Source organism: Phoenix dactylifera, chromosome 8, assembly GCF_051530095.1.
Source record: "Phoenix dactylifera cultivar Ajwa chromosome 8, Ajwa_hap1_PhDact_Kaust_v1.1, whole genome shotgun sequence".
Classification (NCBI taxonomy): domain Eukaryota; kingdom Viridiplantae; phylum Streptophyta; class Magnoliopsida; order Arecales; family Arecaceae; genus Phoenix; species Phoenix dactylifera.
In genome coordinates, this window is record NC_143197.1 from 19,264,834 (window position 1) to 19,325,781 (window position 60,948).

Sequence of the window (60,948 nt, forward strand, 5' to 3'; positions counted from 1 at the left end):
CTTGTATAAACTCAACAACATACGTATATATGTACACAAAGAAGTGCCAAGTTCACAAAATCTATTTTATCCTGATCCTGTACACCAGCAATTTGCAGACCAATCTAAACCAGAGTTGTTAATCTTGTCAACAAAAGTTGGATGCCTTCGAGCTTTTGACTGAGTTGTTTCATGTCTGCAACATATCCAGAAGGCTCGGAACTGCTCAGTTCTGAAATGAGGGCAGGGAACTTCATCTGTGAGTCAGCAATCTCCACTTCTAGTGAAGCAATTGTTGATTCCAAGCTTTGATTTGGACTCTCAATGACGGCATGTGAGTTAGGTGTTACAAGGGTGAAGCTGATGCTGCCAACACTACCGCATCTGCTGAGCTTTTCTGGCGTTAAGATGTTGTCTATGCTCCCACTTCCTGCAAACAAATATTTTGAAGCAAATGATTACCAGCTCCCACTGAAACCAACTGAAACATAGCCCGAAATGTTGGTCCTTTTCTATTCGATAGGTGTATGTATGGGTTTAAATCCTGTTGAGGTGCTTCCAGAATATCAAATTATTTCAATTGAGATATGTTGAAGGGATTTGTGACTGAGCAGTGAGCTCAGTGTGGAAGATTATGGAACCACTCGGGTTGAGCCTACTACCCAGTAACAACAAGGCCTTTTCCCCACCCCGGATTAAGGTGGTCCTGCTTCCAACCTTTCTTCAGTTACAACTAAAAAATCCCGGTGACAGGTACAGGTGTCGAGCCTTGGAGGTACAATTACAGTCACCATTAAGAAAATAATCAAAAAGATCAAGTCAGATTTAGTCCATGATTTAATGAAGGTGCGAAGCACCAGCTAGGCAACAACGCTTGCAAGTTGGACAATTTCGTGTGCAAATTCTGAAGTTCAAATCCTTCTCCCACCCAAATCTGCCACGTATGCCAACTGTAAAAGATCCGTACAATTTCTGTGCTCCTCACCCCACGTACTCATGCGGCATACAAGAGAGTCCGCATAAAAAGAGGAGTATCTAGATTTTAAGCGCTTTCACCTGTGTTATGCGTCTAATCCGAAACCTTTTCGCTTTCAGATTTGGAGCTCTCCGATTCATCATAGAAATAGGAAGGAAAACCCCTATAAAGGACCGGGGCTTACACCCTCTCCCCAATCTCTCTTGCTTCCTTTCCAGATCGTGGCTATATCAAGAAGCAGCATCAACTCCATCTAATCTTTGTTCCGTGGCGACATGGGTTTCATAGAAGATCTTGAAGCGAAGAACACCCCCCAAGATCGCTACCTACCTCCGAAGAAGAGGAAAATATTTCAAGAACCAGGCAGCCAGCCCAACCTGGTGGAGGAGGAGACGGGAAAGAACACAACAGCAACGAGCGGTGGCAACCATAGCCATGGCAATCGCCTGGCAGAAGATCTTGAAGCCAAGAACGGCCTCGAAGATCCCGAGCCACCCGCCAAGAAGAGGAAAACAATTCAAGAACCAGGAAGCCAGCCCAACCTGGTGGAGGAGGAGACGGGAAAGACCACAGCAGCAACGAGCGGTGGCAGCCGTAGCCATGGCAATCGCCCGGCAGAAGATCTTGAAGCCAAGAACGGCCTCGAAGATCCCGAGCCACCCGCCAAGAAGAGGAAAACAATTCAAGAACCAGGAAGCCAGCCCAACCAGGCGGAGGAGGAGACGGGAAAGACCACAGCAGCAACGAGCGGTGGCAACCGTAGCCATGGCAATCGCCCGACAGAAGATCATGAAGCCAAGAACGGCCTCGAAGATCCCGCCCAACCCGCCGAGAAGAGGAGATCATTTCAAGAACCAAGAAGCAACAAGCCCAACCAGGTGGGGGAGGAGACGAGAAATACGACAACGGGAACGAGCGGCGACAACCGTGGCCACCGCAGTCGCGCCCCCTGCGAGAAGCTATGCACCGAAGTGCAGCCATGCGAATGGCTGATGCAAACATTGTTGGGACTGGGCATCATCAACCGCCCGGTGCGCGTGCTAGGAAAGAAGCTTTCCCAAACCGACGTCAACCCGGACCAGAACCGTCTGCAGCACTCGGAGAAGGAGGTGAAACAGGTGCTCCTCGAGATGATGACAGAGGGGGAGAAGCAGCTCGCGACGCGGCAAGGTGTGGGAGATGGGTTGAGGGTGAGCGTTCTTGACCGGCTGGGACGGGTGTACCATATGAAGTTGAAGAAACTACACAGCGGCAAGAAATGCTTCCGCTTTAGGGGCCCCGACTACCACAAGTTCCTGAAGGACAATCACTTGACGGCCGGCGACATCCTCGAGACGTGGGCGATCAGGGTGCAGCGGCGAGCAGGCTGCCAGATTAGGGAGGAGGGTGATGGAGGGATCATGGAAGGGGAGCTTCTCTTGGTGATGCTAAATTACGAGGACGACTCTTACAAAGAGAGTTCTAGCGAGGAAACAGGAATGTTAGCGCCTGCCGAAAACGAAGCCCTCCATGCATTGTTGCTCTTGCACAAGAAACCTGTGATTTTTAATTAGTTCTTACAATCCTAGATGGTTTTTTGGATAGGTTCTTGATATCGCTGTTGTTGTTATTATGGTGCTATTTTATTATCTTTGAGAGACAGCTAGATAAATCCTAGCTATTCATGTACGAGGGGTGTAAGAGGAAACAATTGTTACTGTTATTGTTATGATAATCATTATTATTTTCAATATCGTTGCTCGTGTCTTTATCATATTGCGGACATGTTTTGCATTACTTCTGACCGCTTTATTTTTAGATTGATTCAAGAAATTTTTGTTACAATTAAAGTGCCTCCTTCAGTTAAGCTTGAATTGAAAAACTCAAGATATTGGTTGAGCAGTTGGTGCACATAGAAGCATATAGTCAAAATAGATCTATTCAACCAGATAGGGCCGGTCCAACCCTTTAAGCAACTTAGGCGGTTCTCTAAGGCCCCAGCCCAAGAAAGGCCCACCGCAGGAAAGGCCTCAAAAACAAAATAAAAACAAAAAAGGCCTCTTAGGCCGGCCCACTGCAGGGAAGACTTCAAAAACAAAACGGCCTTAGACCCCCAAATATATTGAGCTACTCCTGCAAGTAGATCCATAAGTATTTGGATGGATCATATCGGAGCATGGATCCCCACTGAGATCTCAGTTCTTGTGGATTGACTATGGGTAAACCATTGCAAGAGACTAATATTGAAAGTGCTAACTCTTCTTCATGTAAGAAATTGAATGACCCAGCTGAAGTCCAACAAGAACACTTACTAATTAATTAGTGCATGGTTGGACTAATAGACTGCCTCTTGCACAAATTACAATCTTATTGTTAAAAAAGATTTTGCATTGAACGTACTGTGTTTTTATGTCTATTAGAATTCCAGTGTTCGTGTTATAATGGAAATGAAATTAAATTTTCGAGTACTTCATGCTTTCTTCAATGTATTGGCACTGCAATACCTACTCTTAACTATTTAATGTACTTTGACCTTATTATCTATGGTTGAAGAGAATCTGAACAGGAATTGCTTAAAAATACAAAGGATATTCGAAGTATGACATTCAGATGCTTTTTTGTTTCAAGTTGTTACTTTGGCCCATTTGGCGATTTGAAACGGGGCCTTATCTTGGTAATTTCAAGCAAAACCTTAAATTCATGATGGCCCAAAAATGCCCATTATAATTAGGATGCTGTGACAGACTTATGCTATGTTGCTTAATATTAAAGGACCTTATGGCTTGGATAGTCAAGATATTTTTGCTACATTCACCCATAATATGATATGACTTTTGTTTTCTTCTCCTGCCAATGCCCGCAGGGATATTTTTTAAAAAAAGATTTTTCGGACGGACTAATTTTCAGTCATCTGCCCAATCTAATAACATGTTGGACGGTTTTATTTGGGTTTGTCCAGGTTGATGATATAGTGGTCAATTGATTTCTGATTTCAGATTAGCCCTTTTTAGGACTATAAGATCAGTAGCAGATTTTTCTTGCTGCCATTTCTTCCTTACCTTTATATTGGCTTGCATTTTTCCTACACTGTTTTAGATGGCCGTCCTCATGATATTTCTCCATACAAGGTTGGGTAGCAAAGTTGACGATCAATCAGGTTTTTTAGGACCATTGAACCAGCTCGCAGTGGCTCTGTATTTGATGATCTACTGTTGAATCTTCTAAATATTTGATGATCCAGATGTATTCTTCAATTTATGCAATTTGTATAACTATCATAAATCAAAGGACTGCATTTTAAGGATCCACAATTGGATCAGCATTCAAATCTTCATGAAGTATTCTTTTAGATCTTTCTTTCTTTTTTTAGAAAATAGATCAAATTTAGGATGATCCATGATCAACCTCTACTATTAGATTTATAGCTAAAAATTTAAGCTGTCATGACTTCGTCATTGAATATTGGATCGTTATTAAATCATAAAACCATCTGCTCCCTTGGAAGTTCTTTATTTGGAATTCAAAATCTTTGAGATCATGGATACTATACCAATTAGATGCTCTATGATACACAATCTTCTATTTTCTGAGCAACACTTGTAGAGGCTCCAGCTTCTGCTCATGAGTTCCATATTTTTTTATTTTGAATGAGAAAAAGGAAGAAGAGGAGAACGGCAGGGCAGAATTTGAGAATTTTAAGAAATTGTTCCTCCTCTTTCAAGTATTCCGAATATTCATAACTAACATACGCACCTGATATTACAGAGCATCTGCAAATATTATCAGATTTCGTTTGAGCATGTAAACCATAACTGAAAATAACAAAATAATTTTTCCCTTTCATTTTTTTCTTAAATCCTATCAAAATGATACAAGATGATACGTCTGGGAGATACAAAATTTCCCAAGGTAAGTCACCCGTTGTTTATTACAGCCTTGTATAAACTCAACAACATACATAAATATGTACAGAAAGAATTGCCAAGGCCACAAAATCTATTCCATCCTGATCCTATACACCATCAATTTGCAGACCAATCTATACCAAAGTTCTCAATCTTGTCAACAAAAGTTGCATGCCTTCGAGCTTTTTACTGAGTTGTTTCATGTCTGCAACATATCCAGAAGGCTCGGAACTGCTCAGTTCTGAAATGAGGGCAGCGAACTTCATCTGTGAGTCAGCAATCTCTGCTTCCAGTGAAGCAATTATTGATTCCAAGCTTTGATTTGGACTCTCAATGATGGCATGTGAGTTGGGTGTTTCAGGGGTGAAGCTGATGCTGCCAACACTACCGCGTCTGCTGAGCTTTTCTGGCGTTAAGATATTGTCTATGCTCCCACTTCCTGCAAACAAATATTTTGAAGCAAATGATTACAAGCTCCCAATGAAACCAACTGAAACATAGCCCGAAATGTTGGTCCTTTTCTATTTGATAGCTGTATGGATTTAAATCCTCTTGAGGTTCTTCCAAAATATCAAATTATTTCAATTGAGATATGTTGAAGGCATTTGTGACAGAGCAGTGAGCTCATTGTGGAAGCTTATGGAACCACTCGGTTGAGCCTACTACCCAGAAACTACAAGGCCTTTTCCCCACCACGGATTAAGGTGGTCCTGCTTCCAACCTTTCTTCCGTTACAACTAAAAAATCCAGGTGACAGGTACAGGTGTTGGAGCCTTGGAGGTACAACTACAGTCACCATTAAGAAAATAATCAAAATGATCAAGTCAGATTTAGCCCCTGGCATTTTTGCTGACACTGTCCCCACTTCAAGAAATGCTGGCATCAAGATTGGATGAGTAAGCCCATGATTTAGTGCAGGTGTGATTCCTCACCTCTGCTGGGCTTTGAGCAGCTGGAAGGTGGTGCTGGAGCACCTCAGCAGACGTGGGCAGAAGTGGCTCAGGCTGGTCTTCACCGAGTTGGGAGACACAAGCTCTTACCTCACCTGACGGTTACAGACTACATGTGAAATTTAACAAGACCATGAGCTTTGATGATGCGGAGTTGGCTCACGTACAACAGCCTCACAATTTTGTCTCAGGGGCAAGTTATTTGGTTTCCATCCACCGCCAGAGGTGATTATGCACGAGCTTTTTGCTAAATAGGATCTCCTAATGGTTTTCAATTGCTTTTCATGCCGGCAAAGACATGAAGGTCAAAGCGACTGGGCCAGGGTTGATCACTGGCTGGGTGCTCGAGGCATGGCAACCCAACTACATCCCCGCTGCTAATGTTGTTAATACAGCCATGGTGTCGATGAGAATGCCGACACTCCCGAATGAGTACTAGGACAAAATGGCATCTCTTAATATCCCCCTGGCTGCTAATGCACCTCTATGTGCCAACCCATCTACTAAAGTGGTTTCCACCGAACCTGAGACTCCAGCCAACTTCATGAGGCTGGCATTGCAGTTGGACCACTCCAACCCTCTGATCCCTAGCATCCAAGTGCACTCACTAGAAAATGGGGTATAGCATCAGTTCACCTATGATGAGTGTTGATACAGTATGTTTTGGTCAGACAACTCGGTCATGACCATCAAGGGTGCACCTTCTCAGAGGGCCAGCCTGTGGGCATCGCATTGTGGTTGGCCCTCTTCAACTTTTTGGTTCCTAGCATCCAAGTGGGATCAGCTGGATAGTGGGGTGGAGCAGCAGTTTGTGGTATGATGAGTGTCGATACAGTATGTTTTGTTTGCAGGCAACTTGGCCATGACCATCAGGGGTGCACCTTCCCAGAGGATCATTCAGGTCAGGAAGTGCGCTAGACAACATTATGTCCAAGGATTCGGCTGCACCAAGTTCCATGCTAGTGACAAGTTCACTGTTGGAGGCGACACCTCTTGCTCTAGTCTAGCCAACATATGGTCCTTGATTGGTGGCTAGACACATGATTGATCAGAAAGCTAAGGTCATTTAGTGCACTCCTCCCGAGTTGTAGTCTGAGTTCACCCAAAGCTTGCATGACTAGGATGGGAAATTGGTCATGTAGCCCAAAACTTGGGGTAAGGCAGTGCTATGCCACCTACCATCACAGCCTTTAATACCTCCCAGTGGATTCCTTGTTTGGACCAAGAGTCTAGCCACACATCAACTGGAGGTCCCATGGAGGTATCCTCTAGTTCAAGGTGCTTGACTCTCTCCGTCAAAGTGGACACGCCAGGAGAACAGCATTTCGACATGAGGCCCTTTGCCCAAGCTCATCAAGGAAGGCAGCAGGGAAGCATAAGGCAAAGCGACAGAACCCAAGATGTTGAACCCAAGTCAATAGTGCAGTCCTTCACCAGGGCAGGTCACCACACCTCAAGAGCAAGGTGGTTGCGCATACTAAGGAAGATAGACTATTAATCAAAGGTGGAGTATTCTACTTTATCATTGACCACAATGTAAGTTCCAGCGTTGGCGATCTAGGCCTTCCGACCCCAGGGGTGGTAGTTGGTTCACCAATTTCCTTCATGGAACATGCCCTACCTACTGCGAGAAGATCCATGACCATGAGGCCAACGTGGATCAAGGCATGCGGATGGGCAGCTGCTGGACCCTACCACTAAACAACAAGCTCATCCTGGCCTATTAGAGGCCCGGAAGGCTGAGCATAATGCTGTGGTCGATAAGCAAAACTCTCATGGGACGCCATTCCAATGGCCTCGCTCCACCTTCTTGATCCCATGACTAGTTCTTCTTGGTTGATTCTTACCCATCAGGAGTGGTTCGTGTTGCCTATACTAGCAATTGGTTCTTAGGGCTGCAATTTCCTGGGCTGGGTTAGCCCTCCAAGGTCCTTTCATAACCCTCAGTTGTTCGCAACCCCCATACAGAATCCTCGTCAACCTCTGCAATGCTTGTCCACGTTGTATCTACAAGCTCTATGTAAGCTGTTATAGTGTCATCGTATGTGGTTCCCACGGTCTCCCTTTGTTCTCATTGTGTTTTCAAGCTAGGTTGACCTTTCATGTTGTTCTGGTCCGAGCTGGGTTGACTGCCTCATGTGAACATATCCCTAGTTCCCTACAATCCTAGGAACCCTGGTGATGTAAGTATAGTCTACTAATATGAATAAAGTCACTTTTCTGATCAAAAAAAGTTAACAGTGCAAGTAATAGCTAAGGTGTAATCTCTCTCCATTCTTATATTTTAATGTTAACTTTTACCAATAAGCGTTTCTTATTCCTAAGGGAGAAATATAGGGAACAATCTTAACACCCTTTTGAAGCTGTCTCAACCATTTCCTAACAAAATCATTAAAAAAAGATTTCATGATCTTTTTTCAGAAAAAACGTACCTAGGTTGCAGAGCTGATGTATAGCAGCCTCGCCAAGGGATTTATCAAGCTTAAGCAAACGCAGAATTCCTGCTGCAATTCTGCCCATTGAATCGACTTCAGACCTGCAAAGGAAAGCAAGATGCTCTAATTCCTCCTTCGTAGCAACTGCCTCAATCTGCATGGCAAACACATTGGAAATGACTGGATCTCCATATTATACTAAAAATAAACAAAAATAAAACCACAGGACTTGAAGTGTCTTACCGGTTGTTTGACCGAGAATTTAATGTTCTCTATCATCCACTTGGCTGCCAGGTCACTATCATCCTCACTGATAACTAAGCATACTTCAATATTTATGCCCTCGCTATTATCAACAATTCCAATGGTCCTCCTATCTTTATCTACGTGATCAGTATCTTTTGAATCTCTTTGGAATATGTGGTTTGTGGAACGAGGTTTCAGTGCCTGCAAACCTTCTACTCCCACCTGAAAGCATCATCAAACAATATATCCGTAATTAAGACAAGTAATCAATGAGAAACAAAACTAATATGTCGGAATAAATGAAAATCTAAATGGTTGTTTAATTTTAACTAAATCAGGAAGGATGCTAGAACATTATTTGTTCCATAGAACTAGTATATAAACATATACATTATTGGCTATAACAATAGGATTGATTAGGTCTCTAGTTTTATATTAGTTGAATTCATGAAATGAGTAGGGATTCCCAATCCCACCATATTTCTCAAATAAAGGTGGGGCAGAGTGACGAATGACTAGGATGTCCATGGTCGACTGCAACTACAAACACATATACAGTAAACCAAAGTATGCCGTCTCGGTACCGGACCTTATACTGGTGCCATCCTATCACTGTGTCAAGACGCCCTAGCCGTAACACCACACAACCAAACCTACCTCACCTCATCCCCCCCCCCCCCCCCCACCCGAAAGAAAAAAAAGAAAACACACACAAAAATTGAAAAAAAGAGCATTGCTTGCCATAAACCGGAGACCAAGCTCTAGCTACAAAGCCCCCTCACCCCATCTAAACAAACCCCCCCCCCCCCCCCCTCTCTTCCACCATCTGCACAAATGAAGAACAAAATCATGGAGAAGTCTGAACAGATTCCACATCACCACCAACTCAGCATCAAAACAGCAAAACCAAACAGTCAGAAATCCATTTAAAAGAACTAGAAACCTGACACAGTTTAATTCTTTGATGTTCAATTAAGAGAATTTACCTCTCCAAAGTATATACCTTATTATGCTTATTATGTGCCATAAGGCCTACATGCAGGACAGCAAAGAATTTAATGTACTTGAGGCCACAAACTTTGATATTTTACTTCCACTTCAACATTTATAGTCATAAAAGATCGAGATGGTTATTCTACAAAAAAAAGAACTCATAAAACATTTGGACCAGATGAAATTCTAGTTGTGGGAAATTATGGGAGAGTTTGGTTTATTTGGTTAACTAGTTCCTTCAAATAGAATCATGAAGATTAAGGAAAATATCAAATAGTTGGAAAGGCATTGCAGTACCCTATCTATAAGAATAAAGACAATTTTTTTGAAATTGCACTGAAATAGTTGAAATACTAAGCTTTTTTTTTTGTGTACAAGAAATACTAAGCTAATTACTCACATATGAACTTACAGCAAAGTGTGGTGGAACAATGATTCATCTTGAAGACTTTGGATGCATATAGCTACAACAAGGCTTATCTATTACGTTCATGTTCCACTGCAAAGATGTGATGGAACAAAGATTCATCTTAGAAGGCTTTGGACATGGATAGGAATCAACCCTGAAAATGTATTTACAGAGCCAAATTTGTATAGTTATAGCAAGGCTTACTTTTTATGTTTATGCTTCACTACAGTCAAAATCAATGAACAAAATAAATCTGAAAGTGAAAAGATTCTTTACCAAGGATACCATTGCAAGCATAGGCATCAAAGAAATAGATGCAATGCTTGCTTAGAGAAGGATGAATAAAACGGGATATGTTTTTGGTGTATTATGTGACCATAAGCAGTCAGTCTAACGTTACAAGACAACAATTGCATTAACATCATTGAAAGCAAGGTTGGCAAAACCGTCCTGAACCGGGCAGTTCTGGCCATCCCGAGCTATACCGGTGCCTCACCGGTACAGTTCCGGCAACGAAAACGAGACCCATTGCTGGAACCAGAGAACGAGAAGAAAAGAGAGAGCGAGCGGAGGAGGGAGGGAAAGGGAGAGGTCAGGATGCCAGCGGAGGCCGCGGCAAGCAAGGTCGTGGCTCCTTGTTTCGTTCAAACCAGGGGAAGCAGCCATGGCCTCGCTTCCCGCAGATTCGGCCAGCCCCCACCGGCATCCGCCACCCTCCTCCGGCCTTCCTCCCTCTCTCCCCTTTCTCTCTTTTCCTCTCTCCCACGGTATTGTGCCTTCTGTCTGTACAGGCCCAACATGGCCCGTACTGAGTCGTGCCACCGAAAAATCGGTACGGTGCCCGATACCGATTCCTCCAACCTTGATTGAAAGGAACAGATTTTAATGCAAAAAATATGCAAGCACACCAGATAAAATAAAAGTCAAGATGCAAGAACAAATGCAGGGTGAAAACATACACTCACATGAGAGCATGTGCTCAGGCACACAAAAGGGGGAGGTAGAAAGGCAAGAAGCTAGAAAGCAAGCGAGTGAGCGCGAGCGCACACATGCACGCGCATGAGAGGGAGCGAGAGAGAGAGGGAGAGATTCACCATAGAAGGATGAATCAATGCAAAAAGGTGAACAGTATGGCCAATGCAACCAATACTACTGGAGGCCAAGATAAAAAGCAGGCTGAGCCTTCTTTTAACAAAGTATTTAATCTTTGGTTGCAACAAATCTATAAAAGAAATTTAAAAAAATGGCCCCTAGATATGAGCATAAAACTTTATTTATAGCGAATGCAAGTAATGATGGCCAGTCTTAATGTCTGTGAACCACATTACTCCACAGAATCATGGTTAGCCTCACTAAGGAGTTACTTCCCACCCCAAAGAGATTTATGAAAACATCTAAGCATACATCAGGCTTCTGAGAAAACCCCAAGCAAGTCCTCTCTATATGAGGTAACACTGTTGATCCTGAATATTTGAAATAGATAATACCACTACACTGAATTTTTTTCTTAGACTATAGCAATGTTGTAAAGAGCACCAAACTAAATTTTTGGTAACAGGGTTAACAATGTCCAGATTTCAAATGAGGAACTCCAGAGCTAGAAAATGTTACATGTTTTCAGCTAATATTTCTTAATTATTCAAGATCGAGAAAAATAAAATAGAAAGCAAGTTTTATCTTAAATGATGCATTAAATACTCACCGTTATTAATTCCACAGGAAACTTCTGTTTCTTGCACAATTTCCCTGAGCTGCTTGAATTAGGTACATTATTGCTTTTTGCTTTCACTTGCAAACATCGAAATGTTGTATGCCAACACCTTTCTTCTCTAGTAATGTAATCATCATTGGAAAGCCGCCACCCTTCTTGCATCTCCTGGGTGCCTTCAAGAGCAAATAACCAATTCTTCAGCTCTACAGATACGTCAACATCATCTGGCATCCCCAACTCCAAAAGTATACCATGATCTTCCTCTTTGAGGCATCCATCTGGAATATAAAAAAAAAAAAGAAAAAAGAAGAAAGAAATGATAGCAATCCTGCTGAGAAAATATTTATTGGGCATATCCAAACAAAAAAAGAAGAATAACAGATAAAAGGAGAAAACATGTATACAAATACTAACGTTTCACATTCAAATACAAACAGGATTTCATATTAGCATTAATGATAATCCTAAGCCACATTTTATAATCTAGGTTGCTAAATCTAATGCAATAGTGAACAGAAATCTGAATGAGTGACTGAAATGAAATATACCAGAACATCCATGTAAGCATTCCATAAAAAGTCTCTATTTTGTTTTATTGGTGCCACTAGACTGTAGTTAATCATATTCATGTAGAAAGAGAGAGTCTTATATACCATGAAAGTTCAATTTGAATTAAGACAAGAAATTCCCCACCAGGAGAACATTGTAATGAGGAAAACTAGGTATATCTAAAGCTAAGTTAGAGACATAACCATAAATAAGAAAAGCTGTTAAAGCTGTTAATGCAACCCCACGTAAAAATTAATGAGATACATGTTTCATCAGACACATTAAAGCTGTTAATGCAACCCCACGCAAAAATTAAGATTCTTACTATTTTTGCATACTGCAAGTTGAACAACATGATCAAATACCTAGGCTTAAACAAGAATAACTAGCTGTATGCACATATTAACCAAAAAAAATGGCAGGTCAGTGCATCATCAGGTTCCAACCATTATGGGATCTGGGGAGAGCCAAATGCATGCAGCCTTATCCCTATGTACCGAGAGGTGGTTTCTGTATTTCAAGCCCGAGACCACTAGGTCACAATGGAGCAATCTTACCAATGCCAAGGCTCACCCTCTATGCATATATTAACCATTTTCAGAAAATATTTGTCAAACAATTCAAGAATATATATGTGTATGTATTCTCTTAAAAAAAATAGTAGTGCAATTGTTTTAACTTAAAGAATTAAAAATATTCTTTAGTGCATGTCAAAGATTCAAGGATTCCATACTTTCTTCCAGATCAGCTTTAATAAAAGGTGATGCTCTGAAAAGCTTTGCCAATGGCCCCGAAGATAAATTTTTCAGTCCTTTCAATAGTCCCTCCCCAGGACCACCATCTGGCCCAAGTATCCCAAACCGATGCAGCAGAGATTCGGTGTAATTCATTCCACCACCAAGTCGTACTCCAGCAATCTTAGCAGATATATTCAAACTATGAGATTCCATATCTTGCACATTGAAAGGCATCACATGCACTGTGCTTATGTCAAGAAATGGAACTGACTTCACCTCATGGTTACTTCCATTATCAATCCAAAAAACAGCTCTCATCTGGGGACAGCCATTGCCAGCCACCAGAAAGCAACGCTCAGCAGGCACCCCTATGCCATTTTCATAAGCTACTTCTCCCACTTCATCTAAACAATTGATAGAGACAGCCTCCCATTGTAAGTTGGTCGACACTGCAAAAGCACCACCAAGAGTACGGTGGGAGACTTTTAGGAACAAATTCTGCCCACCAAACTGAACTAGAGGCATAACCTGAATATCAATAGATGTAGATTCCAAAAATTTAAGGTGAAGGTTTTTTACGGCTAAACTTACTGCAGTATCGCTAGGCATCCTCTTCACTAACTTTTCACCCAAAGACTTGCCATTCTTTCCCCGCCTGTTTCTTTTGCTCACTTTTGATATTTTTTCACTAACTCTACCAAAGTAGGCATACAGATTTAAAACAAAGAATAACTGCTCAACTGAAGTGTTAGATAGATACTGTTGGCAGGCAACCCCAATTCTGACAACACCTTCTGGTGGGGGCACATCCAACAAAGGGCTTCCATCTGCAGTGACCATAGCTGCCTCAAAACATGCATCATGCAGTTCAACACATCTCCATAAACCTGTAGCCCAGTCTGCAGAACTCATCTTTTCTGTTAATCCACCACAAGTTTCAAGTGAAAGACTAAGATGCGAAGCCCGAGTAGTCCACTTCTTCTGACTGGCATCAATGGGCTGATATTCCCATAGACTAAAGCAAGAAGGATCTTTATCCAGGTTTAGCAAAGTGCATTTTATTGATGGTGACTGTGAGAAGTATAAGTCCTCCACATGAAGCCTTGCTCCAGAAAAGGATGTTTGGGAACAATGGTTTCCAGAGAAATCAGCAGTCTTTGCAGCATCTAAAGGAACAGTGAGATCAAACTCTTTGAGAGTAAAGACAAAGGAATTGACAGAGAAATCAGGCAGCAAAGCACCACGGTTGACCACAATTCCATCAGCTAAGAAAGAGGCAATTCTTAAACAGGATTCCTCCTGAAGGGTAATCTGAGGAAAAGCATTTGTTTTAAAGAGAGAAAATAGAAGCAGAACAGTAAAAAAAGGTACAATTGCTTGTGACATTAGGTTGGCAGTCAATGTACCATAAGAGGTTGGCAGCCGATGACTGTTTGTGAAGCAAACTTTGGAGGAGCAGGTGAAGGATTGATCTGAAGAGAATGGAGACAAACCAAAGGAACGCTAACATTAGATTGCACCTGCTGGTTCCCAAGAGGATATATTGAAGGACAAAAATTCTGACCTGCTCATTATGTGACAACAAACGTCAGCTTCAAATACAATCATTGCCTTTTTAAAATAGAGAAAACAAGCTATTAAAAATTCCATTTTAGTATTGATGGAAGGTCAAGTGGTCACCAAATTCCGGCACATCCAGAAATTCTTTTGAAGCAGCCCGCATTGATGGTTGTACCAAGGCACATGGAGGGCGTGAAAAGGTGTCCCTGCATAAAGGCAAATTCTTTGCATGTTAAAATAAATATTTTTCCTCCAAAAAAACATAGCTAATGCATGGCATGCTAGCATTCTGAATCAAGCTTCAAAGTCTAATACGACAAGCTACGACGCTCCTAAGATATTTTCAGAGAAGATATTAATTGCAGTATTCTTTTTAATATGTCACGCAAGAGGTTAAGTGCCACAAACAATGTGGAACTTCAAAACTGAACCCTGTATCACAGAAATCAGGAAGTATATATCTAATACCAGTTATTACCATGAACTCTTGACTAGATACAATAATCATTACAAAATGAAAAAAGAAAGAAAGAACTTCCTTATTGGGCTTCAGTGTTCTGTTACAAAAACGAACATTCAGTTGTCTAAATGTTGTCGCATGTTAAAATTTGCAATCAAGAAGCAGGTTGGATCGCAGGAGTGAACCTTTGGATACACCATTTCACGTAGTACAACACGATTCAGCTTTCATCATTCGGCAAGGATGAGTTATCAAGCCCAAATATGAAGGGAATATCAATTGGATAAAACAATGTCACACTTTCCTGTCACTTTAATCCTATTATTTAGACAAATTCATAATTGGTGACTCTAAGATACAAAAAGTTAGTGCTATCACATTGTTTTTCAATAGTTTTTGTAAATAAAAACTTATCTTGTTGTAAGTACTAACTAATATTTGAGTGGGCATTTTCTAATCATGTACCATGAGCAGGTTCACAAAGGCAGATTGATCACAATAATAATTTTTCTACATCTAGAAGATAGTTTGCCAATACAACTTAAGGCATCCAGACAAATCAGAATGCAAAACATTGTACAATAACAGGAAAAACCAAATCAATTTAGCTATCTTGCCAAAAGAAGATAAGGTGTCAAGACAATAGAATACCAAGAGTAAATTTGAGGGGAATGCCAGCTCCATTGGTTATCCAAATCATTTTACTTTATGTATTAAGGAAGACACTGCACTATAGAGAATATCAAACTCAAGATTCGCCGTCTCGGTACCGGACCTTGTATCGGTGCCATACTAGTACTATGTTGGTACAATATGGTACGCAAGCTTTTCGGCATACCGATACCCGTATTAGGTACTAGTATTGAACCGGTTTGGTACAGCGCGCCCTGTACCGCTTGGTTTGAGCTAGTACAGCGAACCATGATCAAACTATAACACTGTAAACTATACACCATCGTTAATGAAATTGTATATAAAGTCACTCTATGGTTTTAAGGAAGAAAAGGTGATATGGATATTAAGATAAATAGCAATAATTTCCAAGAAGCAGTATAGCTAATCTTTGAAAGGCAAAGTATTAAGTTTCTGCATTTGGAAGCTTGGCTCAAAATTAAAAATACATACTAACCTTGAATTGGCTTCTTCACTTTCTACAAAAGACAGGGACATAAATGTCCTTTCCCATTTTTAAGTCTACAACATACAAGTATGAAGATGACTGAAAGCTATGGGACACCAATATGGATAGGGTATACATATATGATCACAAAAAAAACATACATATACATGTATGCATGTGTGTATATGAAAAAGCATCCATAAAAGTATAGTAGGCTATCAAAATAACATAGTTCATAGTTTATATGATAACATCAACTTTTATAAGCTCATCATTTAGTCAACATTCAAGTCCTGAAAATAATTCATACTTGATAGTTAAATATTAACTTCACAGACTGCAAAATTGACTATCCATCATTAAAAGGTTGACAACAGAGAAAGAAAGAAAGAAAGAAAACACCGTCCCCTTAACTTTGGAGGTATAGGAGAAGTATCTTGAGTATATCTAGGAACAGGAATGTTCTTCTAGGTGATGCAGATAAATGGTAAACAAACTTTACCCTCAAAAAATCCTTCTAAAGAACCAATCCTTAACTTTGGGCTATCCCACCTCTATAGCAACTTGCCTAGTCATTCCCCATGTCACAAGATGTCACCCACACTAACATGGCCTGTTTGTACAATGACTTTCTTAGATTTACTATAAATTTTAGCCCCACAAAAATAAGAAAAAAATGTATAGTCGAGAAGTCTGCACCAAACTAGAACATTAAAAAAAATCAAAAAAAAAAAAAAATAGAGAAAAAGAAAAGATCCCTCCCTCACCCCTTACATGAATATGAAATACTTACCTTCCACATCTACAAATATACACATGCACTTGCACTCGCATATGCACGGACATATGCATTGTATAATTTTTATTCTTTTTGATGATGCTTCAACTCCTCAGAATAAAAATAAGTAGTATCAATTGCTTATTGAAGATGGCTCATTGTTTCAAATAATTCCCAATATATATTGATAATATAACATGAAAAAAAATTCATTTTAATATGCAAACAAAGGGAAAGAAACATGAACTTAGAACTTGGATATGTAAAACCTATTCAAGCATAAAGAGCATTGGTTTTACCTTAGAAACATTCCACCAACCATAATGCGGGACAAGGTCTTCGTAGTTTCTCCATCAGATACACTTGCCTGTTAGGAAGCATATGATTTTAAGGGCAAGAACATTAAAAAATAAAAAATAAAAACAGCACATTATTGATAATAGATGTATCAGGTAGGATAATGAGGCAAGCAAAAACTCTAGGAGCAGTGCAACTGAGAAATCTGAAAAAAGATTTTCTTTTCCTAAGCTGGAAACACATTGGAATCAAAAGCAAGAATTTCAGAAATAAAGGTCTAGAATAGTCCTCTTAATCTCAAAAGAGCCCTCCTGATGGAAAAAAAGAGTATCTCTGTTTAAAATTAGTTGCAAAACACATCATTAATGACACATGTAATAATTTGTATCCCTTCAACAGGGAGAATGAAAAACAGAGGAAAAATTATGTATATAAAGAATTACCCGACAGAAAAAGAGTGACTGCATTAGAAATTCAAGCCGAAAGTCTGCAAAGTAAGATCATTGTCATCAATGGAAGGTTTATAACAGTAACAGAAATACAGAATAGAATTTTGATCTTAGAAAGAAAAACCAACAACCAGTCTTTGGGTCAAAATCTTCTGACAAGGATATTTACCAGCATCTTTAATACAGAGAAAGATATGATCAACAATAATAGAAACCAATGAACGTCCAGCTGCTTCCGTACAACGCTGCCAAGATTCACATTGAGGTGCCAAAGTGAGAAACATAAATCATTATTTCGATCTGCAAAATCATCTTCTACCGACTTGCATAAGAAAATAATAATACTGATGAAAAAGGTCGTAAAGATGGCATAATACCTGTTGAGCCTTTGGGTCTACATCTCCTCTGTTCAGGCACACATACAATCCCGTCATGAACCTGAGAAAAGCTCGTAATCCTGCTCAAATCTTCAAATTTTAATCCAGTAAACTACGATATGATATGACAGCTGAGGTGAGTAAATGAGTCATCAGGCACCTGGTTCACTTAAAGCAGGACAGACAGCTTCTGTAATATGCAACTGAACCTCAAGCCCAAGTGGACTGTTCTGTTCTGTCCTTTGCACCGTTATCTGATGTTAAAAGCATATAGTTGTGATAAGAGCAAGATAATTCATCAGTATCAATCTAAACCTTGTTATTTTGGAAATCTACAGCAATATCCCTAAACAGAGTTTCAGTAATCAGATTTTTTTTCATTACATTAGCCTGTCCAGAAATTCCTTCCAGGAATCGTTCACCCCCAAAAAATAGTCTCTTTGCACCATCATCATCTCGCCTATTCTCTTCCTTATTAGAAGAGGTTAAGCGTTCATCAGCAAACATATCAGGATGAGGCAACAGGTCCACTGATAGTGATTCCCATTCCAATTTCTGCAAAAGAAATGTTTCATATATATGGATACAAGTTTTATTGATTGACTAGACAAAAAGTAACTTTGAATCAGGGTGTCAATATTAACAATCGAAGGAAGACCTTGAAAACATATATGAATTTTTTATTATTGGAGAAGTCCCGTGCTTCCTTAAGGTTGACAACCTGTTACCAATAGATCATCAACTGAATTGATTTATGGAGTAACAAAAGCAAATTTTCATTATGCTAGCAATGAAGGAATACCTGCCAATTTTCATTTGTGGTATACAACAACAGGTTGCGAATTGTAATAGATGCCAGCGGTGGTGACCTGTTCATATGAGAGAGAATGTTCGCATCAAAATTTTACTGGTACAAACCTGAAAACTAGTATTAAATTTATTCATCAAAGAGTTAAATTACCCAGGAGAAGAACCATGAAGAAGGATGTTTATATCAAGCTAGAAAGGTCCCACCTCAGGGACCACAAGCACGTTATAATGCTGAATGACAAAGCACGGTGTAATATTATATGGGGAAATACAAAACAATAGTGGGCAGACAACATCTAAGTAGACGATGCTAAACTAGCTCCATCAGCTCGTCATAGTAATTTCTGCCCATCTATAAATGCTTCAGTAAATTTTATGTATGAATTTTAGTTTATGATTTTGACCTTAAAGAGTGGCATAGGTCCCGATATCCAATTGTTGCCCCATCCTTCATCACTGACTCTTTCAAGTCTGGGCAAACTCTGAAGGGTCACTCCCCAGTTTCATAAGCTTCACGAGCAATAAGATAGGTCACTTCACTTGCTGACCAGCTTTTAAAGTTTCATGGAAACCAGCCAACCACCTCTTTAACCCAACGTTAACGTGTCCCCATATATGGAAATTAGTTAGACAAGGTTGACTTCCAGACAGAGTCATCTCAGAATGCTGTTCAACTTTATTTAACCATATTGTGATCCCTAATGCTGACACAATGTAGATGAGACAAGGCTTGTTCATCAAGGTTGTGGTTACTGGATGTTTTGAGGGACATTTCTTGCCAGGCAGGGCATTATTGCTAGCATAATTTCTGACAGTAGATGTCACTACATCAATGAGATCTCAACGAACTCATAAGAAGTTCACACTGAATCAGTCAAAATAATAAGATCATTAACAAGAAACGTTTTTTTTTTTTTTTGATAGAACCAATCTTCAGCTCTATGCAATCTAGATGCTCTTTCATGAAGCAAAAGCGGCACTATAACTGACTAGTGCACGTTCTTTTGGAAGCAAAATGATAGAAATCCAGTTTTCATCTACTGTTTGGTCCCACGACCAAACCTTAAATGAAAAAAAAAAAAAACAGCTCAAAAGGTTTCTATGGAAGCTCCAACAACAAAATGTAAAATGTTGTCTTAATTACACCATGGTAGCCATATAAATTTTGTGCACGTGTGTAAGAGAGAGAGAGAGAGATGGAAATTGGTAATCCATAGATGGGTTTCTAGTATATAAAGTATGTGAGGTCTCTAATCTCTATACAAGGATAACATACCAATCGTCCATCAAACAGTTGACTGCATATAATCTTTTAGAGCTTGAAGAATCCCGCTTTATTCCAAACCTTCTAAATTATCATATATGTATTGATAATATGAATCTATGAGGTGTTTCACTTTGATCTATGAAAGCATGAAGTGGTGAGAACTGGCATTGCATGGATCCAAAAAGCAGTGGTCACCAAAATATCATGCATGATCTTGCTAGCTGAACAATAACTATCACAATGCTCTGATCGGGGAGAAGATAATTCCTCCAATCTACTCAACTAAAATCTCATAAAAAATTTAAGAAAAATAAAAAAAATTGGCAAAAGGGTCCCCTTCTCTTTTATTAGTGAATCCCACAATTGAGTTACAAAGCTTCTATTTATACTAGTGAGGTATGCCTTTGCACTACTTGGGGAATTCCTCTTCTAGGTAAAAGAGGGCACAACAATCCGGCCCCACTTTCCCAAATGGTGGAATTTAGCCATGATCATTGTGTCATCTTTTAATTAAAAGTGGAGTCCAACTAAAATTTTGCAAGGACATGCCTCACTGGTATAAACAGAGGCTTTGTAACTCATTTTTGGGATTGATTAATGAAAGAAAAGAGGGCCAAGATCCCACTTTTGCTACTTTTTCTATTTTCTTAAATTTTTTTAAGAGATTCAAGTTGAGCAGATTGAAGCAATTACCTCCTCCCCGATTAGATAAAGTTGATTTAGGAGAATCACCAGACTTGATGTGGACCATTTTGGCCACTATGAAGAGGACTAAATAGGGTTCAAGAGCGAAATCCGGCGCATTGGAAGGCCAAATCACACTCAAACTTCCGGAGGCCTTAACTTGCCCATACAATATCCAATTGAGATGCATTTTTTCTAAAAAATCAAATAACTTTTCGAACTCTATGATGTGGCGTCCCCCATAAGAATGCAGTGCACTAGGTGAACATGGCCAAATTCCATCATGCAAGTCCCAAAACAGGTTGGTCAACACAAAAAAAAGGAAAGAATTTGACCGGGTATATCTTCCAATCCAAGAAGAATGAAGCAAACTAACTAAAGACAAAGTTGGTATAGAACTCGAAGACTACCTCCTATAAAATTTCAGTTTTTTTCATGATTATTTCCACTAGTCATATCTATTTTAAGAAAGTTATGTTCTCTTTCAACTAGAAAAGGAACCCGACATGGATTGTGCAAAGAGTCAAGGACAGATCTCGCTAGTATAAACAAAGGCTTTATAACTCAGTTTTGGGATTTCTTAATGAAAGAAAAGGGAACCTAAATCCCACTTTCACCAATTTTTCTATTTTATTATTTTTTTTAAGATTCGAGTTGAGTGGGTTACGTCCTTCTCCCCAGTCAGATTGCACAAGTATTGAAACGGCAAAACCCATAAGGTTATGCATTTATCTCTGTATTATATGTGTAAATATCACCAGATATTAATACGAATTGACTATGAGAATATTTGGTAAGTCATCAACATTGCAACTTAGAACAATAACAATATAAAGGCAAAACATACAATAAGTACAATATAAACTATAAAGTAAATGATTCATCATAAAAAATAAAAATTACCAAGTTGCACCTCCTTGCTGTCTAGCACCACCACGTGTTTCTAGCATAAGATTAACTGTACCCACCTCCAAAGTCATCCCATCTGCAATCTAAGATACACAGTAAATATTAAATCAATTTGGTAAAGTTCAACAAAAGCCCATATATGCAATTACAATCTTCCATCAAACTGTAGGAAAATTTCATGGCCTTGGCCTAACATGACTAGTTGCAATGTCTATTAGACTTATAGGATAAAAATAGGCCTGTGTGTGCATGTGCATACACATTATGGCTGTATGAGTGTCTAAATGTGCATGCACTATGGTTGTGTGCGTATGTACATGTGTGCATATATCTCCGCATGTTTGGTTGTGTCTGTACATGTGTATATATAGATGAGGCCATAGGCAATTGGCTACACAATAGGAGAAGCCCTCCCCCAAATACATATAACCCCCCAAAAGGAAAGAATTTGAACCCAGGTCTCTTGGCACAACCACAGTGAACCACAAAGAGACTTTACCAAATTGATCAGCTGGCACCTTCCATGATTATAATCATTTAAGATGCTTATAATTATTTAACATGCTTAGTAGCATATTAGCTCATTGAGAATGGATGAATCAGGTTGTTATCTGCACCACATATTCAGACTTCTAATATTAACTATGATATACAAAACATTCTATTTACCACAAAATAGACGTACAAACACAGGTATGGGTATGAATGGGTCCAAGAGGAAACTCTAGGAAAAATTGGACCGGATGGTAGAAGGTGGTGAGAGAGGAGAGAGAGAGAGAGGATAGAGATACAGATAGAGAGAGAGAGAGAGAAAAAATAAGATTGAAAGGTGATGGCTTCACCTTTTTTCTTTCTCCTCTTGTTTCCTTCTTCTTCTCTTTCTAGTTTGCGTGCATATCTCTACAAGTTTTAAGCTTAAGACTTTTTGTATAAATCGGGTGAATGGGAAAAGAGAGCAGGATCATGATAAAAGTGGCTTTCTCAAATAAAGCATAAAGATTTTGGGCATTCCACATTCTCTAGCCTTGTGGTCTGCACTTACATAAATACATCTGTGTCATACAGGACTCAAATTTCTTTCTTCCTTTACTTCAACATAAAACTCCAAATTGGATAGGAAGATTATGGGTAGGATACAGTTGTAAAGTGGCTAGAGGCAATTAATATCAGACAGGGTTACTATAAAGAAATTTTTCAATGCTCTTTGACAACTTGCACAGATACATGGGGATTTGTCATGTATCAGTGGATCACAACTCATAAGACCATGACATGTGATAATGATCCAAAAGGACATTTCATATACATATACAACTTGAATGCCCACCATATACTAAATTAACTTTCTTATACATGATGTTTACCATGCATTGGATGCGTTATAAGATCATTCATGTAACTTCATGATCATCCATCAAGCACAAGTTTTATATCCATACACATGTGGGTTCTAACATTTACTAAATCGAGCACGTGTCTTGCACATCAATAAAGATAAGGTCTTCCATATATCATGTCAGTTATAACTCATAAATTAGCATAAAGCCCCATGTTGGTGAGTTACAATGCTATGATCCATACTTCTGTATAACCCTCCATGCATACCCTGCATACAAATGCGCATGTGGCGCATTTGGGAAACCCCCATGAATGGGTCCCATGAAAATCACTCTTCTTCACAAAGACAAGGCTCCAGATGCAAGGCTAGGTAGTGACAAACTAAGGGAAAAGTATCTTTAGTTGTTTAGGGAGGCATATTCATATTCCACTACTAAGGGATCTTTAGCTGTCATTTCATCTGGAGGTGCCTCCTATAAGGAAATCATGTCTGCATGGACCTCAAAACATAGACTTCTATCTCTGTAAAATTTTCAATTTCTCACATGAGAAAACATGGCATAAACCAAGTAAATGGCAAATCCATTTTATCTTTTTTTTGTACTGATAGGATTATACCCTCTCTCGCTCTCGAAAAAGAGAATTGCTAAGAAAGAATATACTAGCCTCGGACTATAGCTCCTAAAACCCTTTCTCTCCCCACTTAATTTAAGTCAGGACAGAACTATGGCCTGCTGATTGCTGGTCCCTGCTGAACCCCCCCTCCTGCCCGCCCCCCGGTGCACCCTCCAATAAGCTCCTCCTTCCCACCCTCCCTCTCTCTCGCTCTCCCTCTCCCTCCTCTGTGGAATAGGGGAGAAAGGGAACGAAGAAGAGGAACACAGTCGCAGTCCTATGTTTCGAAACTCTTTTTTTATTTTTAAATTTCGAATTGAAGTAAGCAAACCATTTGCCGACTTTTCTTTAGTGAACTTGGTAAACTATCTACAGTCTTCAATTTGAAATTTGAAAACAAAAAAAAAAGTTCAAAACGCTCCAGAATGGCAAGGTACAAACCCGTATCGTGCCAAACCGGTCGTCAGCCGTTACACCCTCCGGTACCAATTCAACGAACCTTGGTTGAAAGCATTTGAAGCTCATGTATTTTAACTTAAGCCTCTAGTTGACCTCAATTATAATACTAATGCTCCTCGTTCAGTTAATTAGCAAGGATGAAAAATTCCGAGGTGTTTATACTAATTTGTTTCATGCCATATTCTTATTTTATTATGGTGTTATATGTTCAGCATCATGGGGAAGCCATTTAAGTCCTTAGGTTGCATTGCAGGATGCCCAAGTGACCAACTTTGGACTAACACTAAATTTGATCTTTCAAGTCCTTGTACCTGAAATTTCCAGCCACACATGAGGCTAAGCACTTCATTAACGTGAATTCCATAGTTGAGGATGTCAAAAAGTTCGAGTGCTTTGCCTTGAAAGTATGATGTTAAACTGCTATTAAATTAAGAGACCATCTTGATGAAATTATTAATATCATGAAGGTAGTCTACATACTTTTTGTCAATATTTTGGCAGGAGGTCTGTTGCTTACAAATATACATCTAATCTTTAGTTCCAAAAAACAAGACAGCTTGCAGTGCATTGCTTTGTGCCAGGTTGTCAGATTCATGGAAACATTTTCTCTGCCCTAAAAATTCAGAACACTATTGGTTGGTTGGAAATTGGAAGTTAACTTCACGCTTATGGATATGGATGTGATCCTAAATGGCGATCATGGATTCAGGCATGTACCTTAATAATACCCTTTTTCCTTACTTATCAACAAGGAGTTCTCACATTGTTTCAGAGCACAACATAGACTGAGGCAAGCAATCCTCTATCACCATTTCTATTTGCGCCATGCAGCAAAACAAACTCGTATCTCATAAAACAAGTTTAGAACCAACACCATTTATTAGAATTAGTTTGGACCAAAAGAAACTCTCCCATCTAATGTTTGCAGAAGATGTGGTGGTAGCCAAGCCACACTAGGTAACATGAATGCCATGAGATCGGCTCTTCAAGCTTCTGTACAATGACAGGACACCTTATTAGCAAAATGTAGTCCTTGCTCATCTTCTCGCCTTCAACAAAAACATCTAAAATAGCTTCTTTTGACAAGCCACTGGAATCCTTGAGGGATAGCACATTTGGGCAGCACTTGGATGCTCCAATCTCACTGTATGTCCTTAAAAGATGGTTTCAAAGCCTAATTGATAATATAACAACTAAGTTTAGAAATGTGGAAGCTAAAACTCTACCAAATAGCAGGGTAAAATAACACTTAATCACTGCATGCTCCTTATTATGCTGATTCATATTCTAGCATTTAAAACAGTCCGAATGTCAATCATATTAAGCGGTGCCAAAGCATGCCAGATGCTCTTTGTGGCACCAAGAGAAAAAACACTATGGAGCTAATTTCATTGCTTGGAGATATGTCGTACAGAAAAAACAACGTGGTGGACTCAAATAACATGACCTTGAGAAAATGAGAAAAATGAGAAATGCCTTTTTGACAAAACTAGAAAGGCACATTATTTAAAAATCTGACAGCCTATGGACTCAAATTGTGATAATCAAATATCAAAAGCCAGAAGATCCATGGGAGCAACACTGTCAATGCGGGAGACATATGCTTGGAAGTTCTCATTGCCATAGCCCCTGACCCTTCAAATAAAGATCCATTCACATGTTGGTTCTAGTTCTCATATCGGAATAAGTTAAGATGATTGGTTACGTGGGACTCTCTAGTTGTACCATCTTGTCTCGGCTGTTTTTGAAACTAAGATTGGATACCACCTCCAATAGGCCATCCCCAACTAAGGTGATGTATCTTAAGAAGCCAGAATACTGTTATACTAGACTTAGTGGATTATTCCCCACAAAATCAAGAGACACTTTGGAGATACAAGCAAAGTCAAATGCCAATGGGTATGGAAATTGCATTAATGCAACTATAACACACTTGGTAGTAACAGATTTCCAAGCCTTGCATGCTATCATGTCTCACGCTTAACCTGATATATCTCTAGCATTGTGAACATCATATAGAACTGGATGAGCCATCATACGGAATGAAAATATCTACTATGTTCAATCCAAAAAATGAACTAGCAGACTGGTTGGCTATAAAAACAAGAAGAGCAACTTGTATCATCCTCTTTAACTCCCCTTAGCTCTTAAGGAGTTAGGTCCAGAGGACATACTTGCTACTGCACTTTAGTATTTAACGAAAATGTCCTAAGGCCAATTTTACCCAAAAAAATAAATAACCCTTAAAACTGATCTTTTTTTTCTTTTAAAGGTTTTTAATGGTATACTCAACTTATGTGTTATATATAGTCAATTATTTGCCTCGAATTCTAACATCCATCAAAGCTAGATAGAAAAACAAGCAAATAACATTTAAACTAAATGAACTCTTTAATTAATTAGGAATCATAGGGAAGCAATTAATTATTTACTTCCTTGAGTTTGCTTATTTTCATTTCTGTCTTCCCTGTCCTTCCACACATCATGACATAGGCCCCTATCATCACATTGATATCCCCTTTCCCAATAGACACATCAAGATGATTTTTGAGTTCAAATTTTACTGTTATTCCATCATAAATAACTTTTAATAAATGTATATTTTTTCACCCCCTTCTTGAAAGAAGCAAGGCTTGTTTCTATGTCTATGGTTGGACCGTGTAGGCCTCAGCAGATCTAACATCAACAAAGGCTCCTTAGACTTTCTCATCATGCAATTGTTTTCATCAGACATTCTTGAGGTTTTCGTGAACTGTTTTCTAGTTGCCTGATGAGAGCACAAAAATGCGATCTACATACCGCTTAGATTAGTATTATTGCTAACAAGATAATGATAATCTTACTGAATTAATATTATGTTTTTGTTGGGTACAGGTGATTGTAGATTAAAGCTAAAATGCAGATGGGTTAGCCCCTATTGCACACCAGAAGGAGGCTAAGTTCACCGCATGGAAGATCAACCTGAGCCGTGCGAAAACAGGGGAGGGGTCCGCGTTCCAGCCTTCCGCGAAGCGCCCCAACTGCCTCCCGTGCCCTTCTTTGCATTCCATGCGCCCACTCCTTCCGAATCAGTGCTCATTCTAGATTTTCTTCCCCGTTCCAACGTTCCGGATTGATCCCAAGCATCCATCTGCGTCTCAGCCCCCAGCAAAGATTCTTTTCTTCCGCCCATCTCGTCTGCGTTCCCAACTTTCGCCAGCATTCCTGCGTACAAGATCCAACCATCCCGAGCATCTCCGTGTTCCAGCTCTCAACATTGGATCTTCCCCGCATCCGTGAGCCAGCGTCCCGCAACCATCCCGAGCATCTCCGCATCCCATGCTTCCGAATCGGATCTGCGAAGCCCTGCATCCTGACTTCACCCCGCGATTTCAGCATCAGCGATCAGCTCCCATCCGCGTCCGCAGCTTCCGCCATTCCTGGAGTCCTCCCACGCATCTCAGCATCTGCGATCCTCCGCATCCGACTGGTCCTCCCATGCATCTCATGCGCTCTAGCTCCTGAATTCGCGATCAGATCTCCCGAACGTCTCAATCCAGCCGTCCGCGTGTGATCTTCCGAATCCCAGCCGCATGAAGATATTCGCAGGCGCGTAACAGGAGACTCTCATTCTAGGGAAAAACAGAGCCTCAGCGATTGAAAAAGAAGAGGATAGGAACAGGGGATGCCCTGTTTCCGAAAAGAAAAAAAAAGAGAGGAATGTTTGTAATGAGAGGGTAATTTCTTAGGTGAAGGGTGATGGAGGAACCTTTGATGTATTGCTTTCTTTGAAGTAAACTCTGAACCTTTGCTCTTATTGATTTATATTTTTAATGTGTTATGGATTCTTGCATAATTATTTTGTGGATAGTTCTTTAATGGTTTATGTTTACTGATGCATAGATAGCTTTAGTATTTGATTTGTCGTTGATGTAATAGGCACGATGAATGCTTAGAAATTGAGTTCATATGTTCATGAAACATATACCATGATTAGATCTATCCTACCATTAATCTTTAATCAAGAACCATAGAGTTTATTTCTTGAATGCAATATCATCAAGGGGGATTCCAGATCCCTAACCATCTCTATTTCATTGAACTTTGTTAATTACTTATTATTCCCTGTTTTTTTTAAATTCTGAAAACAATCTGAAATTACATCTGAAATTACGCTAATAATCCATAGATCGTTCCATGAGGAATCGACCTCGGACTTCCGAGTTATACTACTTGTGCGATTCTCCTGCACTTGGGAGAGCAGTTTTGCGACGCATCAAGTTTTTGGCGCCATTGCCGGGAAACGGCTGAGTTATTAATATAATTTTAGATTTAATTAGTACCTTAGTAGTTAGTTTTTTTCGAAAAAAAAAACTAAAACTGAAAAAAAAAATCTTTACTGCTGTTTTTTATTCCCTGCACGGTCTGTATCAAACTCTGATATCAGAGTAATTCGTCGTCTGATTGGACTCAAATTTGGTCGACTGGTGCAGGACGCGTGTTTCGATAATCTGAACGGTCTGGTTGACATTCTGAGACTTTTAAGACCATTAGATTAATATGAAACCTTGCTGCTATTTGTTTTGAATTTTCTGTGTTAAAATTTTTTTAGAATCAGAATTTTATTATTATCATATCTCATTAACCCTTGTTGCTAATTGAAAATTGATAAAAACTTTAAGAAAAGATCAAGGGTGATCATTTAAAAAAAAATTAAAATTAAATTTTGTATGCTAGGTTGGAATAGGAACAACACTGGGCGTTTGAATCGAAAAACTTTTGACAATTCCTTAGATCATATTATTGAAACTCTTTCGCAAAATCTCAGATCTGGTGAGATGGCTGATGACAATGTAGGAAGTCACCATGGTGATGAAGGTAGACCCCCAGTTATGACACTTCGACAATACTTACACCCTACTAGGACTAGTCAACCTTCATGCATGATTATTCCTGAAAATGTAGGACACTTTGAAATCAAACCAGAGGTAATTCAATTGCTGCCAAGTATCATGGGATGGAATCCGAGAACCCTTATCTTCACCTTAAGGATTTTGAGGAAATTAGCATCACATTTAGAGTGCCAAATGTATCGGAAGACGTCCTTAAATTGACCTTGTTTCCTTTTTCCTTAAAGGATAAAGCCAAAACATGGCTGAACTCCTTGAGACCAAGATCGCTAGGATCATGGCATGATATGCAAAGAGAATTTTTGAAAAAATTCTTTCCCGCACAAAAGACTAACTTTTTGAAAAGTCACATTAGTAATTTCCAACAGAAAGACCATGAAACATTTTATGAATGCTGGGAGAGATTTAAAGAGTTGCTTCTCTTTTGTCCCCATCATGGGTTTGAAACATGGAGAACCATTAGTTTCTTTTACGAAGGGTTGTCTCCACAGTTAAAACAATTTATAGAGACTATGTGCAATGGTCTATTTTTGGAAAAGCAACCCGATGAGGCATGGGACTATTTAAACTCTCTCGCAGAGACTGCACAATTATGGGATACAGGGGATAGAGTGAATAAACCTTTGCCTAAGCCTACTAGCATTGGACACGGGGGGGCCTTTACAACCTTAGTACTCAGGATGATATTCAGGCTAAAATGGCAGCTCTTACTAGGAAGGTAGAGAAAATTGAACTTAGAAGGATTGAACCCGTCAAGACCATAGAATATAACAGCGAGTGTTGTGGGATTTGTGAGATGCCTGGCCATCTCACCACTAATTGCCCCACAATACCCGCATTCAAGGAAGTCTTGCACGATCAGGCCAATGTTATGAATGCATGTCAAAAATCTTTTAATAATCCTTTTTCGGGTACTTACAACCCTGGATGGAAGAACCATGCAAATTTTAGGTGGAGGAATGACCAACCTCAACCAGTATATTACCCAACTCCTCCACCTCCGCAACCCCATTATGCACCCACACCCCCTCAAAAACCCAGTCTCGAAGAAACTTTGCAATCTTTCATGCAAGGTCAAGCCAAAATCAATGATGAAATAAGAAATCAACTGACAACGCTAACCACTGCTTTAAGTTCTCAAGAGAAGGGTAAGCTACCAGCTCAACCACAACCTAACCCTCAAGTCTACGGCGGTAGCAATGCATCATCTTCAACTTCGCATAAAGATCAAGCGAAGAGTATAATAACTTTGCGAAGTGGAAAGGTTATTGACCGACCAATCCCACAACAAACACAAGTCATACCTGATTCTGACTCTCCCAAGATAAAAGAAAAGGATAACGAAGAAACCAAAGCACCAACATCTGCTGAAAAAATCGAATGTCCTTTTCCAGCACCATTGTCACAAAGATTAAGGCCCTTGCAAAAGCTTGAACTAAACTCTGAGATTCTTGAGCTTTTTAAGCAAGTAAAAATTAATGTACCTCTTCTTGATGCAATCAAACAAGTGCCTTCATATGCAAAATTTTTGAAGGATTTGTGCACTGTCAAGCGTCGGTTAAATGTCAAGAAGAAGGCATTTCTGGCTGAAAATGTAAGTGCGATTTTACAGCATAACATTCTTCCTAAATATAAGGATCCAGGTTGCCCAGCTATCTCGTGCATCATTGGCAATTTTAGGATTGAGCGAGCATTGCTAGATTTAGGAGCGAGTGTGAACTTGTTGCCATATACGGTATATGAGCAACTCGGTTTGGGTGAGTTGAAGCCACCTTACAATTAGCTGACAGGTCAGTGAAGGTCCCTAGAGGGATTATCGAAGATGTGTTGATCCAAGTAGATAATTCTATTTTCCTGTCGACTTTATCGTACTGGACACACATCCAGCTTCCAATTCACCATCTCAGATTTCGGTCATCTTAGGACGCCCATTCCTTGCAACTTCTAATGCATTGATCAATTGTAGAAATGGTATCATGAAGCTTTCTTTTGGCAATATGACCTTGGAACTGAACGTCTTTAGTATAGGCAAACAACCCAGTGATCATGAAGAAAGTAAAGAGGTTGAATGGGTTGAAACCATTGCGGAAGAATATTTGTTAAAAGAAACATTTACTGAATCGGCCGACAATGGTTTAATAGATTGGTGTTCTGAAGGTACTACTGATGATGTGGTCCCACCTGTTTTAGATAATTCAGATGTCATGATGGTCAATGGGTGGAGACCGAGAATAGAGGAATTCGAGCAGTTGCCCCCACAAGGGACAAAAATTGTACAATCTCGAAAACAAGCACCCATACTTGAGCTGAAACCCCTACCAAGGGAACTCAAGTATGCATTTCTTGGACCCGATAACACTTTTCCCGTAATTATCTCGACTGAGCTCGATAATGATCAAGAAGGAAAATTACTTAAGGTCCTAAAGAATCATAAAGAAGCACTTGGATGGTCGATTGCAGACTTAAAGGGGATTAACCCTTTGATTTGCATGCGGATATATTTGGAGGATAATGCGAAAACCACAAGGCAAATGTAGCGTAGGCTGAATCCTACAATGAGAGACGTGGTTAAACAGAAGTCCTTAAGTTGCTTGATGTGGGTATTATTTACTCGATTTCCGACAGCAAGTGGGTGAGTCCTACTCAAGTCGTACCCAAGAAAGCAGGTCTGACGGTAGTCGAAAATGAGCAGGGTGAGTTAGTCCCGACTCGCGTTCCGACGAGTTGGCGCAAGTGTGTTGACTACCGAAAATTGAATTTGGTCACTAGGAAAGATCACTTTCCCCTATCCTTCCTAGACCAAGTTTTGGAAAGAGTTGCAGGACACAATTTCTATTGTTTTCTCGATGACTATTCCGGGTACTACCAAATCGAAATTTCACTTGAGGATCAAGAAAAAACTACTTTCACTTGTCCTTTTGGTACATTCGCTTTTCGACGAATGCCATTCAGGTTGTGTAATGCACCTGCAACATTCCAAAGGTGTATGCTTAGTATCTTTGAAGATATGAACGAGAAATTTTTAGAAGTATTTATGGATGATTTCTCTGTTTTTGGCGATTCTTTTGATGATTATTTATTACATTTACAAGCTGTCTTTAGCTCGGTGTATAGAAAAGAATCTAATACTGAATTGGAAGAAATGCCACTTCATGATGCCAAAGGGAATTGTCCTAGGATATATTGTTTCATCGAAGGGCATGGAAGTTAATAGAGCTAAGATTGACTTAATCACCAAGCTACCTGCACCCAAGACGGTTAGAAATGTTAGATCATTTTTGGGTCACGCCGGATTTTATAGGAGATTCATCAAGAACTTTAATGTCATAGCTCGACCATTATGTAACCTCCTATCCCTTGATACACCGTTCAATTGGACTGAAACCTGTCAAGAGGCATTTGAAAAGTTGAAGTCTATGCTTAGCACTGCACCCATCGTGCGACCACCCGATTGGTCATTACCTTTTGAGATCATGTGCGATGCTAGCGACTATGTGATAGGAGCTGTCCTAGGACAACGCAAGGATAATAAGCCATATGTCATTTACTACGCAAGCAAAATCTTAAACGATGCTCAAATGAATTACACCACCATCGAGAAGAAATTGCTTAAAGTAGTATTTGCATTAGACAAATTTCGCTCTTATATCCTTGGTGCTCCTATTGTTATCTTTATGGACCATGCAGCGCTAAAATATTTGCTGGATAAGAAAGAGGCCAAACCACTCTTAATATGATGGATACTTCTACTCCAAGAATTGACATCACTATCAAAGATAAAAAGAAAGTAGAGAATGTGGTTGCTGACCATTTATCACGGCTAGTTTTTAATGATTTAGTGCCACAGTTTTCCATCAAGGACTCATTCCCCGAAGAGCAGTTGTTTGCACTTTCTACTATGCCATGGTATGCTGACATTGTAAACTTTCTTGTCACGAACCGGATGCCGGAGCATTAGGGATCGAATGATAAGAATAATTTCTTGCGTGAAGTCAGGAGTTATTATTATGATGCATACCGGATCATGAGATGCAAAGTGTTTTGTCATGCCAGTACTTGCGGAGGATACTTTGCATATAAGAAAACGGCAGCTAAGGTGTTGCAATATGGTTTTTATTGGCCTACACTATTTAAAGATGCCTACGAGTTCTGTAAGACATGTGACCCATGTCAACGTGTTGGAAGTCTAACTCGTAGGCAAATGATGCCTCTTCAGCCCATTACTGCTATTGAAATTTTTGACATGTGGGGCATTGATTTCATGGGTCCGTTTCCGCCATCTTTTGGATACGAATACATATTAGTCGGTGTTGAATATGTATCCAAATGGGTTGAAGCGGTATCTTGTCGAACAAATGATCACAAACCAGTTTTAAAATTTCTTAAAGAAAACATATTTTCTAGGTTTGGGATGCCCAATGTTATAATTAATAATGGGGGAAAACATTTCTGTAATAAGCCGTTTGTGATCTTATTACGAAAGTACGGCATCACCCATAGAATTGCAACCCCTTATCACCCGCAGACTAGTGGCCAAGTAGAGTTAGCCAATCGGGAGATTAAACGAATTTTAGAAAAAACGGTGAATCCATCACGCAAAGACTGGTCTTTAAAACTTTCTGACGCATTATGGGCTTACCGTACTGCTTATAAAACTATTTTTGGCATGTTCCCGTATCGGCTAGTCTATGGAAAAGCATGTCATCTATCTGTTGAAATAGAGCATCAATCGTATTGAGCCATTAAAAAATTAAACTTTGAATTGCAAAATGCTGGTTTAGCTAGAAAATTACAATTAAGTGAGTTGAATGAAATTCGTCGGGATGCGTATGACAATGCTAGACTTTGTAAAGAACGAATGAAAATTAGGCACGATAAATCAATTCTAAGAAAATCTTTTGAACCTTCACAAAAAGTTCTTTGTTATGACTCTCGCTTACATCTGTTTCTTGGAAAGTTACGATCAAGATGGACAGGTCCTTTCATTGTAAAAACTGTTTTTCCACACGGGGCAGTTGAGATTGAGAATCCACGGGATGGCAAAATTTTTAAGGTAAATGGACACAGATTAAAACCTTTTCTTGAGAATTTTGCAGATGAAAAGGATTCCTTTTCCTTGGGGGAGCCTTCTTATGACTGAGCATGACGGCAAAGGTATGTGTATATTAGTTAGAATTTTTTTTTTATTTTTAGTTTTCTTCTTATTTTGTAGGTCTTCTTTTTTGGATATCAACAGCTCAAGATACTCCTCTTCTCTCCAATATTATTTTCTCTATTGTCTCTCACATATATTTTTTTTGCATCTTTTACATTGAGGACAATGCAATGTTTAAGTTGGGGGAGGGAAATATTTTGCAAAAAAAAAATAAAAAAAAAGAGATTTTGTTTTTGCATTTGATTTATTCTATTGCTTTCTTTTCTGAGCAAATGCACACGTATTTTCATATTGAGTTTGTACAACTATTAAGGCAAGGAACACATGCATACTATAACTGATCAGAAACCTATTATTAGATCCCCGCACGTGTACTTAATGACAATAGGAAGGCCTCAGGAGTTCACATTTGTTAACTGCATTTTTGTTACCCTTATCCGTAAAAGAAGTAAGAGTATCTTTGTTCGTACCATAAGGTTCATGATTTGGTTTTCACATAAAGATAGAGGTTGAATATCCCGGCTAGATTACTTAAGTGCTTTACGATCCGACCTTGGTTGACCTATAGTCACGATGCAGTCACGTATATAATAAAAATATCTATATGGTTCAGTCTACCTTCTCTTTTCTTGCATAGTTAAAAAAAAAAAAACTTATGATGACAAGTCTGGCCTCGTGGCGTAGTCTGGTTTGAGTAATTAAGTCCGAGGAGTGTTTCACCTAATGTCTTGAGCCAACTGGATCGAGGGTCATTGGCTGAAAGCTCGCTACATGGACCTTACTAGAGCCTAATGGGGTTGGACAACTGTAGTCGTCATATGTGTTGGAAAAAAAATTGAAAATATATAAAAAAATGAAAAAACTGAAATAAAAATAAGCATGAATGGGTTGGTCAGACTGAACCCCGTGACATGTGGTAATGGCTGGTTTGACTCCATTGTATTGGACCTCTGTGTACCCGGGTTGTTTAGTTGGGATTAATAGCTCTTTCTTTACATGCGAACCATTCTTGACAAATTTAGACATGTGATATTCTAAAAATTTGATGGATCGCGTCCCAACAAATTGTAGAAAACACTTGTGAACTTGAATAGTGCACCTAAAACTCGGGCGGTGCCCTGTCGTGGTGGAGGTATTAGTACTCTGAGAAAGTCATGCGATTTTATGCACACTACATGATCATATTTTTCTTGCTTTGATAGTTGCCATGCTTGAAAATATATAGTAATTAATTATATGTGTATTAGTTTAGAATTTATTTCACATTTTTATTAGGATTTCATGTCATGTCATATCATTCATGATGTTTGTGGATAACATCTCTGCAAACCCTCACGAGACAACACTCGTCTACTAGGGTAACCTAGGGATTTAACGGCTTGTTGCACGTGCTAAGTGCAATCGTGATTTCCTACGAAAATGGGTACGTATCTCAGTTTTTTGTCTTTAGCTTCAATAAAAAGTCATAGGTTAAACCACACCTTTTGCACTCTCATTTTATCATTTGCTCTTTAATTGCTAGAGACTAGCAATGAGCTAGTTGGGGGGTGTGATGAGAGCACAAAAATGCGATCTACATACCGCTTAGATTAGTATTATTGCTAACAAGATAATGATAATCTTACTGAATTAATATTATGTTTTTGTTGGGTACAGGTGATTGTAAATTAAAGCTAAAATGCGTATGGGTTAGCCTCGGTTGCACACCAGAAGGAGGCTAAGTTCACCGCATGGAAGATCAGCCTGAGCCATGCGAAAAGAGGGGAGGGGTCCGCGTTCCAACCTTCCGCGAAGCGCCCCAACTGCCTCCCATGTTCTTCTTTGCATTCCATGCGCCCACTCCTTCCGAATCAGCGCTCATTCCAGATTTCCTTCCCCGTTCCAACGTTCTGGATTGATCCCAAGCGTCCATCCGCGTCTCAGCCCCCAGCAAAAATTCTTTTCTTCCGCCCATCTCGTCCGCGTTCCCAGCTTTCGCCCGCATTCCTGCGTACAAGATCCAACCATCCCGAGCATCTCCGCGTTCCAGCTCTCAGCATTGGATCTTCCCCGCGTCCGTGAGCCAGCATCCGCAACCATCCCGAGCATCTCCGCATCCCATGCTTCCGAATCGGATCTGCGAAGCCCTGCATCCTGACTTCACTCCGCGATTTCAGCATCAGCGATCAGCTCCCATCCGCATCCGCAGCTTCCGCCGTTCCTGGAGTCCTCCCACGCACCTCACGCGTCTCCCACGCATCTCAGCATCTGCGATCCTCCGCGTCCGACTAATCCTCCCACGCATCTCATGCGCTCTAGCTCCTGGATTCGCGATCAAATCTCCCAAACGTCTCAATCCAGTCATCCGCGTGTGATCTTCCGAATCCCAGCCGCGTGAAGATATTCCCAGGCGCGTAACAGGAGACTCTCATTCTAAGGAAAAACAGAGCCTCAGCAATTGGAAAAGAAGAGGAGAGGAACAAGGGATGCCCTGTTTCCGAAAAAAAAAAAGAGAGGAATGTTTTTAATGAGAGGGTAATTTCTTAGGTGAAGGGTGATGGAGGAACCTTTGATGTATTGCTTTCTTTGAAGTAAACTCTGAACCTTTGCTCTTATTGATTTATATTTTTAATGTGTTATGGATTCTTGCATAATTATTTTGTAGATAGTTCTTTAATGGTTTATGTTTACTGATGCATGGACTACTTTAGTATTTGATTTGTCGTTGATGTAATAGGCACGATGAATGCTTAGAAATTAAGTTCATATGTTCATGAAACATATACCATGATTAGATCTATCCTACCGTTGATCTTTAATCAAGAACCATAGAGTTTATTTCTTGAATGCAATATCATCAAGGGAGATTCCAGATTCCTAACCATCTCTATTTTATTAAACTTTGTTAATTACTTATTATTCCCTGTTTTTTTTTAATTCTGAAAACAATCTGAAATTGCATCTGAAATTACGCTAATAATCCATAGATCGTTCCCTGAGGAATCGACCTTGGACTTTCGAGTTATACTACTTGTGCGATTCTCCTGCACTTGGGAGAGCAGTTTTGCGACGCATCATTGCCCCCACCTACCCTCCAGGTCACTGAGTTGCCCCTCTCCATATGCATGAATGCCACAAAATGACTTAGACATACTTCATCATACAACGCACAATACTCTAACATTCGTCTCCATGAATTGTACCTTTCTTATACACACTTGGCTGGATATAAACTAACATCTCAAATCTTGGATTAGTGTCCACTTGTCTTAATTCCAGACACTGACATTGACTGTGTCAGCTTTAGATCTTTCATAAATCCAAGCTTATGCAAACTTGTAAAGTTCTCCTTTGCACAGGTACTTGTACAACATATTTGTTATGCTGAGAGGTCACGCTTTGTGCATGAAACTAACGTTAATTTTGGGACTTCAACTCACACCAAAACTAAGGGCTAAATAAAGGCAAGCTAGAATTGGTAGAGCTCTTACAGGATCCATTCCTTGAACTTGCTTAGAATGTGCATACTTACTTTGCTTGATTAGTATAGCGGAGAATTTCCTTTACACAGACATCCCATATGAGCCTGAAGCACTACCAGTTGGCTTTATACTCTCTCTTTTATGCAATATATAAATGAAAGCTCCAAGCCACTAAACTCAGCATCCTTAAGTTCCTACTCCCATCTCATAAATTATAGAGAATTATAAAAACCTTCTAGATCTAGAATTCTATTGTGTTTGTTAGATACTCATGGCTCTTCCTTGGACTTCCATAATTCTTCCATACTCTCATCCTCAAATGACTTATATGCAGGAATATTTTGGTTAAACATTTAAGAGCAAACTCATCCCAGGACAGCTCAAGAAGCTGATCACTCTAAGATCCCAACATGTTCAAGATCAAGTCAAAAAAAAAAAAAGAGTCCATCTATTGTGCTAAGCAATTCAAGTTATAATCCATTAACAGTCATCAACCATCCAATTTTACAACACACTGTCACACAAAGAATAAAAACACAATACCTTGTCTGCAAATCCATACCCGCTTCCCTTCGCCATTGTCGACTGAGCACTACAACAGACAGCACATACAAGAACAATTAGCCGAATTTCAGACACTAATCACAAACCCGCATCCCTAAACAACAAAAACACCTGCTCGAGTTTTTCGCATTGTCGGACTCAGCGTTCTCTTCCAGAACCAGATCAAGCCTGTCGATGTGAACAACAATCGGCTCTACTTGCACATTCGACACTGACGGAAGCTGAAAGATATCAATAACACAAAAAATTCAGCAGCAAATCCCCATTTACATTACTGACCTGACTCTCATTTTCAATTATCCCAAACAAGCTCGGATCTAGCAAAATTTTACGACAAACAGCAAAAATTACCGTGATCTCAAGCTTGCCGACTTTGGCGGTGGTCACATTCAGCGCCGGCGGCAGTCCGACGCTCGCGTGCAGAGCGTCGCCATTAATGTCTGAAACAATTCGATCGAATTATCGCATTGGGGAATGATTTCATGGATAAATTGCAATTTTTCGAAAGAATCGAGGGGAATCGAGTGGGCACCGAGATTGGAGAGCTGGGCGGTGCGGCCATGAAGCTTGAACTGGTCGCGGGAGAAGGACTTGAGCCAGTACTTGAGGGTGTACTCGAGCGCCCGGGCGAGGATCGACTCCATGCTGGCACTCTCCCAGGCGAGCCTTCTCCAAGCTTCTCGAACGTTCCGGATCCGACGGCAAAACGAGATACCGGCGGCGAAGAACTCCGGCTGGTGAGGGAGGAAGGGAGCGAGAGGGGAGAGGGGAGGGAGGAAAGGAAAGAGCGAAGATCGGAAATTAGAGACGAAGGGAACAAAAAAACCACCGCTCTTTTCGATGCGGGAATTTTTTTTGCCCCCTTTCTTTTGCTTCTTTATCACCTTTTTTTCTCCTTTTCCCCCTTCTCACTGTTTCGTCGGCCAAAGGAACGGCGAAGAGATCGGGATATCTGCATAGAAAATCTTATGCGGAAAATAGATCCAGTCTTGCATCTATCAAGCTGCCTGCCCGCATATAAATGTCTATGCGGGACGATATTCGATCTAGATTGCCGGTGGGCGACGGAAAACCGATGGGCGGGTTAGCTGGCACACGCTATGATTTACATGTGCGGGTAGGTGTATGGAATGTTTTGTGCGGGTAACGTATCCGCCGGTTGGAGTTGCTGATCTAGAGCCATCCTGACCCGTTTTATGCGGCGTGACGCAGGGAGACGGCGTGTGACGCGCTTCACGGTTGCACGATATCTGTTAACGCAGAGTAAATGTTTATGCAAACATATAGTCAGAGGCTGTGGTTTTTATGAAATGACGAAAATATCCTTGACGGTCGGTCGAACCTCGCCCTAGCGCGTAATATCCTGACCTTTTTAGGGTTCGTTTGGTTCGCGGGAAGTATTTTCCCTTCTAGGAATATGATTCCTGGGAATTAGATTCCTAGGAAGAGGATACCTAGGAAAGTACTTTTGGCATGTTTGGTTAACCATGGAAAAGTAACAAATTTTCAAAGTACTTATGTTTGGTTGACCATCCACTTTCCTGGAAAAGTTATGTATAATTCCTATTATGCCCTTAATAAAAATTAGATCTTTAATGCCTCTTTAATGCTTCTTTAATGCTGAAGGGTCTTTTTGGGAAAAAATAAAAAAGGAGTAATTCCCACCTCATGGGAAAGTAACTTTCCCATGTTTCTCATGGGAAAGACTTTCCCATGAAATGTGGGAATCATATTCCCATGGGAAAGTAACTTTTCCATCTCTCTCCTTTGAAAACTCCAACCAAACAAGAGGCATTTCATTACTTTCCCGTTGACTACACTTTCCCCCCTCCTTTTCCTGCGAACCAAACGAGCCCTTAGGCTCGATTGTCAGAAAAGTCGAGCGGGGTCGATCGTAATTAAGACCGAAGAATAAGGGCTGTTTGATGGAATGACAAAAATACCCTTGACAGTCTGTCGAACCTCGAGAGTTGTCTTTTGTGCCGAGGAAAATGAATCTTTCTTCACCCGTATGCAAGCTGGAGACGAGCGAACGGAGAATTTTGGACTGGGCATGGTAAGTGACAGAGTGACCATTCAAGCTAAACTTTAGAAAGGCTAATGCGCTACAGACTGAGTGGCTTTTTATATGGGTTGTTACTCCGGAAGTATTCTATGAATCGAAGAGAAGTTATCTAGAGAATTTAAGAACTTACTGTTTTTTGATTTTATTAAATATATTTGTACTCGGACAGCATGAAGCGCCCATTTTTAGTACATAAAAAAAAAAAAAAGGTTTGGACCGCTTCAAAAGCTGTGCAGGTGCTACCCTCACCTTTTTTAGGCTCGATAACTAGGTCGGGGACGATCGTAACTAAATCAAAACTTATGGGCTCTTTGGTCCAAAGATAGTTTCGGACAATAATTCCATCTTGACGTTAACTTTTTCTGTTCGGCTTCGGTGGCCACGTGATGCTTCGTCCCCTGCATGTTAGGCTTTGTACGATTATTAGCGTTTCAGCACGATTCGGCTGGCAATTTCTGACATCACGCCATCAACCATCTCTCTCGTCAAAATGCCAGGGGTTGGAGTAATAAACCTGGACTCCGTCTATGCGAATTCTAAGCCTATACTCTGTGTCCGTGGTCGAGAGAGGAATGTCCACGAACGAGCCAAACCCGATTTGGCAATCGTGCGCCAATATTTTTGAATTAGAGCAGATTTAGCTCGTCACCGTCTCCGGTCGGAATGCCGGACCCTAAGGGCTCGTTTGGTTCGCGGGAAGTATTTTCCCTCCTAGGAATATGATTCCTGGGAATCAGATTCCTAGGAAGAGGATACCTAGGAAAGTACTTTTGGCATGTTTGGTTAACCATGGGAAAGTGACAAATTTCCAAAGTGCTTATGTTTGGTTGACCATCCACTTTCCTAGGAAAGTTAAGTATAATTCCTATTATGCCCTTAATAAAAATTAGGTCTTTAATGCCTCTTTAATGCTTCTTTAATGCTGAAGGGTCTTTTTGGGAAAAAATAAAAAAGGAGTGAAAAACATGGGAAAGTTACTTTTCCATGAAATGTGGGAATCATATTCCCATGGAAATACAACTTTCCCATCTCTCTCCTTTGAAAACTCCAACCAAACAAGAAGCATTTCATTACTTTCCCGTTGACCACACTTTCCCCCCTCCTTTTCCTGCGAACCAAACGAGCCCTAAGCCTCTACCGTGTACTGAAGAGAGGGATGTCCAGAAAAAAAAGTTAAATCTAGTTTGGCAATCATGTTATCATTATTTTTCAGATTCAGCAGATTTAGCTCGTCACTGGCAGTGAGCATCATGGGGCCTATCTTGTGATATAAAATATAAAATATATAAATAAATCTATCTCATCTTATCAATTTGAGTTTTTGGAATAAGTGGTGATTTTAACATATTTTCAGAGTAAAGGTTTTGCGTTTGAACCCTATCTTGACACTGCTTAACTCCATTATTAAAAAAATTTCATATATTGGGCTCACCCATGAAAAAAAAAAATCCAGCCTACATATGAAGAGGAGTGTAAGAAAATATAAAATATAGTGGTGATTTTAACAATATGCACTTTTAGTGGATCATGCAGATCAGCTATCTTCCTAATAGGGATAAGCCGACTCTACTTAACTATTTTCGAACTCGAGTAGCTCAAATAGTTTTCAAGTCGAGCTCGAGTAACAAAATATTGAGCTCAAAAGCTTGCAAGCCTAGTCGAGTATATATATATTTTAATAGTATTATATTTTATTTATAGTTTAAATTATTTAATTTAATATTTTAAAAAATATAATTTTATGTTATATTTTGTTTTAACCATATTTTTAAATTATGACTAAAATTTGAATTCGAATTCGAACTCAACCTCAAATATAGCTTGGTTAATATTTGAGTCGAGTCGAGTTTCGATCCCGAGTATTTTGAATCGAGTCGAGCTCGAGTCTCTAGCTACTCGACTTGGCTCAGCTCGATTACACCGCTATCAGCCAACGATAGCAATACAAGCCATTTCTCTTTAGACTATGTCAGGTCCAACTTGCTAGATTTTATGTATAAATAATGGCGAGAGGAAACCAAGTTTAACCAAGCCCAAACATGTATGAGATCAACTTTTAATTTAGCTAAGCTATCTTCAGAACAACTGAATAAGTTCAGATTTCTACCATCCTAAATATTCAATTTTATATGAATATTTTTCCAAATTATTAATGCCATTAGTCACAATCACATTTATTTAATTAAAATAATAATTAGAATTGTGAAAATACATTTTTATCCCTAAGTCAGGTAATGGGTTAACGGGTATTGGTGGGAAATGACCCGATCCGTGTATTGCCCCCTCTTCCGCTGGCGATCACTGTTTCTGTAATCTCCGCCTCATTAGAAAAATTATCTGATCTCATCGCTCACTTATTTTGCAGGTTCCAGTTTTTCCCTTCCCTTAGCTCCCTCCACCTCCAATTGTAGCCCTTCTCCATATCTTCCCTTCACTGACGCCCTCCTTTTTGGCATTCCCTTCCCCTTCGTTGCAACAACGACGATCAGACAGCCCTCATTTCCATCAAAGTAGAGCCCTCCCTCTTCTTCCTTCGTCGGAGTTCTTCTCACCGCCGGATCCGACTCTCTCATTGATGTTCCCTTCCCTTCACTGCAACAGCAATGACTAGATGACCCTCCTTACCATCATAGCTGCCTTCAACAACGCTGAGCACCTCCCCTCGACTCCCTTCTCCGCTGGCCATGCATGAGGTATCAAGAGCTTGTTGCCAGTGCTAACTTGGATCTTGGGTGACGGACTAAGGTGGCCAGAAGCGATGAGCAGTCGTAATCTGCCTATCATCTTCTAGCGTTAGAAAAAGTGGTGTTCCTCTTGGTCTTCTTGGACCCCTCCACCCCCTGCTGTACCTGGCTCGGCATCAACTGTGAAGCCAAGCGAGGCCATGTCAGAAGCCTCACCACCTTTCGGAGGAACATTAGCGGCACCCTTCTCCCCTCCATCGCCGACATCCGCTGCCTCTAGAACCTAGAATTGTACGACTCCGACTTGGCAGGCCTCATCCCCCAAGCCTTCATCGAGCTCAAGAACATCTAGCTCCTCCACATCCACAATACCAGCATCTTTGGTACCATCATTGTTATTTTATATATTTAGATATTCTGCGTAATCCTAAGCATGTTAACCTGCAAAACTGTATGCCATCTTTTATTTTAATTCTTTTATGCGAACCTTTGTTTGTATTTTGTTAATTTGCATATTTTTACAATTTAACCTTTTTATTCTTCATCTTTTTTCTAATATAAATGCTTATGCCTTCATAACTCTATTGGAAGATAAACAAACATTAAAAGGCCTTATATTTCTTGCCAAAAAAAGGTCTTCTGTTTGATGATCATTTCCCATTGCTGATCAGCAGTTCCTATTTTTTACCCTGCTTGCAAAGTGATATTATATTTTGAAGTACGCGGAACTATTTTCAACACTAAAGGATCTTTTGCATATTTTATAACTACTAGGTTTTACGAGCCGAACATGGTCCTGTTGTATCTATAGTGTAAAGAGATGATAATTTCTAAACAAGTTTACTTCAAATCGACTTCTAGATCATGGAAGTTACCACTATCAATTTTATATCCAAATTTTTTGTGGTTATCATCACATTAATTGGTAAAAGCATGACTTTTTATTTTGTTGGTATAGTTTTTGTTGATAAGCTCTCTCTTTTTATGAGCTATATCATGAATATTTGCTTATTCCATGTGCAAACTTCTTAAAATGGAGCAGCCACTATTCAAATTTAAGGTGAAATTTAGAGGCTATTTTAAAAAGGTTAAGAATTCTACAAAAATGAAGTTTTAGTTTGGGAAATAAAAGAACTAGTTAGTTGATGTTAACTGCTATTGCTACAAGGATATATGTGATGTTATAGTACATGCATTCAATTTAAAGCTTGAAGAGACCATAAATATTTGGTCTACGGTTAGACATCTATCACCCAAGTCTTACATAATACTAGATATAGATAATAAATTGATGAGTTCGTTTGAGAAGTACAAGGATTTGAAGGAGTGCTTTTTTTGTCACAAAAGAGGTGAATGTTAACAACTTTCTCAATCAACACTAGGCAACCAAGACCAAATTGAAATGTGTAGAAGCAATGCAATTGCAATAGGAGAGGTTCGAGTGGATGAACTAACGTAGACCAAAGGCAAAATAAAAGTGAGTGACTAACTGCAATGGGGACTGATATCTTAGTTATTGCTATTAAGAAAAATGACTATGTTGGGGTAAATAATGAAACTATATTTTAAGAAGAGCAGAAATCAAGTACTAAAATTTGTTGGTCTGAGAGCAGTTATCATAGTTTTTATAGTACCGACTCTAACTCTAATGATGATGATATTATGGAATAGTAAGGAGAGATATATGAGATGGACAATGAGAATCCTAACATATCTATAACAACAAACGTAAGTTGAGAATAGTTTAAGGTGACATCGAGTCGGTATGCTATATTGAATAAATTTGCTGTAAAGAGTCTCAAAAGTGAGCCAGATAGAATGGCAGTGAGTTATAAAGATGAAACTTGTAATTGGAGACTCCATACTTTGCTATTATATGATAGTCATACATTTTCGGTATTATGGTAAAAATATTAATTTTTCTATATAATACTTACGGATAATGTTGCATGTATTAATATATTGTTGTATGCGTAAGTCGGAAAAATGAAGGAGCCTCATACATGCTCGTATGTGAGCAAGTGTGGCAATAAGAAGGCTCCACAAGTTGGGATAAGGCTAAGAAAAGAGAGTGACCTATCACCTATTGAACTAAAAAGAAGATTGCTACAGTCCCATTATCTTGAGCTTTCATATCGTAGAGTTTGGTAAGGAAAGAAGCTTGTCATATCCATGTTTCACAATAATTGGCTAGAATCTTTTGAGAGAATGGAGGATTTCAAAGAAGAGCTTTTGAGAAGAAACCCAAGTAGCGTAGTAAAGCTGGTTGTAGTATGGGCTTCGTAGCTAGTTGTAGGCCTTGTGTAGGCTTACATGGCCACCACTTAAAGAAAAAGTTCAAGGGTGTGTTGATGGCTGCCATAACACTTGATGGAAATAATAGTTTGCTTCCAGTTGCCTTCGGTGTAGCAGAATCTAAAAATAGTGATAGCTAGTCTTGGTTTTTGGAGGTACTTTAAATAACAATTAGAACTCTAAAAGATCTAGTACATGCATCAAATCGACAAAGGGACTAATAAAAGCAATACAATATATATACCCCCAAGTAGAGTATAGAAAATGCATGAGGTATCTGAACAAAAACTTCCAAACAAAGTTTCCAAAACATTGGATTAAAATCAAGATATGAGAGGCTACAGGGGGATTCACCAAAGTTCATCATAATGATGTTATGAATAAAATTAAGAAGGCTAGCTTGAGGCATTCAAGTATCTTAGTATTGAAATATGGTGTATATCTCAGTTATGCATCATAGCTAAATTCCCCCACCTAACGCTTTCGAAGTCATTCAATACTTGGATTTTAGAGGCTAGACATAGAGCAGTTCTTGATTTGTTTAATGTTGTAAGAAAATATTATGATAAATATGGAAGCTAGAAGAAGAATGGCCACTCACTAAAAGGAACATTTAGTTTCTATGATAATGAAGTATATAAGAGACATCAGCCTTAAGTTAGATAATTATAATGTTTCCAGAAATAGTAATTATAGAGTAGAAGTAATTGAGACTATTGGAAGATATGCAATAATTCTAAATGAATGAAAGTGCTCTTGTCATCTGTGGGAGGTGCCAGGCATTCTTTGTATGCATGCTACAACCTTCGTTTGTAGTATGAGGTGCAAATTTGAAAAACAATGTCTCAAAATAGTTCACCAATGCATAGTACAAGGCTACTTACTCATTAGAAATTGGACCATTACTTGACAAGGCCCAATGGATAAAAGTTGATATTAGATACGAGGTGCTACCTTTAAGCTGAGACACACAGAAAGGCCAAAAGAAAAAGAATTAAGGGTACAAATTAGAATACATCAAAGAAGATGCACAATGCAAGCATTACAGTAAGCTTGGCTATCATGCAAAGATTTGTAAAAATCTTATAATGGAGGAATCTCAAGCTTCATTATTCTCATCTTCTGCACCAAAGAAGCTTGGGAGGTAAGCTCACCACTATCTTTTTCTTTTTTTCCTTTTTTATTCTAAGCATGTGTCTCACATGCTTGCACTCATCCCTTCTTTATTTACAACACGACCGTATTTCTTGCAGTTACATCTAGTCAAACAAAGTTTTTTCAAGAGCATGTATGCATAATCCTATGCAATTCAATAGAATTCACAAGGCCACAGGTCAAACCAGGTTTACATTTGCAGAAGTCACATGAATATCTTCAAAGTAGGCCATCCTAAATCTTATAGGGAGAAAATGAGGATCTCAGTAGATCTTTTCTTTTCTTCCTATGAAAGTAGGCTAGGAGATGTTGAATTGGCATAGGCCAGGACAGGCTGTTGGAGGTGTGGCATCTAGAAATTGAAAATTTTGCAAAAATAATATGTAATACCCAGCCCAGCTAATAAGAAACTGAACCTAGTCTAGTTAACCAGTCCAAATATAAGAGTTGGAGTAGGAGATGGAAAAAATGATAGAGCCTTGTTCGACTTGGACTAGGAGATAGAAACAAAAAAAAAGGGTAGAACCCAGTTAGACTTGGATAAGAGACAGACTCCTCTTCCATCCCAATTTTCTATGAGAGCTAGAAAATCTAATCTCCAACGGCTATTTAAGGACCTCCACACCCCCTTTTGCCTCACCGTTGATAGGTTTTGCCAATTACTACCACTAAACCACCATCGATTCCTTCTCCTCTTTGCGTTCAATGATCTTGGCTCAAAGTGTTCACCTGAGATTTTGGTTGAGCACTCACCGAACTCTTAGGTTCTAAGCTGAATTCTCGAAATTATTTGGATCTATAGTTGGTTTCACTTACAAGATAAGTAATATAACCCTTGTTCTAGATTTATCGGCAAATTATAAGATTATTATGTTAATAAATTCAGATTTTACTATTTATGATGCATGAATTTGACGAGAAGTATTTTATTACTGGATAAGTTTTATTTTGGAATATTATAATGATGTATGGTTGTAAATATTGAACTTGTTCGATTGATTTCAATATTGCGTGATCTTTTGTATTTTTGTTGAAATGAGATATGAACTGCATAATTATTTTTAACTCTCACTTGACTATATTAAGGACCTCGCCAATTGGGGCTAGTATATTGGAACTTGATTTGTCCTGAAAGATTTATGTCATAAGAAGATGCATGACATACCACAAGCAGATTCGTAGTCCTAAAGAACTTTGCCACAAGATGATACATAGCATACCGCAAGAAAATACGTAGTATTGACTCTGCCATAGAAAAAAATAATCATAGCTCATGGTTCATGAGATGAACTTGATAATTTAAAAGAATTTAGATTTATGAATAAAATTTGACTTTGAGAATTGAATTTAGCATGCGCGATATTTTGATAATACTGCATATTGATATTTGGTTTTGAATTAATAAATTCTATTTGCTTATTTTTTGTAAATAATTATTTAATTTATTGTCTCATTAATTTGGTTAAAGTGTTAATTATTTACTAGGTTGTCTAGCTCATTACTCTATATTTTATTATTTTTATTGATCTAAGAACTAAGATGGCATGGGGTTATGATCGAAAGAGTGACTAGAAGTTGAATTTGACAACTTTAATTTAGACCAAGATTTGGCTAGAGTTTGACGTCAGATCTTTTGAATATTGATGGTTCTGTGAAACATTAAAATTTGATTCTAGTTATTTAAATTAAAGTTTGAATATTGGTTATTTAAATTTATTCCGTCGTTTGCTTTATGATATCGTGATGAGATGTCTTGCATGCTTATAGGGAGAGTTTCTATGAATATGCGGCGGTTGGTGTGACCTTTAGCTCGCGATCTTGCGTCGGGTGTGTGACAATTATTATGGTATTAGAGCATAAGTAGATAAATTCTAAGATAAGGAATCTAACGTAGGATGAGTGCATGCTTGTAGAGAGAGTTTCTATTATATTATTCCAATATAAGCTGCTTTAAAAATTTTCCTGTCAAGCCTTTGTGATTATGTATGAAAATGGTACCAAAGAATGATGATAAAATTTATTTATAAGGTTTGATACATGATAGAAGGTTTGACAATCTATAGATCCTATTATAGTTAGTTGAATTTGGATCTAAATTAAGTGCAAGAAGATCGGCCATAGAACCATATCGTGCGATGTGATTTAGCAAGATTTGTTTGATATAAGAATATACTGTGATAATGCTTAGCTTTAAAATTTATTATTTAGTGAAAAGGTAAGACTCATTCATAAAAAGTTATTTAAGATTTGGCCTATGAAAGATTTTAATGATATTTGATTAGAATATTCTTTGTGGCTTGAACTTGTATGTAAATCATTTATGAAACTAGCTTATGGAATGAAAATATGCTTGTGGATGTTGCAAATAGATTTTATTTATGTCCATCGGAGACGATGAGGTGTGTGTAAAATTTAAATTCAAAGATTGGGTTTATAAGTTGGTCTTGGAATCTCGTGCCAATATTGTTGCGGTTGCTAGTAATTCAAAAATTGGAGTTTAAAACTATCCACACAAGTGTATGGTGTATTTTCTTGGTTGCAAGTAGGATCCGTCGGCTAACGTGCATCCTCCCGTTCTTTTCAGTTCCAACCTTGATGTCCTTCCATGACTACATTGCCTGTACATGCATTAACCTTATCCACTCTCTATTCCTCCTGTCCATGAAAAAATTAATAATAAGCGGCCGCAGCATCATCGCGGAGGGCTCCACACGTGTCAGCGATCCGGCTAACGGCAAATACGAGTTCACTCTCTCATTTCTTCTATCCCCTCCTCCGCGGATTCCAATACCCGGACGTGAATGCATCGAAACGAGGGTCAGAATATCAAGTATCCTCACTATATGACCTGGGGAAGAGAGACCATGAGCCGTGCGAGAAATGGAGTCTGGCAGCGAGACGGAGGAGGCGGAGACGGCGCCGCCGAGGGTTCTGGCGGTGCTGACGCAGGTGCTGGAGCGGCTGGTGGCGCGGAACGACAGGATCGGCCCGGCGGCGGAGCGATGGCCGGAGAAGGCGGAGGAAGGGTGGCAGAGGCGGCGGCGGGACCTGGCGGCGTTCCTGGGGCCGCGGCCCCCGAGCATCAGCGTGGGGAAGTACCTGGAGCGGATCCACCGGTACACCGGGTGCAGCCCCTCGTGCTTCGTGGTGGGGTTCGTGTACATCGATCGGGCGGTCCACCGCAACCCGGGATCCCTCGTCGTATCGCTCAACGTCCACCGTCTGATCCTCACCAGCGTCCTGATCGCCTCCAAGGTCCTCGACGACATGTAAGCTAATTTTCTTTCTTGCTTTCTTTTAAATTTTGGACGTTCTGGATTAATTAACTTTTGTCCCCCCGATACTGATCAAACGATGAAGAGAGTGTAAGCGTAGCGGAAGTCCAAGCACGTGACTTTCTCTTACAAATATTGATGACCACCCAATGACCGAATGGCTCCGACATGATCACATATGGAGAATTTTGGCACTTATAAGAACAATAATTATCTTCCAAAAGATAAAGATGATAATAATAATCATAATAATAATAATCATAATAATAATAAAATAATAATAATTAGGAAAGATCAGAAACATTGCATGTGTTGTGGCAAGTTTGTAATTTTTTTATAAAACTTCTTCCTATATAATATTATTTAGTTGCTTGTTTATTTATTTTATTTTATTTTATTTTATTTTATTTTATTTTATTTTATTTTATTTTATTTTATTAGGAGGGATAATAATTTCATATTGGATAGCTTAAGAATTTTTATGGTACTTATATATTTTTGGGGTCATCTATCTAAATATTTTTAGATTTTTGAATAGGATCTTAACATCTCTTAGATTTTTTGGTTGCAAACACTGTTTTGCCGAGTAGCATGTGTTCACTAAATGTAAGCATAGGAAAGAAATGGTAGACATTTGGTCAGGTGGCATCCAACTTGTTTTTATATTCAGAGGATATATATGAAATTTGTATGATTTTTGGACCACCATCAAATGTGGGAAGGCTGCATGGTAGATGTAAAATTTAATGCCTATCTATCAAAATCTCTAATTTTAATAAAGTTGTCCTTCATTAAATGTTGCAAGCTCTTTTGCTAGAGAGATTAATCTTATCTTCTAATGGTTAAGCTGGGTGTTCACTGGTTGAATAAAACATCAACCTCGGTTTCTAATCCATGCTGTCGGCCAAATGCATAAGGTTATAGTTGTTTATCTACTTCTTTTTATTTAGCCTTGGAGAAATGATGCTGTTCAATTCATAATTAATTCATCCTCGGTCTATATATAGCCATGCTTGCTACAGTCAAACTGAACATAAAAGAAATTTTTGTTGGAAATAAATCTATACTAATGTTTATCATTATATAGGTAAATTTCTTATTTGATAGATCTTAAAGAAATCCACAATTTCCACAAGTGTAAGAAGATACAAGAAAAAATTGTATAATTTTTCAAATAGGAAAACCTATATAAATATAAAAATTATTTATATATAAAGATAAGGCTGGCTGAACTTTTAGACAATTGAAACAGTCGCGTAAGGCTCCAGCATAAATACTCTTAGCTATAAATGTATTGAGGCCCCCAAAAGACTTTTAACTATAAATGTATTGAGGTCTCCAGGCCTAAAGACTCTTAACTATAAATATAGCATTGAGGCCCCCAAGCCTAAAAATTCTTAGATATAAATGCATTGAGATCTTCAAAAAAACTCTAACTATAAATGCATTGAGGCCTTCAAATAATTTTCAAATACATGCATCATCATTATTAGTGAGTTCGCTTGATGCTTCCAAATCCATTGAGCCACACCAGTATAAAGAAATATATCGTACAAAGATTAATAGAATGTTAAAATCTCTCCTCATTCCCAGAGAGGGTGAAACCCTTTGTTTTTTTAGTCTTCTCATGGTGCCTAGCATGGAAGTGGACTTCCAACATTACTTTCTTTAGGCATGGGTCCATGCTCCTATTGGAGACGGAAGCGTGGGAGGAAGACAACTCAAGGGGAAAACGTAAAAAGTTTTTAATTCTTTAGAGTGGTGGGATTGAGACACATGCGAGAGAGAGAGAGAGAGAGAGAGAGAGAGAGAGTGAACATTTATGTTCCTTTTTTTTTTTTCAATCTCATTGAGAAACACTGTTGGTTATTTGGAGATAATGAATTCTACAGTTTCTAAAATGTGCTTTACCCTTGTTCCTCAATTTGGTATCCCGAGAGACCCATGCTCAAGTAGGAAATGTGTTTGCCGACTTCTATGGAGAACACTATTCTTAAAATCCATGTTAGATCCATAGAAGGGCTCCTCTCATTAGGCAAAAGGATGTTTCATTAGCAAGCTCTAACAGATTATTTGTTGGGCTTCTTTTGAAGGACTCTCAAAGTGTGTTTTTTGTATTGCTTGTTCTCTATGCAATTTCTTTTGGCTGAATTTAATTTGCTTAAGTCAATTAGTCTTATTTTTATCTTAGCTAATCAGTGATTTTGCTAACTTCTCATTCCCTTCTCTATCTTTACCGAAAGTTTAACAACTAGGGATGGCACTATGGCTCAACCTGCATTCAACCCAATACTGATGGGTTTAGGTTTGATATAACTAGATTTGGGTTGTAAATAGGCCGACTCAACTTAGTCCATTTATTAAAAGGACAGTTCCGGTTTACAATCTTGACATGCCTAACCCGTTGAAACCTATTTAATAATCAGGTTAGGTCTACATAGTTATAATTCGGCATGTTTAGAACTTGTTTAACCTATTTAAATTATTTAAAATTTATTTAACCTATTTAAAATTTATTTAACTTGTTTAGCATGATCCGACCTGTTTATTAAATAGGTGGCACTGTTCATGTTTGGATTACCTGTATAATAAAGATGTTGGCTTCAATTTAGGATTTTTGACCTAATTAGTAAATAGGTCGGTTTTAGGTTGTAGGTTTCTAAACTGACCCATATCTTAACCCATCTGATATCCGACCAATCTAATTTATTATCATTACTAATTTTCATAACTTTTTTATAATCTCGAACTTAACTTTGATTCTAAAGAATTTCGTCATTCACAACCACAATGAGCATTGCCTATAGGGATTGGCATGATCCATGGAGGTGGTATCATTCATAAGATGTTAGTATAGCTATCTAATCTTATTGCATGACCTGACAATTCAACTACAAAGAGAAATTTTTTGGTAATTAGTTTGGGTTTTATAGTATTTTTTACATCTTATGATTTAAAAATTATTTTTACCAATAAATTAAGGTTAGGATGGAGCTAACCATTTTTTCCCCCATTTTCTCTTTCATCTATCATAATCAAGTCTAGTTATAAACAATGGAAAACCATGAATTCATAGTTTTGAGGCTCAAGAAATTCTTTAAAGATTGAGAAAAAAGAAATATATATGAGAATAAGAATCTCAACTATTTCTTAAGAGTGTTTTCATTGAAATTTTGACCTTATGATATGCCAAAGTGAAAGTAGGCCTTGACTTCCATTCCCTATATATGCTTGAGTCTCTACAATAAACAAGATATTTTATGGAATTTTTAAAAATGCATTTCCATGAAAATAATGAATTCTCAAGGACCCTAGTTGTAGGAAAATCATACAATCACACATAGGGTTTAAAGTTTAAAGGATGGAAAGAAACAATCATAAAAGAAAAATAGGATAACTTATCCTTTTGTCAAGTATATTTGGAGTTTCTCCAACTAATTTTTTGAGGAATTTCTCAGTCATAGTCTCAAAATAAGTTTCTCCTTTGTGCAATTATAGTATATCTTGACTAAGTGGAGGCACACCAAGGTGAAAAGTTTACATAAGTTTATTTTGGGATAAGATGGTAGTGATTGAGGATGTTAACTAGAATGTTAGACTTTTGGCTTAGGAGGGCTCGTCTAGAGACGGAGAAGGTTATTATTCAATGGATCTTTTGCAATTAAGATAATACTGGCTTAATTTTTGTTTTCTATTCTTATATTTTTCTTCTCATTTATCTTTTCCTTTTTCTTATTCATTCCTTGTCATTTTACCTTCTACACTTATTTTTATCTTAATGAATTGTTGAGCTTTACTTAATCTTTCTCTCAAAAGAAGGTTAGGATTGACATTTATGCTTTCAAGTATATTATATATGTGATAAAGTATATATCTTAACTGCATTCATCAAACACAAACAAATTTGCTTAATATTTAATTTCCAACTTTTACTCCTATATATATATGAGTATAAATTGTCACAATCATTTTCCCTTCTAATATTGGATCATCATGATATCTCTTTGGTCAATTTTTGTCTATAATTTTAGCAAATGTTCAATATTATCAAATATTTTGATGATACTTTACTCTCTTATTTTGATATGCAGGCATCATAATAATGCCTTTTTTGCAAGGGTTGGAGGCGTGAGTAATATAGAGCTAAATCGATTAGAGCTAGAATTGCTCTTCTTGTTGGACTTTAGAGTTATGGTGAGTTCACGTGTTTTTGAGAGCTATTGTTTGCACTTGGAGAAGAAAATGATGTGGAGCATGACTAATCAAAAGATCACAAGAGCTATATTTGACGATCCACAAGATAATGAAGCAAAGGGATCAGTAAATGGCTCCAGACAAAGTTCTTTGTCACCACCACATCATTCCATAGATTAATAATATTCTGTGAAATTTTTAGTAGCTTTTATCCTCAAATGTTGAAATAGACAAGCTCATATAAATCATATAGATAAAAGGAAGAAAAGAAAAAACAAAATGTACTTAATGGGATGGACTTTTTTTTCGCCATTGAAAACTTATATAAATGGAATAGAAATAAGAGAAAAGTAATTGAAAAGAGGAAACTATATGGTTCAGAAACATTGTTTAGTTGAACTTCTTTTTTTTTGATTTAGTGAATATCTAGAAGTCATTATAAACATGAAAAATATTGTAGCAAATGACAATGATTTTATTGTGCATCCAATGAACTATTCATAATTTGTGGAAAAAATGATGAAAAGAAGGAATTACACTCCAATAATTATCTCCTAGTCATTTTATCAAATTGATGGTTAAAGTTAGAGCAATGCTGCAATGACTTAAATGTTCTTAAATATAAATAGATGAATAAGTTTTGTTGGCTTGACATATCATTGTTTGATTGTGTCATACTTAGTGCAAAGAAATAATAAGAGGACTTGTATAGGATAAATGATTTAATTATTAACAAGTTGATGTGGTATTCTTATCAACATTTTTTAAATTATATTTTGTCATTCGTCATTCATACAAAAACTGTATAATAGTTACAAAAGATTATGTCAATACTTTGGATATAAATAGTTATAAGCAGAATTTCAAATAACTTAATATTAAAAGAGAAGGTTGAAGTTGCTAGCATGTGATAATTTATTACTGGATATCATTTCCCTAGTTGCTTTATATCAATATATTCAGTTTAAATGGAATATATACACATATTACATATATGTTTTACATTCTAATAGATTGTTGATTCAAGTACAATTCTAGTTTCAAAAAGTAATAAAGTTTTTAAGATTATATCAACCTTTTAATCCCTCAAAATAATATGATAGATGGTTCCATGGAGGATAATCTTATGAAAAGCATGGAATACCAAATGATATAATGTATTCATTTTGCCAACTTATAAAGTTTGAATATGAAAAGTAGTCTACAAGTTATACAAAAAGGAGGCTTGGTTCTAGTAACAATGAATATAGGCTAATCAACTAATCTCAAGAAAAATCACATATTAAAAAAAACTTCTAAATTCCAAACGGTTATGATGATCAAGTAAAAAAATATATATATCGTATTAGGGCAAGTATTAGTTGTCAAGTTTACATAACCATTATACTTAATAAGATCATCCATATATATCAAGTCCATAACTTCAAAACTAAATAGTCTCTCCCTCAACATATTGTCATGTAGTCATATGGTACCATTGCAATATAACAATTACAAGCTTGGGCTTTTGAGATTGAAGTTGTGGGTGATTTTGGCATAGGAATGAAGGTTTTTATGAGCATACAAGTAGATGTTTTGACAAGAGAGAGAGAGAAAGAATTTCATCTAGAATAAACATGAAGAAATGAGAAGTATACTTAAATGTTTCCAAACCCAAATATTGAAGCATGATATTTTATTTTGTAATGTAATTAGGTGTTGGAGAGAAAATAGTTAATATCTTTTGGGCGTATGTAATGATGATGATTAATTATAGTCAATTTGGAAAGGTCATCTAATTTGATACAACATTTAGGGCTAACAAGGAATTTGATCCTTTTTCACCATTTATTGCTTTTAATTGTCATTAGAAAACAATATATTTTGGGAATCTCTTAAACATAATGAATTGTCAATTTATTAGTGGTTATCTGAAAATTGTTTTTAAAATAATATTAGGGAAGAAATTAAATTCTATTTTCATAAATTCAAGATGTTACAAAGGCAAAAAAAAAAAATTCTTTGATGACTTGGACATGCCCATGACATATGAAATGAAATGCATTGACATATTTAAGTGTACTAGTGAATATCTATGTGCAAATGCACATGTTTGATAGGGTGATTTTTTAACAAAATCAACCTCTACTCCTAATATTGGAGATTATTAAATATGGTTCAAAAATTTAAAAGGTTGTACTAATTCTTCATTGAACATTGTAGTTTTTCAGCAAAGCCTATCGAGGCAATTACAACCTACATGCCTAAATAAACTTCCCAAAATGGTTGTAGTATATGAAAATGTTACATACAAAACTTAGTTATATTATGATACTAAGAGACAAACTTGGTAGAACAAATATTACAAGGCAAGGTAGTTAGTAAGGTTAAATATTAGTTGCTAGTTAATAATTACTAATTTTAACATAACGGTTGAGTGCTCGTGAATTGAAAAGTCCAAGTAACAAAACTTCACAAACATAAGGTAGTCGAAAACTAATAGTAAGATTAGCACTCTTCGATTTTTTGCCTTAAAAGATTGAGTATAGAGGTAATTTCATCATTAATCATCCATCAGTTTGTCAATTTTAGCTATATATGAGTTGCACTAATAATTGATTTTTGTAGTTAATGTGATAAATAATTAAGTATAAAAATAATTGAACGATAGACCTCTGATGAGATTGCGAGCTTAGAGGCCGGCTCCGAGGAATGTTTTCGATATGAGACTCGTCCCCTTTCGGTCTCGGGTTGATGAGGTCTTCATCCCGGTTCCCAATTTTCTTCTCTATATTTCTCTCTATATTCATAGTTATTTACACAAGAAAATATACAAAATATAAAAATGACTACTAGTATAATTAAAAATGCGGAACTAAAGCAAAACCATAGCATTTTCCATCCTAAATTATCTTCTTTAGAAAAATAAAGAAGGGGCCATTCTAGAAAGCATATTATTATATCTCCAAATAAGTATATACATTTTCTCAAATGGAATACATATAAATAATTCCATATTTCAACTTCTAGTTGTTGTTTTAAACTAGTTTTTATTAGAAACATTCCCCTACTAACATTTAGCATATATGGGTATAATTTCTTACATGATAGAACTTATCAGATACTTTATTGCAATCTATGCGAGGTGGATGAAAAGATGCTTTCAATAAGGCATAGGATATATACTTAGTGAGTTCTAACATAAGAAATTGGTGATCGTTAAAAGGATTCTAGAATTAAAGTTGTCATGTTGCTTGTTCTTTATTTTTTGAATCCTCTCAAAGTTAACTAAAAGATTGCTTTTGGTTGGATCTAAGCTACTTAAGTTTTTAAGTCTAATAGTCGGATTAGTTAATGAGTTTGATTTTGCAAATTAGTCCTTTCACTCTATCTTTTTCCTTAGAATTTTCATAGTTATTTTATAGCCACGGACCCAACTTTATTACCCAAATATTTTTCTTTTATAGCTGAATACACATACTCTAAGTAGAATCTAGAGAGGCAGGATCATTCACAAGGAAGTGGTGTTATCAAGCTCCAATCTTGGTGTTATAAAGCATAAAAAAAAAATTCGGTAATTCTTTTGGATTTGATAGCATTTACATATTTCAAGGATTTAATAATTATTTTTTATTAATTAATTGGCAAGTAAACGTAAGGTTAGAAAATGGCAAAGCTGCACCCTCCCCCTTTCCTTTTTGTTTTTCCTTTCATTTTAAGATATAGTCTTAATCTACCAGAAACATGAATAGTGGAAAACAATGAATTGATAGTTTTGAGGCCTAATGACTCTTTAAGAAATTCAAGGAAAAAGAAAAGATATGAGAAAGTAAGAATGCCATTTTTCTCATAGAGTTTTTCTTTGAAAATTTAAACTAGTGTTCGTGGCCATGAAAGTAAGCATTACATTCCCTATACAAGGAGAGCTAACTTACTTGTTTTTGATAAATAAAAGAAATTGTTTGATCTCCCAAGCATATGCTTGAGTCAGTAAAATATGAAACAAGATATTTTATGGAATTTCCTAAAATGCATTCTCTATCACAAGCATAAATTCTTTAAATATATATAATTACATTGTAGTTTAAAGTTCCTAAATGATGGAAAGCAAACATAAAGGAAATGCTCCTATTTTCAAAATACATTTGGAGGTTCTCTAGTAATAGTAATATAGATTTCTCCCTCGTACAACCATGCTATTAATAAGTATTTTTTTTATTAAGAGATGCATTTTTTTCTCACCCTTATAAAGTAATTTAGATATAAAAGGTGTACATATGTATTACTAATGGAAGCAGGTACAATAGGAAAGAAATCTACAACAATGAGAGATGCTCTATCTTCCCTCTCCCTTTTTCCGAAAAATTATATAGAATACATTGATGGAATCATCACCACCTTTTGGTTTTCTCTACCAATCTAATTCCTAAACTATTTCAAATTCTAATATAACAAGAAAGAAAAACCAGTCTACTACCCACGCTTCCCATTACCAAATTACTAAAAATCCCCCCTGTGCTACATACATGAGGGGAAAAACATGGATGAGAGTCTTCGAGATTCCATAATAATATACACCTCCTAAGAGAAGAATCAAATTTCAAAAGACTTTAAAGAAATTCCATTGATGTATCATAGAAAAAAAGAAATACCTTTGATATATTATTGTATCACATGGTGGAAGCAGAAGTTCTCATGATCAAAGAGGAAGTTTGGTTATGGAATCAAGAATGGTGGGAAAGAAATAGGAAAGATGCACTCTTATTTTTCACTTATTGAGTAGTATTTTTTATTAAGAGCTGGATATTCTTTCTCTCTCTTGTGGCAAATACGTAGCTAAATAAAGGTACACGTGGAACATGCTACAATGGCTGGGAATTCAAAGCGACAAGAGATGCTCGATCTTGCCTCCTTTTACCCCAAGAGTACTTGTATATTGTACCTTTAAGGAATCCTCCTGGTTAATTAGTTTTCTTTGCTAGTTCAAGTCCCAATCTATTTCAAAGTTCTAATCCAACAGGATATAAACCACCAACCTTTTCATTTACTAGAATCCCCCATATGCTGCGAAAATGCAGTGGAAAAAACTTGGATGGGAGGCTTTGAGAGTTCGGTTGGAGTCGTTCATCTCCTTGTTTCTCTAAAGGTGCAAAACGGAGTAATATAAGAGGAAAGCTCGGAGTCTGAGACATTTGTGGGCTTTGCACCTATTTCATCGCGTATAGAGTAGATTTACATAAATACCTCATTAAACTTCATATTATGTATATACTTACTAACCGAGGAATCAAATGTCAAGAGGCTTTAAAAAAATCTCTTTGGCAAACACAAAAAAAAGTCCATTTAATATATTATAGTAATGTACATAATAATAATAAAAAAAACAACTTTTTCATAGCTTATTTGTCTATGTGCGCGTGTTAAGAGAATGGTATTAGGATTTCAATTGCTTAACTGGATCCTGGGGGTCAAAGATGAAGATAAAAATCTTGTTATCTAATAAAGATGTGCTATCAACATAGATCCGGATACAGGTAGGAACCTATCAAATGGGTTTTATACTTCAGGGCTTCTCTTAACCAAGGCTTTATTATGGAGTCGTCGTCTAGCTAGAATGCTAGAATGCCGGGAACCTGTTTAATGGACAAAGCCTTGGATAATGATGCAACATGAAGAACAGATGATTTGATCAATGAGGTTTTACTTCGAAGATTAACATGCAAATAGAAGTAAATTAGGTTGAAAAATTCTTCATTTGGTGAAAGAAAATCTCTTGAAAAATTTTACTAATATATTAAAAGGCTATCCCTTACGACGCATTAGATATATTTATGGGACATGATCTCCTAATCCTAATTCAGGCATTAAATCTAATACAGAATTATACTCGAAGTAGGACTTGAAAATAACGAAACATGGTAAAGTTATTCAATATTGTTCCTAATAGATATGGGAACTTGCTAAAATTTAATATTGTTTTAATAAAAAATTTATAAGAATTAGACAAGAAGAATAGGAAAGTAGCTACCAAACCTGGATGGTTTCGTCCTTTGAATGGATGCTCTGTAAGAAAAATGATAGATAGAGAGAAGGAAGAACTTATCAGTTGAGGCGTGATTTCACTGTCCTTAAGAATAGATCGCGCCCCTCGGAGAATGAATCTCGGTGTAGCAGGTAATGGCGCCCCTCGCAGATGCAGTGATCTTGTCGAACAGCCCAGAAGCGCTCAGAACAGAGGAGAGTATCCTCTCGGAAACAGAACAGAGGAGAGTATTCCTCTCGGGAACAGAACAGAGGACAGAAAACAGAGAGAGAGAGGCTTTTTGATTGATTAACTCTATCGGATCTGATAGGGTTTAAAAAGAAATGAAGAGGCGTATTTAAAAGACAATTCAAAAAATAAAACGGCAAAAAGAAACCTGACTCAAGCCCACACCCGCGGGGGGGGGGGGGGTCCCCCTGCGCGTGATAATCGCAACGCGCCCGGTTAAACGTTTCCGGATCGGATTCGCCAATTTTGGCTTGGACCTCCATTGGGCTCATGTGCGCGTGGGCTACTTTCTTTCTTTGCTTCACCAAGTTAAAAGGTTGAATACTATATAAAGATTTTTTGAGTTTTGTTCCTTTCCAATGTGGGACTAAAGAAAGTACACTAGACAAAAAGACAAAAGACAAAGAAGGGCAGACTCGGAATTTTGAAATATTCCAACATGCTCCACCTTACCTCTCAGCGCTCGAAGTTATCATAGAGATAAGCCTCATTGAAAGCAAGAAACTCCACTCCTACGGGCAACCCTTCGGCATCACGACTTCTCTAATCGCCTGTCCTCTGCTCTAGAGCCTTCTTGTTGCAACAGAGGCATGAAAACTTGTGTGTCATTTGATGGGCGTCCTGCACCTTTATATCTAGCCGAGGGAGATCAGGGAGAGAAGCATTGAAGGGGGGAGGAGATAATGTGAAACCCTGGAACTGGGCCCGGTCCACTTGACCGGCCCAGTCCCCATACCTGGCCTCACGTGCGTTGCACGTGAGGCAATGGGATGGATTCTTTCCATCCCGAAGAAGAAGGAAGAGCCCTGTTTTAGGGCTTCCTTCTCCTTCTCCTTCTCCTTGGAATCCACCGAAGGAGAGCCGCCGCACAGGGGGAGGGGGGTTCTTCTTCGCATTGCCGGAGAGAGAGAGAGGAAGAGGGAGAGCCGAGTAGCCCGAGTGACCCTTTTCCTTCATCGCCGCCGGAGA

The 60,948-nt window shown here is 38.2% G+C and overlaps 2 protein-coding genes and 1 pseudogene across 4 annotated transcripts; 1 reads left to right on the forward strand and 2 right to left on the reverse strand.

The window, feature by feature from the left end:
• Positions 1-4,753: 4,753 nt before the first annotated feature.
• Positions 4,754-39,021, reverse strand: LOC103697743 (amino-terminal region of chorein). 3 transcript variants are annotated; one of them, XM_039119773.3, is made up of 20 exons: positions 38,594-39,021; positions 38,413-38,501; positions 38,173-38,282; positions 38,041-38,089; positions 21,575-21,663; positions 18,713-18,779; positions 18,569-18,631; positions 18,295-18,465; positions 18,071-18,164; positions 17,911-17,990; positions 17,703-17,778; positions 17,528-17,571; positions 17,087-17,154; positions 14,550-14,635; positions 14,276-14,433; positions 12,866-14,180; positions 11,575-11,861; positions 8,468-8,692; positions 8,222-8,378; positions 4,754-5,278 (listed from the first exon to the last, which is right to left on the reverse strand). In XM_039119773.3, the coding sequence occupies exons 1-20, from the start codon at positions 38,703-38,705 to the stop codon at positions 4,974-4,976; spliced, it is 3,645 nt and encodes a 1,214-aa protein (XP_038975701.3). In that variant the 5' UTR covers positions 38,706-39,021; the 3' UTR covers positions 4,754-4,973. The 3 variants fall into 3 exon arrangements, with proteins under 3 accessions (XP_038975701.3, XP_038975703.3, XP_088559115.2); XM_039119775.3 differs by having other exon boundaries at positions 21,575-21,656; positions 38,594-39,020; XM_088702989.2 differs by lacking the exon at positions 18,569-18,631.
• LOC149753005 (small nucleolar RNA R71) lies at positions 29,226-29,323 on the reverse strand (annotated as a pseudogene).
• Positions 39,022-49,022: 10,001 nt separating the features above from the next.
• CYCP2;1 (cyclin p2;1) lies at positions 49,023-55,588 on the forward strand. Its single transcript, XM_039119776.3, has 2 exons — positions 49,023-49,529; positions 53,627-55,588. Exons 1-2 carry the CDS (start codon positions 49,141-49,143, stop codon positions 53,907-53,909), a joined length of 672 nt encoding a protein of 223 aa, XP_038975704.3. The 5' UTR covers positions 49,023-49,140; the 3' UTR covers positions 53,910-55,588.
• Positions 55,589-60,948: the final 5,360 nt, after the last annotated feature.

What these genes read in the sequence shown, in the direction of transcription:
- LOC103697743 (XM_039119773.3), bottom strand. Translation starts at nt 38,705, where the DNA reads ATGGAGTCGATCCTCGCCCGGGCGCTCGAGTACACCCTCAAGTACTGG. An exon ending in AGTCACTCTTTTTCTGTCGG is followed by an intron (nt 17,155 to 17,527) that starts GTAATTCTTTAT and finishes GCTTCCTAACAG; the next exon opens with GCAAGTGTATCTGATGGAGA. An exon ending in TCTGGATGTGCCGGAATTTG is followed by an intron (nt 14,434 to 14,549) that starts GTGACCACTTGA and finishes CATAATGAGCAG; the next exon opens with GTCAGAATTTTTGTCCTTCA.